The sequence below is a fragment of the Calypte anna genome, chromosome 3 (genome assembly GCF_003957555.1).
Source record: "Calypte anna isolate BGI_N300 chromosome 3, bCalAnn1_v1.p, whole genome shotgun sequence".
Taxonomy (NCBI): Eukaryota; Metazoa; Chordata; class Aves; order Apodiformes; family Trochilidae; genus Calypte; species Calypte anna.
In genome coordinates this window covers 43,837,164-43,909,252 of record NC_044246.1, presented here as the reverse complement: position 1 = coordinate 43,909,252, position 72,089 = coordinate 43,837,164, and the positions used below count along the sequence as shown (strand labels likewise).

Sequence of the window (72,089 nt, the reverse complement as noted above, 5' to 3'; positions counted from 1 at the left end):
GGATTAGGGGGCCAATAAAAGGTGAGGCTTGAAGCACCGGCTCAGCTCAGTCCTGAGCAAGCTGGCAGAGAGGTTGGTTGAATCTGGAGCAGTAGCACTGAGCCAGGCTAACCAGTCCTGAGGGCAACAGACTCAGAGCACTATTTGTGCACTTCTGCTGGAACACCTCTTGGACCTCAGAGCGCCGTGCCCTAAGAGAGGTTTGTCTTGCAACATAGGCATGTCTGGGGTGCTGCTCTGCTGGAAAAAACTGGCTCCTGCCAAGCAGTGACTGCAACAAAACTTGAGAACTATGCCTGCTGCTCTCAGCACTAAGCTGTCTTAACTCTGTATTAATATTTTTCTCCTTTGCATGCCTGGGTCTAACTGAAACTTCTTTTGGAAAGGAAGCTTATTATAAATAAGTTCCTAAACTGTCAAATGAACAGAACTCTGAAATATTCTTTTGCTTGGTTTAATAAACCCTGCCAGGGGATAGTTGCCAGGTTTTTAGCCTGGTTTCAGAGATGAGTCTTTATAAGGATCTATCTATACATGCCTCCTCCTTCAGTTTTGGAACCCAGTGCTGATTTCAATCAAGTCTAGTGAGGGAGCAGTAATCGTAAATACACCACCTTTATGTGTGGTTCATGAAAAAAGGGCAGGCTTGGCCCAAAACAGCTGCTGTGGTCCCAACATCTCCTGCTGGGCTTCACTACTGGCTCCTTCATTACCTGACTTTGAGGCTTATCTCGCTTCACTGACACAAAAATCCTTCTGCTGAGACACCTGTTCCTTCAGTTTCTTCCAGGTCCCATCAGGTTTCATAGTCTTATGTATTACTTTTAAATCCCTCTTTTCACATTTGAAACTGTCCCCTTGCAAGGCCTGATTCTAAAGCCCATCTCTTCAGAAAGCCCTAAGGAGACAGTGTTAGCCAAGGTTGAAGCTGTTCTAAGTGGTGGATGATGGCTTTTACCAAATAGCATGTTCAGCATCACACTCAGTTGGTTCACTTATTGCTTTTGCAAGGGAAGAGGGAATTGAGATACGATAAATCACCAAATTTTCTCTTCCAAATGCTGCTCAGGATGTAAACTTTATGCATAAATCCCTCCAAATGGTATTATCTTTGTCCTTCTCTATGTCTTCCCACTACATTGTTTGCTGCTCTGCAGTGTGATTCTGTCTCTTAGTAGCAGAGTCATTTTTTATGCTCATTATTTATTGCTCAATTTTCCCATATATTTGGGATTTTCTTTTAAATTTTGGTAGTGAACTTTTTTCCTGTGTTTAATTCTTGGTTGCGGATTTTGTCCTGTGTTGTTTTTAAAAAAAGAGGCAGATGGCCATATGCGGTGCAGCCCTGCAGGGTGTAGGAAGAGCAATGGCTGGTGGATGATGCTGCAAAAGGCTCTCTGCAAGGCTGAAAGAAGTATCCAGTCTCACCTGTATGGCTTTTTGGTGTATTTGATACTGTGAAGATCTGGAGGGAGAGCAAGTCCCTCATTCCAGGTTAGATGTCTTCTTGTTCTTAAAAATGTGCTCTTTCAACTCTTCAGAATATAATTTCAGATTAATCCTCATGTCCTCCAGTCCTGGTCCTTCTGCTGTTTCCTTATTAAACCCTCCTTTCTTTCCCTTTTTCTCAGCCTTTCCCTGCTAATGTCACCCTGTTGGCATGACAGCTGATAGCTGCAGGCAGCACATCCAGGTGCTCTTCGCTGTGATGCAACTCTGACATTACAGCAGTAAAACTGGCCACATCTTTTTCCCTTCTCTGATAACAATGATGTGGAGCAGAGTGTGAGCAAACCTCATGCCAGGGAGATGATTTTTATCTGCTTGCCTAGTTTGATGTTTAATACATGAGGCAGAACCCCGAGCACTTGATCACGATGTCAGGGTGAACCACAGTGGAACATGTTGACAGCAAACACAGGGCTGCCATGACAAACAGAATCAATCTGATATAATGGAAGGTTTTAATATCTATAGCTGTGACTCTGCAACTGAGCTGAGCCCCATCCTGGCCAACTTAGTCCCTGATCTGTGTGAAATATTTGCATAGGCTTTTTGGGGGCTGAGGCATCCGGTGAGGTTGCTCTGGATGATCACAGGATGGTGGCTGTGTGTTGAAGCTGGCTGAGCTGCTCCCCAGTAAATGATGGTTGATGAGGGATTCAAAAGAAAAAGAAATTGCATGTCTTTGTTAACCTTACTTAATAAGTCAGAAGAGAGGCTTATGTCTGTTGGCTGCTGGTAATTTCTGTCTTTTTTTAATAAATGCAAAATTTTTCACTTATAAAATAAATATGCTATGGGGGAGGGCTCAAAGGAAAGACAAGTGACTAGTTTAATATTTGTCTTTTTGTCACTAAAATTCATAGATAGTAGACCCATATACTGCTTTGTCTAACATCAGTCATACCTGATATAGACCACTATGGGAGAGATTTTTCTAGTTCTTTATCATCTGTCTGCATTAGGACTGTATCTGATTAATGACACCCGTAGAAGTGGGAATGAGAGAAAGGGGTTAAGCTGTCAGCAGGAAGGGAAGGCAGGAACCAAGCAGCAAACAATTGGCACCTGGGCTCCATTGAAGACTAAAAGTGGAAAAAAATAGCTAATTGAAATCTGCCCATTGTGTATGTGTGTGGTTCCAGGGAACAAACCCCATTCAAAGGAAGAAAAAAAAAAAAAAAAAGAACTGAAAAATCCTGTGCTGCTGTGCAGACTGGGGTGTTTAACTCTTCACAGCCCAGGGCTACAGGTAGATATATATTTTTTAATAACCAAAACACCATTTCCTTTGTTAAAACCTAATTGGGAATATATAGATTCATAACTCCTCCTGGAATCTTCCATCACCAGCTGAGTTACCAGGGCTCCCAAGGCAGTGTTGGACTATGAAAGCCCCAGTCATGGTGAGATGTGTAGGAAGCATGTATCCTGATTTCTTTCCCATTCACACAGATGTCCCTAAAATACATATCTCAGCCTGATCTGTTCACATTGTTCGGGATGTCTCTACAAGTTTCCTAGAAGTGTTTTCAGTACATTTCAACTGCAACTTTCTCCAGAGTTTGCAGATGGCAGCAGGTTTCTGCTACAGACCAAGGCAATGAGGACTTGGTTTGATTCTCTGCTGTCAAGTCCAACCTTATTCAGCAATAAGTTCCTGAGACCAGTCCTGAAGAGAAGTTTGGAAACCCTCATATATTATTCCTGAACCCTGATCTGTGGTGACCATGGCTCACGCAACATGCCTGGTTGCTCTCTGGGTATGATGGCACACTTGACTTTTTTTTGTTTATCAGCTAGGAATAATGTCTTATTTACACAGGGCTCACCAGAACTGCTGCCTTGATAAATATTGGATGAGCTTGGCTAGTCCAGCTTCCTTGTACAAGCAGCTTTGTGCCAAAGCTCTTAATAGCGCTGAGTGTAACTTCGTTGAATTATCGTATCTTATTGGATTTTGCAGAGCACATAGAGACTTCAGCCCAGTTATCTGCTGTATGGAAGCCATAGCCCTGATGGCACTGGGCAAGCATTAACTTCAGCTCCAACTGATCTGGGCAAAATGCTGTTTGCAATGAGATGTTAGCCCTGAGTCCTCAAAAGAAGTCTGCAGATGTTCCCTCATTGCTATTCTATTCTGCCTCTTCTCACTTATCCCAACTGCTGAACTGTTCCTCCTGCATTTTTATAAAGTTATATTTGAATATGACTATCTACAGCCTTTTTAAAAGTGTCTCTTCAGGGGTGTTCTCTCTGTGTTTTACCTTGCCATTGAAAAATGTCTGATGTGCACAGTGTCAAAGGCACGGATAGAGATATTTTAGACTATTCATGTTTGAAAACAAGACTTTCTCTTCCTCGTTTGGCAAAACAACCGTGAGGAAATTTGTTCTTGTGCTCTACGTAGATCTCTAGTAATGACTAAATTGGCAGTGACTTTATTGTCTTATTTTCTATAGTTCTTTAAAAGGCACAGTATTTTTAAAGATATTTTTAATATGCATTTTGGTAGCATGACTTGTTTCTGAGATTTATTTTATACGGACTATAAGAAATTATTTTAATCTGTTTATTTCTCTTAAATTTGTCCTTGGACACTGCTAAATCTGTTGTGCTGATTCTGAGGTTTTCTGCTCAAGAAACAGTGGTGGTGGGAGTGGTCGTATTGAAACCAGATTTCTCGGTTTGCATTTGGAATTGCTTGCAGGCATCTTTGTCATGTTCAGGTACTTTTTCATAATTCTCTTCTATCAAGCTTGCAAACAGTGGGTGTAATTTCAAATGACTGGAAATCTCTGTTTGTGTATGTGCTCCAAAGGGCTGGGTTCTTCAAGGAATTAAAAAAGGGTCCATCCCACATCAAAGAAAAAGCAGTATTCTGATTTCTATGCAGGGGTGAGGCTGCTACATCCCTTTTTAACTTGAGATCTGTGGGTTGAGAGGTCCTCAGAAAGGCAGAAACCTTGGGTCCAGGCTTGCTCCATGGAGAGTACCCTCATTTTACATTGTATCATTATATTTTAGACCTGTCTCTGGTGCTCAGGTATGCAGTATCTTGTGCATATTTTCTCTCTCTTTCTGAACTTAACAAAGACTTAATTAGTTTATAAAGAGTGCAAAGCTCTAACAGGAAAATCTTCTCCTACCCTCAAATGTTCTGTAGCTTGGAGTGGTGGATTGTGGAGTCCCTGAGGGGCTTCTTTCATTCCAATTGATGCTCCTGATAGTTGTGCTGTGCTGTCTTCTAAACAGGGTTCAAAAGGTGTCTTGATTACTAAGGGAACCACCTTGGTAGTCCCTTTGCCTGGAGATTCCATACAGGTATGAGAGCAGGGTATTGAGATACAGGTATAGGAGCAGTGAACAAACACCAAAAGAGGTCGGTAGAGAGAAAAAAAAGGCATTTTCCACAGAGAGGAGCTTGGGCTATGTAGGATTACCCAATCAGAGAGCTGGCAGTCCTCTTCCAAGGGACCTATTTTCATCTTACCTTTATAGAAAGCATGTACAACCAGAAAGTCTGACACTAGAGATAAGTCACCTGAAAGTGGACTATATGCTCATTGCAGCTAGCCCCAGGCCCTGCTCTAACATTATCATCTTTCATATTGTTCACAAAAAAATAAAATGCAAGCGTGTCAGAGTTGCATTCCATCTGGCTAAAAGCAACTACAGAGCTGTGGTGTATACCTGCCTTTTTATTCTAATCCAGGGCTTTCAGCTGCATTGAATTATGAAAGCCTGCTGGCAGAGGCAGCAACACAAGGCTGTCATGAGCTGAAAGCCCTGTTCTTGTTTCCTTGACTGTGGATTTAAGGCCTGTACATGTACCATGTAAATCAGGTTCAAAATCAGGTCAGTAACCAGGTATCTCTGTCACAGAGTTGCTCTGCACTGGGAAAGCCTGAAGGAAAAGCAGGGATGGTGTGGGCTTGCAGGTGCTGGAAAAGGTAAAGGATTCAATTGCTTGCTGTTAGCATCTACCTACACGATGCTTTCTTGGTTGGCACCATCAGTCTCTTATTCAGCCAGGTTTTACCTTGAATTTCCAGAAAGGTTATGCCCCAGCACCCCATTGGGAGGGAGGATAATATTATTAGAAAGCTTTCAAGTAATTAATCTGAACTGTAAGATTCCATGAGGAAAAAAACCCTGTAAAATGCACATCTCTTTTGGGCATCAGACAAAGCTCACCCTGGTGCCACTTGAAATTGCTCCATTGGTGCCTGTGGGACATTGGGACACTCCTTGAAGAGAGTTGGGGCAGTATGGATCTTTGGCATGGAGGCAGTGATGGCACTGCCAGATACAGGCACCAAGTAATATTTCAGAAGACATGACTGGAGCAGTGACTTTGTAGCAGATTAATCCACCCAGTGTCTCCCATCGTTCCCATAAATGCTCCCACATCTGCTTCCTTCTTGTGCACAAAAAGGCAGCTCTAATCCACATTCCTCTCCACAGTAGAAACAAATTGGGAAAATGTATCAATTTTATATTTATTTCTATTAAAAGTATATGATTCTCAGTTAGAATGAAGTTGAAACAGAGCATGCAGCCTAAACAATGTATTGATTACACCATCTATTCAGCTACTGCTCTGGAAAACAACAAGAAGAGGAAGCTAAGGTTGAGCTTGCAGGTAAAGCACACTGTAGGGATGCTCCAGCCCCAAGAAATGCACATGAGGAATTAAAATTCAAACCTAAATTTAACTTACTAACATTTTAAAGGGAAGTACATGTCTATCTTAAGATACAGAAATGCAAAAACAAGCACCCAAGCCACCATAATTGCCATGAATGTTAGGAGTGGAAATGCTGATTGGGGATTATTCTCTTTCATTATTTAGTCTCTAAATAAATTGACTTTGTAGTAGTTACTTGTCTAATTTGTGATGAAGAAAGAATTAAAGTTGTTGGCTTCAATCAGGAAATGAAATGAAAATCAGAAAATGAAAACAAGTTGTTTCCAGCCTCATATCTGAACTCAAGCTTGCTTTCCAGATCATGGAGCATTCTTACTGTTTCTTATTCCTCTCTCCAATATTATATTACCCCATACACTCACTCTTTTATGATCCTCTCTGGTGTGCCAGCACTTATTAAAGAAAAAATGAAAAATTCATACACAGAGGATTCTGAGACATAAAAACATTATGGATAATGGCACAATAGAGATTTTTTTTTCTTCCGTGCTTTTGGCATTTTATAACATCTAAAGGTTTAGGGAGCTGGTTTTTCTTTAGAGCTTACAGTGGATGGTCAGGAGACTTACGTTGCTTTGCAGAGCCTTTCAATTTGGTCTTTTGACCTCCCAGTGTGACATGCAGGTCTGTTTGCTCTGCAAGGTCCCTCTCTGAAGCATTTCACAGCAAGGTGACTTGTCCTAACCTTCCCCAGGCAGTCTGCCAGGTGGCTACTGCCATGATCTCTGCAGGGAAATCAGAGCTGAGGGCAACGCATTTTCATTTGGTGGGGCTTATGAAGCAGGGAAGAGTCTGCTGTTTCTTCCCACCTACTGGTGTGGTACTGGAGCAGGACAGTCAAGCTTCAAGAGGCTTTTTCTTCCCATATGCATATTTATAATTCAAGCTGTTGTGTAAGTAGAAAAGCCCCTTGCTAGGTAACTGATCAGGGAATGGATGCAACTGGCTTTTGGACCAGGTGGTGTTAGCAACACAATGTGATTACTAGAAAGTAGGAGTCTGCTCCCACATTGCATGTCATCTCTACACTGAAACCTTTAGGCAGGAATTGAGCTCTTTTCCCCCTGCCCCACAGAGATTTCTAACCTGAAGTGTTTAGCCTATGTATTAACCCTGACAGGATTTCTAAGTGCTCTTGCAGTCCAAGTGCTGCTTCTGCATCTGAGCATCCTTAGGCAGTGTGACTCCAGATCTTCTCCCCATCCTGTGAAGAGCCATCTCTTCTAGACTCTTTGAATTTGGCTTTTACTAGTGTCATTCAAATGTATCTCCTTGCTTTGGAGGAGAGAGTGAACAACTGATGTCTTTTCACCTGCTCTCTAGCACTCAGAGTCATGCTCTCACATTGTAGTCGATGAGGACTGGAGGAAGACTTAGCCCTTGGTGCAGGAAAATGAACTGCCATCGCCTTTGACCTTTCATTGTTCTCCTCCAGGAGCTACAGCTGTGGAAACGAAGAACAAGTACAGCTAAAGCACTTCAGCAGCTGCTATTGACAGGACTAATAAACATGATCTTTAACAGCTTCCTGGGAAAAGTAAAAATGTGTTTCGTACAGGATGTGATGCATAAAATGTGGTTTCCCTAAGCTATAAATTGAAGTTAAACTTAGTAATGTGGTTGTGAAATGGATGAGTTTAACTCACAGTCTAAGTGAAAAATTTCAATACAGAATTAAGCAGGACGCTACCACAGGGTCTTCCTTCAACCAGTTACTAAAACAAAGAAGATATTCAAGAGAAAAATGTGAAATTTATTTTTCAGATGTTTAATAACTTCTGAGTTAAGAGTATAGTTTTTTAGTCCTGAAATAAGGACTCTATTGTCAGTTCAATCACCTGCTGGAACTATAGGTTTTATTACAATCTTAGTTTCTTTTACTCTTTGCTATTTTTTTCTTTTTTTTTTTTTTTTTTTTTTAAATACAAGGCTCAAGGCTTGTGGAAAACAGCTCTAAATGTGACCCAAATGTATACTTGGAAGGGTGGAGCATGTCAGAACAAATGAAAGGCATGTCAGTTGGTTATTTTTATTTAAGTCACAGCTTTTTGGAGGCTTGTTTTGGCACAATCAATTAGTTCCTCAGCTCTTTTTCACCTTTGTAAAATCAGTGGGAGCTTTACAAGTACCATTTTATAATCCTCAATGCTTTCATTTCCCATCAGTTTGTTGCCAGGCAAAGAGGATTTTAATCACAAAATGATTGATAATTCTATTTAAACAGAACATTAGACTAATGATGTATGAAACTGTAGCAGAGTTGTTAGCTTATGTATAAATGTATACCTCAAAGAGCCACTGAAGTTGCCTTGTCTGAACTGGATTGCTGATCTCTCTGCAAATTTCTCCTTTGCGTTAATCTTCTGCTGGTCAATGCTCATTAGGTACATTTCAAGCACTTGCTCAATGTCCACAGCCATTTCCAGCACCTTGAGAGAGTCAGCAGCATAAGAAGTGACCTAGATGGTTGGTGACGAGGGACACCTGTGTTTCAAGCCATGGAAAGCCACGCTTAGCCCAGACAGTAAGTGCAGCCCATGCTGCTCCATGCTTTCTCTCCATACATGCCTGCTCCATTTCAGATGTCATGAAGGCCATCTCTTTGAAGTCTTCCTGAACACTGCAATTATATGAATTATATTGTGATTTATTTTTTCTTTTGGAAAGAGGTGAATCTTTTCACTACCTTAGAATCATAGAATCATTTTGGTTGGAAAAGACTGTTAAGATCATCAAGTCTGGCTGTTAACCTAATGCAAAGCTAAGTTCACCACTAAGCCACATACCTCAGCACCGTATCTACAGATGTCTGAAATCCCCTCGGGGATAGTGACTCTGCCACTGGCCTAGGCAGCCTGTTCCAGAACCTGACAACCTTTTCAGTGAAGAAATTTTTCTTAATATCTAATCTAAACTTCCCCTGGTGTAACTAGAGGACATTCTTGTGACTTGGGGGAAGAGAGCAACACTTACAGCACAACTTCCTTTCAGGTAGTTTTAGAGAGCAATATGGTCACCCCTCAGCCTCCTTTTCTCCAGGCTAAACACCCCCAGTTCCCTCAGATGCTCCTCACAAGGATTTGTGCTCTAGAACTTTCACCAGCTTTGTTGCCCTTCTTTGGACATGCTCCAGCAACCTAATGTCCTTCTTGTGGTAAAGGGCCCAAAACTGAACACAGTACTTGAAGTGCCAAGCACAGGGGGATGATTGCTTCCCCAGTCCTGCTGCCCACACTATTTCTGATATAAGCCAGGATGCTGTTCGTCTCCTTAGCCACCTAGGCAGACTGCTGCATGCTTGCCCAGCAGTTTCTTCAAAACACCAGTAATTAAAAGCAGAAAGCACAATGCAAGTATTTAGGAATCTGGCCAGTGGTCTCCTGTGGATGCCACACCAGCTCCCTATGTTTCCAGTCAAACCAGCTCCATGGGGACTGAGATGAACTGGCTCACTGTTGCTGCTGGGCTCTGCCTGAGCACTGTAGAGCATCCAGGTTACATGTGGGACTCAAGTCCCAGATTTATTTTCTTTTTTCTCTCTAAGACTCAAGTTGCAAAAGCTCATGCAGAGTGAGCAACACATGGAAATAATATCTACTACTGGTGTTACTGTGATGATCACAATGTTTTGCAGTATGACAGCCTCTACTTACGAGTGTAGCTTAATCAGTGTTCTAGTTGTGTTTTGCATGCTAGGTATGCAAGCTTGGCAATATGATTGAGTATCTGGCTGTCCATAACTATAAATACTCAGCAGTTACTGTCAGGTACCTGACCCTCCATAAAGCTTAGTTTTTTCCTAGTGGTTTCTCAGACAGGCAGCTACGCCTGGGAAGCAGCAAGGTCTGGCATCACCTTTCACCCTTCCCAGAACTTCCTCAGTAGCAAGTTCTTTTACAAAGGATTTGGCCAACAGGATCATACAATTGCTATAGATATATTAAGGGTGTGTCTAAGGGAAACCAGGCCTCATGTTACACACCTGGGCTCATGTCATAGACAAACAGAATGGCCTGTGTTGGGAAGGACCTTTAGAGGTCTAGTCCAACCTCCCTGCAGTGAGCAGGGACATCTTCAACTACACCAGGTTGCTCAGAGCCCTGTCCAGCCTGATCTTGAATGTTTCCAGGGATGGGGCGTGTACCACTTCTCTGGGCAACCCAAGAGGTTATCCAAAGCAGACAGTATGGCAAAGCTTCTGCTAAGCCATGAGTCTGCCATCTTTAATGGGAGATGTTTAATGAAAGGCTCCCATCTGTAATGGAGTTAATCTTTGAATGAAGCAGAACTCATCTGACCTCTGTTTGAAACCTCAGATACTTTTCCATTATCACACACTTCGAGGAAAACAGGGGTTTTTGCATTTATAAAGATTGTGCAGGCTACATAACAGTTCTAGAAATGCTTTGCACTGCAAGATTATTTTTCTTCATTCTAATTAGTATTTGGCCAAGGAAAGACCAAGCTCTGATTCTAATGCTACTTGTCCCTGGGTGACCACCTAAGGAAATACTTCATGTCATTATGCGGTTATCCTCTGTCTTCACCCTAAATGTCTCACTTATGGATTAAGGGATCCCTTCTGGTAACTGATCTTCATGCACCCTGACAAGTCTGTCAATCCTGCTCTGCAAGAGCATGCATCTGCCCCAGATACCTGAGGACAAACAATCATAGATTTTTCTCATTTATTCCCTGCAACAGCAGCCATTAACCCTGCTAGCGATGTTCTGTCATGCTGAGGACTACTGGGAGGATAGTTTGCAAGTCTTTTCTACCTAAAATACAGCCATTTGCATTCTGGGTACCGTATAGCAATGGGAAGTGAATCCTCAAAGATGTTTTGATTACGTGAACCAGATTTGATTTCAAGTTTATCCTAGTGATGCAAATATCAGTCCCTGGAGTGTCCTGTCCTAGGTACTGTCCTGCTATGCTGGCAGCCATACATGGTAGGACTTTGCCTCTTTCAGATCTGGATAGTTAAAGAGAAGGACTTGACAAGTAATTTGGTGAGACCTCTACACTAAATTTGGCATAAGGAGAAAGGAGTCACTTTTACTATTATGTGACAGTTTTCTATCTGAATTCAGACCAAACCTGCAAATCACACCATCCAGGAAGGAAGCTGAGCCCACGCTGGCTGAAGCTGTCACCCACAGGAAGGGTTGACTTGTCTTGGCAAGATTTTGTATGCCCTTCTGCTCTGCTTTTTGCTCTGCTCCTACCCTATTTTACCATCTTCCTCCTCAGTTTCCCACTTGCAAACCTCCAGCTGAGTGGTCGCAGCCCAGCCTGGGGAGAAAAAAACATGTAAAGAGCCAGAGATAGGAAGCCCTGGGGCCACCCCAAGATGCACCACACTGCCTTCTGACTCAGGCACTGTAGATCTGGGTAGCTTTCATGTGAAATGAGGCTTCCCAGCACTGATGACCCATTAAAGTGTCACTTTAGACAGGTATGAGCTACCTCCTCCCAGTTCTGCTTGTCACAGACAAGGTTTTTTTCCTTGTATTGCAGCAGTGCAGAAGCTGATGAGAAGCTGAGATGTTTCAGCTTGGAGCTGGTGAGTGCAGACATTGCTTCTGTACAACAGATGCTGCAAAACAGTATTCATTACTAGTATTTATTACAATGTTTGCGATAAATAAGATCCCACTATCAGAAGAGATAAAAAATAGCTTGCTTCCACATGCATAAGGATGAATACTTATGGGAAAATCCTGAGAAAAGTGAGAGAGATGTAAAAGATGCTAGAGGAGCTTCTCCTTCCTCTACCACCTATAAATAGCCTCAGATTGAGAGCCTGAGGAGTGGTCTTAAATTAAATAGGATGGTTTATCCTACCAGCCCAAAACATAAATCTGGAGATGCTGATGTCCTCATCTGGTACTTGCTGCTATTGTCTTGGAACTTGGTCATCTTTAAGCCTTAAAAATTTAAGGTACTTTTGACAGAAGTAAGCAATGGCAGATAACTCCCATTTTTCATGTGTTCATCTGTACTACTATATCATGCAGATATAGTGGAGAACTAATTTGAAACACAGCCTCTCTCATGAAAGCAAGGCATCTGTGATGAACCATTTCCCACCAGTCCCATGTTAGGTCCAAGATACAAATCAATAGCATTTCTACATACAAGGAAACATTTCTATTGAACGTGTTTGGGATTTTTTCTCTTTTATATTTGCTCTGTTTGTCAGCACAATTACCTATAGCAAATGCTTAATTTTGTTCTTATAAATAGTCACCACTTTTGTTTTGTTTGGAAGGAGCATTAAGGATTATCTGCTTCCAACCCCCCTGCATGGGCAGGGATACATCCCACAAGACCAGGTTGCTCCATCCAAACTGGCCTTACACATTTCCAGGGAGGGGGCATCCACAGCTTCCCTGGGCAACCTGTCCTCGTGCCTCACCACTGTCCCAATAAGGAATTTCTTCCCAATATCTAAATCTATCCTCCTTGCCACTAAGCCCTGATGTACAATCTAAATTTTTTTCATTGTACTCTTGAAAAAACAAAGATTGAAATATATCTGCCTGCAGGTGATGAGTGCAATTATATACTCCCCTCTTTTTTGCCACCAAAGAAAAAAGAATCTTTCACTGCAGAAAAACTGCCCTTCCACTAGCAAAGCTGTCAGGAGAGGAAAGGCACTGATTGAAGGAAAGAAAAAGCAGCAAAAGAGAACTCCCAGAATATTGTAAAAAAAAAAAAAAAAAAAAAAAGGCAACCTTAAGATGTTGACCTCTCACAGAAATGTGTATAATCAAAGAAAAGCCAGCAGTATAACCTGCTGGGCTTTTTGTAAATGGGAGTACTGTATACACTGCAAGGTATCCAACTCAGAGAGCCCACAGTTATATTTTTCTTGTGATTTTTCCATCCAGAACAGAAATCTGGAATGTTCAGAGGCTGATGCCCTTACTTCTGACAACTCTGCATTTCTTTTTCCTATTCTCCATCATGCTATCATCTAGTTTTTATAAAAATTACTTTGGAGTTTGTAATTTGCAAGGGCACCAGAGCAGTTGTTTTAAATCTGTGATCCTGTGTGAGAAATCCCACACTGTAACATTAAAACCCAAATAACATTTTTTTAAAATAGTAATTCTGTCTTCTCCCACCCTGAGTTCATATAGGCTTTGAATTTTTCCCCCACTTTAATATTCTTTCTGTCTATAACTCAGTTCACTTCCAGCCCTGCTGTTCAGCTGTTACTGAAACATCGTGCTTCAGAAAACACCAAGCAGGGAAATGTTTGATTTGTTTTGATCTCAGGGGAAATAATGCAACTCGGCAACAAAGCCACCAACAGCAACTCTTAATACACAGCTAGAAAGCTTGCAGAAAAATCACCTTGCTGTTGGGCTGCATACACAATTTAATTTCAACTTAATTCTTGAATGCTGATACAACTCTTTTTCAGCTGTCTGAATAATGAGAGGTTTTTTGGTTCACTGGCAGAACCAAGGGAGACTAGAGGGGGGAAAAAACAAGCAAAGAAACAAACAAAAAAAACCTATAAATTGTTCAGTTTCATTTCCAGTTCTTAATCCTCTTTGCTCTGTGGTCTTTTAAAACCTCTTTACTCCTTTTGTAATTTTTATTATGACATAAAGAATATTAAACTTAAAAAAAGAAAAGCTGGAATGTTTTAAGCAGATATTTCCAAGATAATTTGAGAAGCAGGGAAAAAGATCAAAATGTAGCATTTGGGTGCATGCTTCCTATCACGCTTCTGGGGAACTTCTATCCAGTTTTCAGTTCTGAATGTGCATTTCTGCCAGCAGAACTAGGGTAGACACAAATGTGAGGCAAACATGCATCAAGGTGACCTTTTCTCCCTGTAATCGCATTGTACTTCTCTGGTTGTTTTTTTTCTACAAAAGCTGAATTTTCAGACTTAGCTACTTCAGTTACTTCTCAGGGTGTGTTCCAACCAATGCTTAACAGATTCTTCCCAGTAGTACTCATTGAAATGCTCAGGGGTTGTCTGGGAGTGATGTTCACTTAACCAGTTTCCAGGCTACCTGCTGGCCATCCAATTTCCTAAAGCTAAGTATCTATTCAGAAGAAAATTTTTTCAGAGGAAAATGCTCACTTCATGCTCACTTCACTCTAGAGATGGTGACTTCTCCCTGAGGTCTGGCAGGCAGGTGGCACTGTCACTTGCCATGCACTGATGGTGCTAGGATGGGATCATCATGGCAAAGGCATTTGCTGCCCTGTGGCTTCCCAAGCCAGGTGAAAGAATCCTTGGCCATCAGGGAATAAACCATGAGTGGATTTGTTGATATCATTATTTCTACTTTTGGGGAATTGTACTCAGTATACTGCAGCCTATTTATTTCCTATTTGAAGCTTCTAGACTATCTATTCAGCTTGAAAGTTTAGTTGCTAACCCAGACATCTCCAGTCTGGGAGACTTGCTAACCCAGTCCATCTGCAGTGGCCAGCTAATGCCAAGTGCTGAATGTCTCCTGCTCCAGAGCAGGACTTCAAATGCTGGCACTTTCAATATAGTAATCCTGACAATACCCAACGTGCCAAGGTCCTCATGGTACCTCCGTGACCCCCACACTGTTCCAATACCAGCAAGCACCTGCCCTCATGGGCAGGGCAGTGGCTTGTCAAGGAAGAGAGTGGGAAAAAAGACAAGTAGAGGGATGAAGGAGAGAATGGGGGAAAATCCAGTGTGAGGATTTCAAGGGTACAAAGACATGAGCTGTCAGCCAGTTTTCAAGGAACTTGGAGGCAGCTTACTACAAAACCAGATGAACAATATAAACCCTCGATTTAATTAATGTGTTCTTTCATTCACACACAAAATTAAGTAAATAATCTTTTATCTATCTTTTTATTAGGAGTTTTTGCTATTCTAATTGTTATACTTGCCCAATTCCAACAGATTAAACTAATGACAGGCAGATGGTCATGGCTTTCCGGATGCCTCCCTCAGGGCTAATCCATGCCCTCTACTATGCAGAAGCAAGGAGCAGAGGAAGCCTGTGTGCTTCCTCTGGGCACCAACAGGGCAGGATTTTAAAAACCAAAGTTAGCAAGAGGTAAACTGTACAGATCACTGCAACCAGCTCTCCCTGCATAGCTGAGGTTAGATTATCGATTCATGAACTGTAGTAAAAAAGTCTTCACAGGGATGGATAGGAAGAGTAAGCTAATGTCTCTGGAGCAGAAACAAGGTATGTGTTGATCTCTTCAAATCACTTGAAGGGACGTAAAGATGGGTACATGCCCCCTGCCTGAGCACTCCTGGTGTGCTGTGTAAGATGCTGTGTGAAGCTTCTTGTGCACCCCTCTTACCTCCTCCCACACCCACAAAATAATTAAGTGCAAGATATGTACCCACATCCTTTGCTTCACAAGAACAGGCCTCGCTATGTTGTTTCCAGCAGCTCCTGGTAGTACATGCATACTAATCATTACAGCAGTTTATTTAAGAAGGAGTGGGTCCAAACCTGTTGTGATCACTTGAATGATGCTTGAAAATTACTACAGGGTGCACCCATTGTAAGTTAGCATAATTTAAGGCTTCTGTGATTAACACTCTGCCCTACCCTATTGCTGTCTTAATTTCCTTGAACATTTTTTCATCCTCATCCTGCCTTGAGGGTTTGTAGTAAAATCAGGGTGAATATTTTCCTTCCTAGTTTTTCTATTAAAGCACCATCTTGTTTTGCCATCACAGCTCAGGAGCGAGTAAGCTTCTGTGCAAACTTGTCTGCTGTTTGTGCTTGCCCCGGCCAGAAATGAGGGCAGCTTGTGCAGCTCTTCTATCACATCCGACAAGTATTTTTCTTCAGATACCTTCCCAGTTAAGCAGAGGCTCTCCAAGGTCTTTGAGGCAGGCTTCAGCACACACAGATTTTGGGAGGCCTTGACTGAGCACTGGAGCAGACTTTTGAAGTCATCTGTTGGCCTATGAGTTTTGCCAAATACTTTTTTACAAATGTCACACTGATAGACACAGCAGGCACATGCATTCATAACCCCCATCCTATATGTTGTCCCTATACAAAGCCCAAAGTCCTGGCTGAGTGGCATTCATCAGTGATGAATGGGAGGTGGGTGCCCATGTGCTGGGCAGGGCTGTGTTGCAACCATGTTGATCCTGTGCCAGCACATGGGCGTGCAATTGCTGAAAACTTGGGCAACAGCTCCCTGATGGAGGAATGATTTTCTAATTATCTGTGTTCCCAAGATCAGGAAGAAAACCACTGGTCTGCTACAGCCATATCTACCACCAGATGCAGCCTGCCTTTACTGGAAAACCTCAGCTTTCCATCTTTCCTTTTTTGATGGACAACCTGTAGGACAAAAAAAAAATAAAAATTACCATGGACTGTGGTTCCTCAGTCTTGGCTGCAAAAACAATGTGGCTCTTTTTTCTTTATTTATAGTTTTTACTGACAGAAGCAGGAGCTTGTTTGCCTGGCATCCAGGCAGTGATCTATGTATGTAATTTGAATGATTGAACCAAAGTTTCTATTGAAGAGAAGGTCTCCTCCATACCTTTCAGTATCTGAGGACCTTAAGGTTCTCTGTGAGATAACTCTTCAGTTCTGTCTCCAAAAGACAATGCTGAAGAGCAGCTTTTTGGGTTTTGGGATGTCTTGGCTTGCATCAAAAGCCTTATTCTGGGGTGTTTAAGAAGAGCAAGTGCTTCCATGGGTAATACAGGGACTTCAGCTCTTTCTCAAGCTCTCAACGTACAGCTAAAAACAGTATGATTCAACCATCAGGCTGTTTAAAGTGGGGATTGCTAGCAAGGTAGTGATGGGATTTTCTTTATATTCAGGCTATGCAGACAGACTCAGTTAGCATCTGATATTAGGAAGGCTCCCATTGTGCTTTTTTCCATGTCTTAAGCTCTTTTACTAGCCAGGATAGCCAACATCTAGGCACTAAAACAAATGGCACTGCAGTCACAAAATAGAGACATTACCTGTGGTCACTGGTATCAATGGTGCTGTTAAGACAGGCAAGGAAGAGTTAAAAGGCAACTGGGACTGTTGCACCTGGGGCCTAATGATGATGAGCTTCATCCATAGAAGCTGCAGGAGGAGCATAAGCTTTTGAAATGGAGCTTTGGAACTAAATCCTAGTGGTGCAGAAAACGTGAATCTGTTAAAAACGCTGACTCGATGTTTCAGCAGTAAAACTTTTTATTGAGAGTGTGAGAGCTATATAAGTAAAGCAGCGCACTGGGCGGCCAGGGAGACACAGCTCCAGCAATCAGCTCACAGGTTCAATAATGTAAAACCGGTTCTTTTATACTTTTCGTAAGCCCCTTCCCCTTAGTCTCGTATCAGTTCATCATTGGTTTTCGTTTTGCGGACTCTCCCAGCACTGGTTCTTGTTTCGTGGGCTTCGTTCTGTTGCTGAGGGAAATGGTCACATAAAGTCCCTGTTTTGCAGGCCCCAGCGGTCAGCTCCTCCTCCTATTTTTCTGACTTTTCCTCCTCATAAATATGCTTAAACATACACCCCAAAACAAGATACAACATGCTACCTTAACAAACAGCCCAAGCAAACATTACTAAAATTGAAAGATACACTCAATGAAACAATAAACTGCAATTTTAAACCCTTATTTTTCACAGTATCCTTGGCATGAAAGGAGGTGTGAGAACTGGCTCTGCTACTAAAAGTAAGTGATTTTATGGGGGGAAAGGACGGGGGTGCTGGTGCCAGGGCATAGTATGGAATTATAGAATTTGGGGTTGGAAGGGACCTAAAAAAGATCACCTAGTCCAACACCCTTGCCAGGACAGGGTCACCTATAGCAGGTAACACAGGAATGTGTCAGGGTGGTTTCAGTAGGCATCTAGTGCCTGCCTGAATGGCAACCCCCTGGGAGACATTTGGGATGGTGATGAGATGATCCTGGCTCTGCTTGACACAAACACTGTGTGTCCTGAGGCTGACAGTGCATCTCCCTCTGGCTCAGCCCAGTTTGGGTGCCCAGTTTCCAGCCTGTAAAGCTGCAACACACCTGAGTGTTTAACCACATGCTGCAAGGTTCTTGTCTTGCCTGCCAAGAGCTCGCAGCAGGTGCCCAAGCCAATTTTACAAGTTGGGTGTCTGCCTCTGACAGGCAACTCTTCATATCTTTATGACTAGACATTATTATATTGTTCTTTCATTTGATAACTGCTTCAATAATGGCCTCCATTTGCAGTAAATCTCTTGCACTGTCTTTTTCCCCTCTATTAAACACAAGATTATAACCTTTTCAGGAAGCTGTGTGCAGAAATTCAGTGAAGCTTTAAGAGACTGGGGAGAAGGGGAGGCAGTAGCAAAGTGCCTGGTGGGAAGATGCTTTTGGAGCAACTAATTATACCTTGGAGCACTTTGAAGAACCCACCCAGTGCGCAAGTTGAACTGGAAAATTAATATTTAAATGGCTTTTCAAGTTAGTAAGTCTTCAGAAAGTGCTGCTCAATACCTGGAAGATATGCCTGTGACACAGATCAGATGAGTCTGAATGTGACTCAACAGAAATATTTGGCTTTATTTTACCACCACATAGCAGAACCTATGCTAGTTGAATGGCTTTGCAGTTCTGCTGAACATGAAGCTTGTTCAGCTCTACTTTCCCCAGAGGTGTGGCCCTGGGTATGCAGTAGGCAAAGAAGTAGCTCAGAAAGCTGGGCTGAGAGCAAACAAGACCCCAAAGACCCTCAGTGCAGCTGCTGTTGGGCTACAGCTCCTCTTCCTCATGAACTTTTTTTATGCCTGTTATATATATGTGTGTGTGTGTGTGTGTGTATATGTGTATGTCTGTGGTCACCCTGGTGGATGGCAGCACAAGGAGAGAGGACATGAGCACCGAGCAGCACCAGTAGCTTTGATTTTTTTTTTCATCTCCTGTTGCTAGATGGGTTTGGTGGCCCAGCACTGCAGCTCTGGGCTGGTCTGGCTTATCCAGCATCTTTCATGCTCTGAGGTTGAGCTGAAACTTGTCAAAAAACTTTCAGCACCAGGTAACTAAACATCCCTGAGAAGAAATTAAGCAAGCACCACAGAGGTCTGCTTAACTCAGGTAACCACGTGTCTGTGCTTCACACAGGTAGCTAATACTGGGTGTGCAATTGCAGGAGGAGGAGGAGAGAGGCTGCAGCTCTGAAAGTCAGCTCATTGGTGCCAAGTAGCAGGAGTGTGAGCACTTGTTTGAAGTGGACCCCTCAGCTGAGGTATAAAAAGCCATCCTGCCACTGTAAGTAAAAATGGGCTGAGGATGGGGTGTGACTGGTGCTGTAGGGCCATGGCACAGCCTCCTGCATTGCTGCTGTAGTGAAGTTCAGCTGGGTGCACAGAGCCTGCTGTGAGGTGGTGCGAGTGCTTCAATTAAATTCAGTGTTGGTACCAGTACTAAACCAGGGCCTGGAGCTTTTTGAGGGATCCAAGACCCTGAGTGCAGCTAGTCTGGAAACCCAGAAGAGCTCTGAGGAGCCAAGAAAGCGCAAACCAAATATTATTTGCTGCAGCCCCTAATCTAGGGACCTAATTTGGGCAGCCCTTGCTGCCTTGCAATCAGAAGTGCATGTGCAAAAATATTTGCAGGACTTCATCTTCTAACTTCTGGGTGTGTTGGGGTTACTGCAAGTAGATACGTCCTCACTATGAGATCTCATTCAGGCTGCAAAATAACCTCCTCTGAAGGTTATTTTACTTCCAATGATTTATTTATAAAGGTCTTCCCCCACCACATGCCCATCTAAATTACTACAGGTGCAAAAGAGGGTCCTTTACCTTCAGTCTGAAAATAGAATGGAAAATTACAATGGTTATCTACAGACTGTTTAAGTTCACTTCAGACAATGAGGATTTTGTTGGTTTCCCTATTAAATCTTCATTTACATGGTGCAATTTAAAGTATGTGGTCTGCTGGCAAAATCCCTAAGAGCTATAAATTGTGTGTCTATACATACATAATTGATGCTACTTAGTTTCTTACCTATTTTAATAGCTAAAATATTGAAATGGAAAAAGCAAAGTATTGCTTATCCACAGATATGCCTAACTTCACATCATGGAGGTGTCTGCTAAAATAACGTGTAGAATATAGATAAGTGGGAGACTAAAGCCAGAACACAGCAGTGATTCCAGAAATAATTGTTTCTTCAGGGGAAAAAAAAACCCAAACCAAAACAAAAAGAACAACCCACCCTGAAGCTTCAAATAAAGCCTTTTGCTATGCTTTTAAAAATAAATGCTAGCAACATATTTTAATTTCCCATGTGGTTTGATACAATGGCATTATGAGAAATTCCTTATTTATGAAGTTCCTGGTTAAACCTGGCCACTCTGATCCTGAAAGTGCCTCTATCTCTAGTTATTTCTGCAGCAGCTCACAAAAAAGGTAGTGTTTTTTTCGTTTTGTTTTTTATTATTTTAATTTTTTTTATTTTATTTTTGTTTGGTTGGTTTTGTTTTGTTTTGTTTTTAAAGCCTTAGCAGCAGCAGGGCAGGAACAATTTGTGCAAGGAAAAGATATAGGTTATTAATTTCTTATTCTGTGATTGGGTTGATTTGGAAAAAAATTAAAAATGTGAAGGGGAAGGGTCTGCTTGCTGGCCCTGGAATGAAACATGAATGCTTGAAGAGGTTTATTAGAGGATGCTCTAGGGTTTATTTCTTTTTTTTTTTTTTTTTTTTTTTTCTGGAGGTGTGCAGAGTGGAAGTAGAGTAGCAAACGTAATGTTTTACATGGAAAAATATCCGGTCACCATGCAACTCGAAACAAGCTGCTGGCTTCAAGGGAACACACCATCACATGGTTATCCTCACAGGTGTAGGTGCAGGTGTGCACACACACCGTCATTTTTTAAAGGGTGATCCTCAAACAGGTTGGATGTAGCAAGCCAAGAACATGCATCACTTTTGGGCACTAAGGAGATTTTTAAATGAAAAGGTGCTGTTTGTCCCTCACTTTTATTAAAGCTTTTTTTTTGGGGGGTGTTGTTTTGGGTTTTGGTTTTTTTTTTTTATAGGGATGATTTTTTGGGGGGGGGGGTTGGTTATGGGTTTTTTTGGGGGGTTTGTTTGTTGAGGCTTTTTTTTGTTTGTGTGGGTTATTTTGTTTGTTTTTTGTGCCACAGCCCATTTTTGCTAGACAAAACCCAAAGTCATTGCTGCTGTGTGGCCCTCGCAGGCTTCAGATGCCCCCAGCACCCGGGTGGACCTAGACCAGGACCTGCCCTCCGGTACGGCGGGAGCTCATTTCTGAAATAAAAACCCCGCCAAGCCGCCAAAAAGCGGCTGCAGCATCCCTCCCCCCCCAGGGCCCCATGCCCGGTAGCTGCAGGGGAGGCGGGAATTGAGGACGGGAGAGGCGAGTGAACCTCCGCCCCGCCCCGGTCCCGGTCCGGGGTGAGGCCACCGCTCGGCTCTGGGCGGAGCCCCCGCGCGCGGCCCCGCCCCGCTCGCGCCCGCGGCGATGTTAGGGCGAGGAGAGTCGGGGGGGAGGGAGGTAGAGGGCGTGCGCGTGCGCGCGGGGCGAGCGGGCGCGTCCTCGAGGCGGTGGTGCGCGTGCCGCTGCGAGGGGCCGCGCTCGCCCCGTAGCGGGAGCGCCCTCAGGTCAGTGGGAGGGAAAAGGAAAGGGGGGGCGCGGGGTAGAGCGAGCGCGCGCCCGCGGGGCGACCGTTTCGGCCGTTACCGGGCCGTTACGGCTGAGGCAGCGGTGAGGGGGGGACCCAGGGAGGCCCCGCTGGGCCCCGGGCGTCCTGCGGATGGTGAGGGAGCTGCCGTCAGCCGCGGTGCCGGGGGAAGGGGAGTGTTGGGGCGGTGGCGTCTGCTCCTGGAGGCGGGCGGGTGGAGCCGTAGTGGTAGTAAGAGCGAGGGGAGCGGGGGAAGGTCTGGGGAGGGGGCAGCCGGGCGGTTGGGGACCGATACCCCGACTGCGGGGACACAGCCGTGAGGGACGGGGCGGAGCGGCCGCACCTGAGCCCCGGCATCGCCGGGTGACACCCGCACCCGCCGCGGAACTTGGGAAGAGGGAGACGGGGGAGTTATGTGGGGAGCGCCCGGCCCGGCCGGCTGCCGCGGGGTTGGCGCTGAAGCTATCGCTCACCCGTCACAAAGAGCCCCTTGGAAAACGGTCATTGCCCGATCAGCGTCATAATTTGCGTTTTCAACCTTTTTCTAAGGTTTCATTCTTACTTTTTTTTTTAAGTATTATTTTCTGAGTGTATGCGGCTGCCTTTTGTGCAGAAGCGGCTTGGCTTCGTCGTGATACAGGGAGCAAAGTGGTGGTGATAAACCACTCTAATGGGGGGGTGGTTTAGGATCACACGGGAAGTGTAAGGAGCACCGGGCTTGTGACCTGGCTTTGCCAAGGCGCCTGACCGCCTGGACGGGGGATCATCTGTGTGTGTATGGGCTGGCTGGCACTTCGACTGGGAAACATTCAAAGTTATGTAAACCTAAAAGTTACGCTTTGTTTGGTTGTGTTTTCGTTCGTTTTAAAGTAATGCTTCTCTAGAAGAAGTATCTTTTAAGTTTCAATTAAATCAGGCTTCCTAGAGAAACAATTAATGGCACCCAGTTTGACATGAATACCACATCCTGTCCCACACATTATTGGCCATACTTCCCTATGAACATCACTGAAGACTAAGTAGTTTCGGTTGAAGGCCCATACCTCTACAGTTCACTGTTTCCCTATTTTGTTTCAAGAAAGTCTACGGTAACCTTCAGGTTAAGTTCGTAAACTCATTTATTTGCCTGTGGTGCATTAAAAAATAGGCTGTTCTCATTTGAAGTAAGAAAACATTTAAATTGAATTTGTGCTAGCTTAATTGTTTCTAAATAGATATTTTTTAACATAACTAATCAGAACAACAACGACTGTCTGTGTCATATTTGAAGGATGCTGGTGTAGGTTTTTTCTGCACTGTTGTTAGTTTCCACTCTACTTTGTTTTCAGCATGTAATCTATCTGTCCTGGACTTTTGGGTTTTTGTTTTTTTTTTTTTTTTTTGGAGAGAGAAGTGATGTTGAATTATAGGTATACATTACTATATTCTATGCTAATTGAACTGTTTTATTAGGATCAGGCTTAAAGAAGCTTTTCTTTGATGGGAAATAACTTGTCTCAACATTTTTTATAGCAAGTAGGTGCAATATGTCATAACACATAGTACCTTGGCTCCACTGAGTAATTTAAATTTGCAAATCTAATCTCTTAGGACCCTGTTTGTTTGAAATATGTTCTGCAGGACTGCCAGAGTTGAATGCTGTCTGCAGATTATTTTGGTTTGGTGGTGTTTTGTTTTGCTTTCTTTTGTTTTAATCCCCCACAATAAGTACACTGCAGCTAAACTGCACAATCATTTTGCTTGTGTTCCCCCTCCATTGATCCTCAGCTCAGTCCTGAAGAAAGCACCTTTAAGAAGCAGTATGGAATTCCTCTGGCTTGTCTTTTAATGCTGAGAAAAGAGGCAGGTAGCAACAGTTCTACTTTTTTGGACACTTGCTCTTTAGAGTTTGTGAGCAAATATTTTTTCTAAAGTTACCAAACAGTTGTTTTGCTTATGACAAAAGCATCAGTGCTAGGGGTAGTCTCAATTAAAACAGAGATCTGCTGATGATAGGCCAGCATTATGTTGTCAGAAGAAATTTAGGTCTTCATCGGTTGTGTGAACTTGTGCAAATGATACTCTTTACAGCAGAATGTGTTTCATGCCCAGCATTAGATTTCTCTGAGAATTCAAGATAGTTCTCAAGAGAGTTCAAGATAGCTGTGATGCAGTGCTCTCTCTACGAACTACTCAGATGTTGAAAACTATTGTTTTGTTGTACGTGAGGAAAGGTTTAGATCCTGAGCTGGCATGGAAGCCCCATTTTTGTGAGGCACTATTATATTGATATGTGATAAGCAACAGTTGCTATCTCAAAGAGCAAGGTAAAAAAAAGTAAGGTAAGGAATGGGAATCCTGGAAAGAAGAGACTGAAAGCATCCTGTGATGGGAGTTGTCTTCAGTTCCATTTTCTGCCATAAGAATTCCAATCCCAGTCTTTTAATTACAAAACTGATTTATATGTATGTAAATCATAAAGCTGGGGACGGCGGAAGCTTAAGTAAAAGGTCACTTCATTTGAATATGTAAACTTCCAATTTTCTGGCCTGGCTCATCTATGTTCTATTTTCTGGCCTGGCTCATCTATGTTCTAGTCTAAGCTTGATAACTCAGCAAGCTAGAGTAAAAGAAAACCAAGCGAGTCCACTGTATAATAAGTATTTTAAAATGCTGCTGAACTGGTTGGTGACTTGTGAATGTCTCCTGGCTGTCCTGGATATGTAGGGTGCAGAATCAGAGAACAGATTTGGAAAGCGTTTTGAGACATCACATTGTCCAGCCCTGTTACCTGTATCCGGGGGTTAGCCAGTATCCTAAATCAACACCGGTGGATCACATACCACTTCAAGTAATGGACTGAATGACTTGATAACATCCTCCAGTGACCTGATACATAGGTACCAGGTTACATTCTTGTATCTACCTGAGCTCTAATTTCTCCTCATCTAAAGCAATTCAAATGTGTCATTTTCTTCAAAAAAATTACATTCTCTGGAACTGTAGCTTCTCTGCTTCCCCCTTTGCTCAAAGCATACTTGCTTGAGAAAGGAAAGCAACTCTTCAGTGCGTTTGCTCGTTGTGAGATTTTTATATGTCCCTTAAACAAAGGAACAAAGTCCTTTAAAAATCATCCCATAATATGCCAGGTGCTACTTAATGGTGTGTCACCTTGCTCACTTAGGGAGGGAGGAAAATGCAACCCATCCTCTAACACTGGGAGGAGGCTGAAACTAGCTGCTTATTATTTACAACAAATATATGCATTAGCTTACACCATTCCTTTTTTGCAGTATTTTACCTTACTTTGGAGTCTTATGCATACATTTCAACTCAGAGATGAAAGAAATTGCTGCCCTATTAGACAGCTGTTGAGGAACATAGCTCAAATGAATACCATGCCATGTTTGGGTAATATAATGCACTTAAACATGTACAAAGTACATTTAGATGCATTCAATTTCTTAGTGCCATTTGATTTTTGTCTTGAGTGATACTTTCCTGTCAGACCCAGCTGATAATACGCCATTTGCACCACAAAAAAGTCTGGTTTAACCCCATTTGGCAACTAAGCACACACATACATCCACCCACTTATTTACTCCCTCACACTAGGATTGGGGAAATAAGGAAAGGAGTTACAGTGAGAAAAGTGACAGTGAGAAAACACATGCATTGAGGTAAAGACAGATTAATAGGTAAAGCAAAATCTGTGCTTGTTAGCAGAGCAAAACAAGGAGTTCATTCACTTCTTCCCATCAGAGGGCAGGTGTTCAGTCACCTACGGCTAAGTGGGGCTCTGTCAGCCATAATGGTCACTGGGGAAGACAAATACTGCAACTCTCAATGTCCTCCCCTTTTTCTCTTTTCCCCAGTTTTATATGCTGAACATGATGTCATATGGTATGGCATATCTCTTTGGTAATCTGGGGTCAGCTGTTTCAGCTGTGTCCTCTCCCAACTTCTTGTGCATCTCCTGCCAGCTGGTGGGGGTGAGAAGGACAAAAGACCTTGACTGTCTAAGCCCTGCTCAGCAGTGACAAAAACGTCTCTACATTATCAACACTTTTTTCACTACAAGTCCAAACCATAGCCCCTTACTAGCTACTAGGAAGAAACTTTACTCTGTCCCGGACACAAACAGCACAAGAAGTAAAGGCTTTCATACTGTATTAAAATACATAAAAATACATAACATTAATGCATATGTATATGTTGCAAAGTTCTGTAATAATGTTCTTATGTTGGATTACTTGCTCTTTATTTTTTTCTTTATCACTACTAAAATTCTAGCATGTACTAGGGTCTCTGAATGTTTTAGGATGGAAGAGGCCTTCAAGATCACCCAGTTCAACCTTTGACCAACACCATAAGCTAACTACTAAATCATGTCCCTAGGGACCAAATCCAAACTCCTTTTAAATATCTTCAGGGATGGTGACTCCACCACTGTCTTGGGCAGGCCATTCCAATGCCTGACAACCCCCTCAGTGAAAAAATGTTTCCTAATACATAGCTCAAACCTCTCTTCGCACAGCTTGCATCCATTTCCTCTGGTCCTATCACAGTCCACTAAGGCAGTTTCCCTCCTTGCTCCAACCTCCCTGGAGGTTCGTTTGAAGGAGAGCAGGAGTCTAGGATATCCCAACATTGTTAGAAAAGTGCATCAGATGTATATACTGAAACTCAATTACTGGGAAGTAGCTGCCATTCACTTGTAAATTAATGAAAATACTAAAACATAACTGATCTAATAAGCGAGGTGGGACAAACATTTGCAGCAAAGGAAAGTAAATTTGATTTTCTAAAAAAGTTAAGATAAAAATCTGTCAACAAATTTTTCCCATGTGGGCTAGCTGTTTGAATGGAAGCTTCATGTGCTGTTACTTGAAACAAGGGCAAGTGACAAGATACACACCTTCTAACAACTGGCAAAGGAAGATTAATTCAGTACAGTGCAGTTAAATGGATGTAAAGTTTGTTTCCATTCCTTTGACTATTTTCAGTGCAGTTCAGGTTAGCAGCGATTGGTCTTCTATATCTAAAAATTTGAGTTATTAAACAGTTGTCAAAAGATTGCAAGAGTTGTTAATCGTGTTTTGATTTTTCATTGTTGAGAAGTGAGAGCCATTATGTCTCTTATCAAATGTTTGTTTTGCCACAGGAGTGGCCTGTTCCTCTTTAACTGACAAGGGTAGTCTTCCTCTTTTGTTGTTTAAATGAAGTAGAAACAAGAAGCTGTACCAATTTTTCCCCTTTTAACACTAATTTAAAATACTTTTACTGAATAACTTGAGGTGTGCTCTTCTGCTGTAAATCAAGCGTGCTGAATCACTCACCTGCTTTGCTTTTTTAAGCTACAGGTTACATCTAGTCAAGTTTAGGGAACTATGGATTGGCATGATGTAGTTTTCATATAACAGACCTTACTGACATTTACTTCATAACACCTAACTAAGCTTTCCAGAAGTCCACTCTTTTTTTCTTAACCTAGTTGGAAGGTGCTGGTAGCATGGCTGTCTTGTAAGACCAAAGTTTGCAGTCCAAGGAACAGGTCTGATGTCAGCTGTAGCAATGTCCTCTCCTCCACCTTAGTCTCACAGCATACTTCAATCCTGTAGTTCGATTTGGTGAATGTAGGTTATCTACAGGTGGGAAATGTAGTGTTTGAAGCATATGCCAACATAATCAAGTGTAATGTAGTCTCCCGTGTGGATACTGAATGGGTTAGTTACTCTTCTAGTGCCATTGGTTTTCACAAGAGAGGACTAGCTGAGAAAATATCTTTTCTTTCTGTTAAAATTTGCATTTTGAAGACTTCCTGTGTATAGGAGGACAAAGACATTTAGAAACCATGGATGTAAAGGAGCAGGACAACTCACTTTCCAACCTACCCTTTATAGAGTCGCTATTAATTTAACTATTCAGTTTTAAAAGATTAGTTTCGGAGCCAAGTTAATATCTGTATAAAGGTTTGTCTTGGTAGGCAAGATCTATACCTATAAGATAGGAAATTCTGTCTGTAGTTATCCGATCTCGATCTCAGTCTTGAAATAGGCAGCATGTGAGTACTAATTGTAGTGCTGGTTGTTCTGAAGTGCATTGAGATCACTAGCTTCTTTCTCAGAGGGCAAGGAACGATCGTTAAATGCTAATGACTTTTGATTACTGTTGACCTCGGTCAATTTAAAATTAGTGACCTAGAGATGAAAACCACTGTATCTCATTACCAATTTCCTGAGCTATCTGATCTTTCCTTTGTAAGTCAGTTTTGGTAAGAGGAAGAGTAGAATTAAAGTTGACCTCTGTCTTGGAAAAAGGCTTGAGTGCTTTCAGGTTTGCAATATGTTTAGAAATTAAAGGAGGAAAAAAAAAAAAAAGGCAACCTCTAAAAAAGGAACTTATTTCTGACCCTGCAGACTGGCGAGAGCAAAACTCAATGTGGAATGAAGTGGACAAGCTAGAGTAGTAGTGATGGGGGAGAAGTGCATAATTTGGAACTTTTAAGTTAGCAAAAAACCAATTTAAATTTGTAACATTGGGTTGAATTTCTCATTTTCTAATTGCAGGTTTTCTTATCCTAGAGTTCATTTATAATTATTGTTTTTACTTTGAACTGTCAAAAAGCAAATTAATATTTTTAGAATAACTTGCTAGTTCTGTCTGGGATATTTTCTACCTGCAGTTCCCAAACTGTGACACTGAAGAGTGTGTTCTCAGCAGTCTGCTAAAATCAGGTGTTTTGTGTTGTAATGAAACAGTTTGCATTATTTCTTTTCATATGTATGGAAGGGAATTTTTGTGCAATAACTCACTGTAGTGCAATACAAACACATTCCCTATAGGTTGTTGAACTTAGCGTTTCTTTTTATGATTGTGGTTTATATATACTGTAGTTCATGCAGGAAGTATGGTATTGAAATCACAGTGAAAATACAGGAGAATTTTACACATCTTTTCTTTCTCACTTAATATGCTAGCTATATTTATTTTGACTGAACTGGCCACAGAGCCTTTACCATTAAAAGCAAAACTCAACAGTATGGTGAAGTCTTTTGTGTTACGTTGTGTTTGAGGCATAAAAATAGAATTATCAAACCTCTCACTGGGATGAAATTGCAAACATTAAGCAGCTATGGAAGAAAGTGAGAGGGAAAAAATTATAGCAGATGTTGCACTTGGTTTAGGAACAGGTTCATGGAGAGCCAGTAGAAATCTAAAGAAAGAAAGGATGATAATTCACAAGTAAACATGGAGCTAAATGTTATTCTTAAATATAATGTTTGTTTTGATTGCTTAGTCTCAAAAAGGATATTACTGTAAAAAAAATCAAGAGGGCACTGAAAATTATTACAGATACAGAAAGGACAAATTAATAAAATTAAGGCAGATTTGGTTAGGAGACCAGTATGGAGTACCATTGTCACGGTTTAACACTGGCCCGGCAATTAAACCGAATAACAGACGCTCTCTATTAATCTCTCTCTCCTTGATAAAGAAAGGAGAGAGAATAAGGGAGAGAGACTTATGGGTTGGAAACTAAACTACACAACTTTAATGAACAGTAATGATAAATAGGAAAAATTACTAAATATATACAAATATACAGGAAAATGGAAACCACATTCCTCCCTCCTTTCCCCCAATAACTCTCACGTCACCACCGAGGCTGTAGGGCAGCCCTGGGAAAGTCCAGGCTGGACTCCTGGAGTCGGCAGCAGTCGGGAACCGGAGGCAGGAACACACAGATATGGGCTGGCACGGATCAGGACCACAGGCAGACGAACGGACAGGATCCTTCCAGGATGCCGGGTGAAGGAAGGGAGGAAGGAAAATCAGGAAATCCGGAAGTCTGGAAATCTAGAAATCTGGAAAAGATCTGGCTCGGCCCTTGTGATGCCTCAAATTTATACTGAGTGTGATGTATATGGGATGGAATACTCTGTTTGGTCAATTCTGGCATCTATCTTGTCTGTTCTCCCCAAAGGAGGGCTCAGGTGGGACCTCTGTATCCTCCTGGACGGTAAAATGTTTTCCTCAGAGCTGAGCAGTGTCCTTGGCTCTGCATACCAGTCTCTAGCAGTAACTATAAACATCAAGTGTTATCAATCCTAGAAACACACACTGTCTGAGAAACTTGCTGTTAATTTCAGCAAGTGCAACTACTTACAAGAGACTTAGCTAAAAGCAAAAGGACAAGACAGAAAATCACCTTTATCCTGGCCCAAACCAGGACAACCATGCATAGACATAGCCTGTATGGCAGCATTTAAGAGAAGAATGAAAGTGTTAAAGATACCTGAATACTCATTCTTTAAGCTTCTTTTTAATATAAGTTTGTGTTTACCTGTTGACTGAGCTGCTCAGGGCATTCTGCTTTTGTTTTTTTTTAAAGCATTACAGTAATTAAAGAAAAAATTTAAGAACTATCTTAATGGTTAATATTATGCAAAATATTTAAGTCCACATACTTTAATATTAAATGCTAAGCAGAGTTAAGAAGAAAATTTGCCAACAGGTGCTTTGCTAGTATAGCATAAGAACTATAGCAAATGTAATTCAGCTGTTGTGGAATTTATTTCATAGCTTCTAGTGTTGGTTCAAAGTGCAATTCTACTTTGATTCTAGTCTACTCTTTCCTAGCTCCTAGCAATTCTGAGAAAAAAACATCCTCTATTTTTTACTCTGTATTCTGGCATATCTGAGACTCACTGCCATCTTTATCCCTGCTTTTAGTAATCTTTTTCATTTTTTTTTTCCCATGGAAGACCTTACAGAGTGAGACTTCAGAGACAGCTCTTCCATGTAACAAACAGAAGTGGATGCAATCTTGGTTACTTTCAGGGCTGTCAGTCAGAAACTGGCAGAGGGAAGGGTGGAAGATTTTTTGACTGTAATGGATTTTTTTACTTAAGGAAATCAAGACTAGAGATATTTCCATTTCCAGATGTAAATTTTTACAAATAGAAGAGTTCTAATGGTGATTGGGAAGGCTTTTTCCAGGTGACTACTTCATAGATACATAAACAGAACTAAGCTCCTCAGCTGTGTGGTTTGCTGAGTTTTCTGTTTGTTTTTCAACTTGTGCATTCCATTTCTAAGTGAATGCTTAAAGTCATCTTAAATTCAATTGAATTTAGGAGTGGGCAGGTAGATCTGTTAAACTAACAGTGTGTGTTTATTATGGTTAATTCAGATCTATTGTCTGAGATTTGTTCCCTTGTAAGGGGAAATCCACAATTTAAACAATGTTAATGATGCATAGGTGTAAGAACTGCCAAGGGAGAGACTTGGCAATTTTACAAAAGAGAAATATATGTATTTTCTTATCCTCTGCTTGGAACTCATTCCTCTATTAATGATCTCTTAGCTAACTGGGAATTGTGATGAAGGCTTATTTTTATAGAATTGTCCAATACTTGTTAGAAGAAGAAGAATGAACCTATGAGAGATGTAGAAAACCACAACTTATTAGAAGGAAAAACAAAAAAATAGAAAAACTTAGGTATATGTGCTCTTGTGGCAAGAGAGACAGATATAGTATGAGGAAGAATCATCCCACCAATGTTGAGCCTTGAAAATTATATATTTCTCAGTTGGAAGTTACCTTTAGAAAGGCATAATTATAGTAATACCATACAAATAAAAGATAACATGAGTTGTGCTATAGTATGACTCTTGTGCCAACCCTGACAATGGTGTCAAGGTACATGGTGGTCTTGTGGCATAAATCAAACTTGGATTGTATTTACTATTGGATTTCAACAGCAAAATTGATGCTTCCGTTGTTCACAGTATTTAGTCAGCTGATTGCCAAGGGACTGCCACTTCCTTCTAGTAATTTGAAAGTGGCATATAACTTGATGTGTAGAATCTCAGCCTCAGAATATAGCCCATTGCTTAATTCTTCACCTCTAGCATTTTGGATTTTTTTAGGCTAGTGTTAAGATTTAAGAGTGGATTTTCCTTCACACTTTAAGTTAAACTGCTTCTCATTTGACTATTTTGCTTATAAAATAGAGATGTATCTTTGTGGAACTATATTTTACATTCTCTAGGTTGCACATATCAAGTTTGGTTCTGTTAAAATATAATTAATGAAGAAAAATGAGAAGTGCTGAAGATTAGGAACACATGGTAATAAGCTTTCAGAAACTCGTAGATTCTTGAGTGAAAGAAGGTCAGTTTCCTTGATCATCTTTCCAGAGACAGACTGATTTGAATTTGGGATTTTGACTAGTCTTTCAGCAGTGTTCATTGGTTGCTTTTACTGACTGCTAATGTATTGATTTGTAAAGTCATTAACAGAAAACTATGTTGCAGGAAAATGGAAGTTGTTGCCAAAATGGACAGATTAGTGAATGCTACTAGCACTGCATCTTTGGTGTTTTTTCCCTATTTTACATGCATCTAGTGATTGGTTTAGGAGAGTTGATTTCTCAGGTGATGCAGTGCAGTGGAAGGTGTTACAAAGCCTGTAATGGTTTGCAGGTTTTCATAAGAACTTTTGAAGTCTGCTGTGGAATCAGCACTACTTTACAGTTCTAGCAGACAAGATTTTGTGATGGACTTAAGAGCAGCTAAAAATAGCAGTCTGGCTTTTTATCTACTGGGGTCGAATTTATCCTGTTATCTTGTCTGCTGGGGGTCTGCCTGACTACTGGATTCAGGCAGGACATCATAATTTTTCCTTTCCCAAGAAAGGACAAGATGCTACACCTGTGTTGTGTTTTACAGAAGCCAAAGGTAGGGTGGACTGCTATGGTTCACGACCAGTATTTCCTAGGCTGAGCTGAGTGGTCAATCCATCTATTTTTCTCTTCTGTAACCTCCCAGTAACCTTATCCGGTGTGTGTATGATCTCCGGATTTGTACTGGTCAAATGGTTTGAAAAATTAGTGCAAGGACCTTGGTTTTTATATACTTGGATAGTCTATAAAATGAATTTATGTAATGAAAATCAAGTCTTCTATATGACTCTCCTAACCCCTGCTATCTTTTACCTCCTGCCAACTGCAGTGATGAGAACCAGGCTTTCTTAAGAGTGGTTTTGCTGTTATGTCTATAGGGGTTTTAGAACTTGTTCCTTTTGAAATGGCTTTCCTGTGCTTTGGCAAAAGGATTATCCCTGTAACTATGAGGGCTGGCAAGTTACATAAAGAGGGAAAAAATAACTTGCCCAATCTTAACAAACTCAAAATTTGTGCTTAGAATACTTGCTGTGTCCCTGTTATAAACTCCCAGCTGTGAACAGTTACAAGCATCCCACCTGTGGGATGTTTCTTCTTCTTTACCCTTTCCTCTGCAGTTGAATGTGGCTTAGATTGTTAGTTTCCCTTCCAAATCAATCTCTTGTAGATAAAAAAGGAAACTGAAGAGAAGAATAAAAGAAAGAAAAGCTTGCTTGAAAGTGTTTCTTTTGAAGTTGCATAACCTACCTCTCAGTGTGTTTGAGAACATACCTGATTATCAACCACATGAGGTGTAACCTGCCATCTTTTAAATTCTTGGCCAAGGTAATTTTGCACTAAGATGTTGGGCTATGAAATGTATCTACTGAGGCATGGGTGCATGCCCTTCCGTTTCCCCATTCCATGAGCAGTGACTTCAGAGAGGACAGGTATGTGTCTGGAAATGGTATCATCTCAAGCCACTGCAGCAAAGTCTCCAGATGGCCAACTGCCAGGATGTTTTGTTAGTGTTTAATATGGAGTATCTCCCAAGGAGACCTGATAATTTTTGCAGTATCTGCAGTTAGGTTTTACAGTTTTGGGGCTTAAAACACATTTAGAAATTGGGTGTTGCAAAACTAGCTGCTATTCAAGCAGTTGTGATGGTGCTCCAATAAATAACTTGAGTAACATTTCTGTACTTTAAGTCAGTGTCAGATTTGTTTTGGGGATTTCAGCAAGATCCGCCATTTCTCCACCAACCTTTGGTGCTCATTTTAATTTCACTGTGCTGCTTTTGTCCTCCAAAACTATTTAAAGCTAAAAGTGGCTAAATTTGCTTTGGAAGAAAAGATTTTTTTCTTTAAAACTTGAAAGACATTATGGAATAATATTTTACTTATCTCTACCACCCCAAATATATTAAAGTGTGAATTATTGACACCTAATACTTAGTATTGTGTACTTCCCTGTGGTTTTGTTTTTTTTTAAGTGGCTATGCTTGCTTGTTGGCTACGGGGTTTTATACATTTGAGCTACTGTTAAGGAAATCTGATCTAAATTTAAGTTCTGAGTAAACCAGTGACTGAAAATTAATCCTCTTTAAATGGTTTGGTCAGCATAGCTTAAATCCTATTTTTTCAGAAAGTATTTGTGAACTAAATTGGGGGTTTTTTGCATCTCAAAGTGATTTCTGCCCAAGACTCTGTAAATCAGCTGGGCTTTCTTATTTAGTGCTTTGAAATATTGATTAAATATATTCACTGTGGTTTACTTTAATCTGATTGCACATCTAGAAGTTTTCTTCTGATGTGGTGCAGCCATGTCTGGTGTAAGCTGGCTTAATTAGCACCACTTTGTGATTTGGGACCCCTGTCAAAAGCTACTGCATTTATCTAGAAACATAAGGAGTTAAAGCTAAAGCTGTGACCTCATCTCTATTCATGTTACACTGGAGCAGGAGCTGTGCTGAAAGGGATTGTTTAACTGCATCGCTCTCACCGCTGCTGCTAGTCGATTGCTTTAATTTGGTTCTGATAGTTACAGCATGCTTTTGCTGAACTGCTGTTATTATAGGGATTTGTAGGAATACTAGAGACATATGAAGTCATGTTAATATCAGATGCCTGTGGAAATAGCTTCCGTGGAAATATTTAGACTCAAATATATTTTACTACTTGATTTCAACTTTATATTGCTTCCCCTGTGAAAATTCAAGCAGCAGCAAGGCAAGCTAAAGCACACGCTTCTGGCCAGCAGTTATGCAACTGTGCTTGCCATTTATTGCTTCATTATTTAACACTACATATGAAACGAAGAGTGCAACTGCTGTCGCTTTAATGTCAGAGCAGCATACGTTACAATAGGTGTCACTGTGCGGCTGGGTCCAATCGTTATCGGTGACTTCAGCTATTGGCTCCCAGCACTGGCTGACTCCATCTGCAGGGCTGTGATACCTACTCTGTTCCCATCCCTTCAGCACACAAGTTCAGCTCTCTGAGCACACTGGCGGTGCTACCCGGCATGTCTTGCTAGTCCCCTTCAGCAAGCCAGTGCTACAGTATTGCACGCACCCTCTTTGCAGGGTGCAGTGCTTTCAGGCAATTCCTGATCAGGAAATCTGGAAAGAAATAAAACTGGCAGGAATGATGGGGATGTATTTAACGATTCAAGTACTGGATCAAACTTAAAGCCAGTTTCTTACTCGGTGCACTGGAAAGGTCACCTTGTCTTGCTGGAAAAGAAGCAAACTCTCAGCTCTGCTGCTCTCTGTTGAACAGCTTCCACGTGTGCGTTTCTTAATGTTCCTGGTTAGGTAGGCTACCTAGCTTTACAGACAAGTATACTCATGGTAGATGAGAAAGGGAAGAACATGAAATGTCTCACCTTCTTCTTGATGCTTCCAGAGACGGTCAAGAACAGGTCTAAGAAGAGTTCTAAGAAGGGAAATAGCAGCAGCAGTAGCAGCAGTAGCAAATTGCCTCCAGTTTGCTATGAAATCATTACCTTGAAGACCAAAAAGAAGAAGAAGATGGCTGCTGATATTTTTCCCCGAAAGAAACCAGCCAACACTAATACAACTGCTGTCCAGCAGTACCACCAGCAAAATCTTAATAATAACAACACTATTCCAGCACCTAATTGGCAAGGACTTTATCCCACCATCAGAGAGAGGTAAGTTTAGGGCAGTTTATTTTTGTTGTTTGAATGGAGTGGTGAAAAGTATTTATATTATTTATTTGCCGAATTCTCTTTTTCTTTGTGTGAGCGAAATAAGTATTTTGGTAATGGAAGATATTTAAATATCTCTCTTCCAGACAATGCAGCTGTTTGTCTTGAGTAAATGAAAATGTTGCTGGAAGCTGCAGTGTACCCACAAAGATTTGCATTTAGACCTTAGTGGAGCTTTTCAGTGATACATATGCTTGACTTGGATTCCACTTTTTGAAAAGTTTTCCTAAGTTTGTGCGTTTGTTTTTTTGCTTTTTTTTTTTTTTTTTTTTTGCACAGCCTTTTCTTCTTCCCCCATTCTCCCTACTGTATTTTTTCCTTTGCTATACTTGTGTGATGATGTGTAAAGTGTGACCTGCTTCTCTACGAAGGTACAACTTGAAGTTGTTAAGAATTTTAATTTCTTTCGTCTGGGGCAAGCACAGTTTTGTTGGGTGCCATAAATTAACATGCTGCTTCTGTTTGTAGAAATGCAGTGATGTTCAACAATGACTTGATGGCAGATGTTCATTTTGTGGTCGGGCCACCAGGTGGGACCCAGCGGCTGCCGGGACACAAAGTAAGCAATAGCTCCCTTATCAGCTCAGAAGGGGATAGCCAGAGAGGGCTCTCATGGCTGCACCAGGACGTTGCGTGGGAGGCTTGGCTCTTCTGGGACAGTCATAATTCTGTATTTTAAAAGGCTGCATGTAGTGGAATAGTCTGTCCCTTGCTTTTCTTTGTGTTTTAGGTTAAAACAGTATGCTTTGCTAAGGCAGTCATTATAAAGTTGGGAATACTGCTTTGTGCTGCTTATTAATAGTAGGCTTGAGATTTTCTAGAAACGGTTAACTTCTGTAGTGAATAGGAGCATTTTCCAGTAGCTAACAGCTACATGCTCAAGAGAGCACAATGCAGAGAAAATGTGTAATACCATTCTTGACTATGTGTTTCTTACTAAAGTGTGACTACAGAGTCTGTTAGTGAAGCCCAGTATGCTCAGGGTGGCTCTCCCACATTGTTTTTGTTGGCAGTGCTTTCAGTTTAAAGCATAAAATGAGATTTCCCTTTCTCAACAGTATGTCCTGGCTGTTGGGAGCTCTGTATTCCATGCAATGTTTTATGGGGAGCTTGCTGAGGACAAAGATGAAATCCGTATACCAGATGTTGAGCCTGCTGCTTTTCTCGCAATGCTGAAGTAAGCATCATTTATCTGCTGGATGTGTTTTCCTTTATGATGTATGCATACACTAGCCGTGTCATAGTTAAACTATTAGACTTGTGTATAAACAGAAACCAGTTTCTTAAAATCTCTCTCTTTTTGTGTTTCAGGTATTTTAAACTTTTACCTCATTTTGCTTTCCCCCTTTACTTCCAGGCATGCATATATTAGAATAATGTAGGCAGTTATAAATAATGACGTTGACAGAGGATCTTTGGGCACATTGTGTACTGTAATGCCTATTGATCTGATTTGTCACTACACATGTTACACAAAGGAATGGAGTTACTAAAAAGAATTGTCAGCTGTAACAAAAAAAACCTGTTCTACTTTACAAGCATAGTAAAAATTTAAAAACAGTGGGTTTGTATATTGACATTATTCCAGCACTTTAAAATTTGCTGTATGCTGGTCTTGTCTTATAAAAATGACCCTAGGTTATTAAATAGAGCCTCTGGAAATTAAATTCCTCATCCTCTCTCATATTAATGCATTTGGAAATCGATAAAAAGGCAGTTTACACAAATGGGGTTTTTTATTCTAATGGGAGAAAACCAGTCAGTTTACATGATCATTTCTTCTTGCAAACTGCTTAAGACATGCTGTGTTTTCCTAAATGAACATAATGAAGCAGCTCCCCTGCTGAATTGAATGTATCTATAAACTCTCATTGTTAAAGAGAAATGCCTTATCACAGAACTGCTATGGATTTGAGGTTTTTCTCCCCTGCAAGTTTAGTAGCTGCCATTGCTTTCTGTTAAATATACATTAGTATCCAAGAGTAACCTTTTAATAAACTGCAAATTTTCTTACATCTAATGGCGTAATCACTAGCTAGCAATTTATTGTATTTCTTAGATTTTTTTACTAGCTTGTGATTACAGAATGGTTGTGGTTTTTTGGTTGGTAGTTTGGAAGGGGTTTTTTTTTTTACGTTTCAGTAGCACTGTAGATGAACATTGAAAGTTACATTTAGTTTGTTGCATAGGGTTTTTATAGGTTATCATGAATGTGCAAATATCAGTTAAGGTGCTTGAAAAAGCTGAAGCCTCACAGATGTTCTATAGATATGGAATGTAAAGTTAGGATATGATATTATGTAAATAGATGCATTATGCATCCGTGCTTCGGGTCTTTCTCGTTTTGGGGATGTTTTTTTCAGAGCTCAGACTTGTGCTTTATTTTCATGCAGAATTTTACAAGGCACAAATAAAAGATATTTAGCTTTCCCTACCCTTCTGCCTTTTTGAACAGCGGATCTATTTCACTGTGGTTAAACATGATTTTCCGTATAAAAAAAATATTTTCTGAATTTATCATTAAGAAATTTGTTCAGAAAGCAAATCTAGAGAAGAGCATATCAGTGATGACATCTAGGTCTTGGCATATTATTTAGTCCATGGAATTTTAGGAAACTGTCTTTGAGAGTATGTCCAAAACTGTTGGAATACCTCACTTTCTCAACTTCTATTTATAAAATCAAAAGACTACAAAAAATTTGTGGATATTGATCTAGCCTTGGTAGTACTAAGTTCACTGATGCAATGTGCCTGAACCTGCGGAGTGCAGGGTGCTCCAAGTGGCTGCGAACACCAGGAGTGTCTGCAGCCGTGATGGTGCAGAGAAGGAGAAGGGATGCTGCTCAGAAGTGCAGCACTCTCCTCATCTCAGGATCCAGTGCATGTTCTGCATTGAATGGGCGGAGTTTGGAACCACAGTCCCCTTTCCTCCTCTCCTCTTGGGAAATCATCCCTGTGAGTGTTGCTTGCTATGATGTGGAGAGAAGAAGGCTCATGATTATGTAGTCCAAAGTAGCCCTCTCCTTCATACGTGCCTTTCCACAGTTAAAAGGGGTAGATCTCCATCATTGTAAGAAAATTGTAAGGTTCTTTATATGGGGTATTGCTGTTTTGTTTGTTTGTTTTTCCCCACTGGCCAGTGAATTCTTACAGCATGAGTATTTTTTTTATATCTTTTCCTGTATAGTGGACATTCTGACAGCAAACACCAGACAAGGTATAGCCATGTATAACATAGGAAACAATACCTCAACTGGTTGATGATAATTACTCTCCCAGGAAAATTTGGCTTTTCAGTTTTTAAAATACGGCTAAATTTATAGTCTAGCTGACACTCTGAAGTGATGTTTTTAATGTATGATATCTTACCTTAATCTTGACTGTTCAAGTTAGAACCATAGTCTTGTATTATCCCAGGATCAAGGTGTAACTAAACCATCAAACCATGTGGTCTCGCAGAATCCTTTGTGAAGAAGAGGGTGAAACTGGAATATTAGTAATTTAGCTCACAGTCAAGGTGCATTGACAGAGTGAGAAGAGGGAGGATACTGCTGACAGACGATCTGTGCTGTGCTTATTGTAAATCAGTGGAATTAGTTCCTCACTTCATGAACATTAGGCTAGCAACTTCTGTGCTATTTCAGTTTAAAACAGATGCTATCATTCTTTGTACTTGCAGAAAAAAATTATAGGGAGAAAAGAGTTGGAGAGCAATGAGAATAATAATAAATGAGTAAACTGAAAATTTCTTGGACAGTAGAGGAGCTAAGCCTGTAACCAGTGATATATAGATGTGCTGTTTGTTGTTACAAATAGCTCAGCTGAAACCAAGTAATAAAGGTTAAAAAAAATTTTGGACCTATGTGACTATTTTTTTCTCTGTAACCTCTCAGATTTTATTATATTGCTCAAGCAGTATCTGTGCAGAGCATTTTTTCTACATGTGGCTTGGAAGATAGTACCCTACACCTGCAAAAATGCAAATAAAGATATTTACAACTATGATCAGATCAGTGTAGGTACTAATTCCACTTTATAGGCACATCTGTTCTGCAGAAAATTCATTGTGCTGGAAAACCTTCTAACTAGAAAATTTTAATTAGTACAGACTTGCCTACAACTTCATTTTTACTGGAGGAAGACACTTTTATCAACCATAACCATCAAGACTTGCTTATCCCTATGAAGAGTAAAATTGCATTTGGCATGGTTTTAGCACATTGGATTCACCAGCTGCAAATGGGGCCCTGAAGCATGAAATATTAAAAAGAACAAACTGTACAATACTTTGTTTCTCTAAACAATGAATCCCAGCAGTTGAGTCACATCTCTTCCACCACAGCAGCGTAGCAGTAAAGTTTTTTCCTCTGTATTGCAATGGGACTGAAAGAAAGCATGCTACTAGTTGAGGTAGGGTGTTGTAAACATTAAGAAACCTGAAAATTAGGATTCTGTGCCTTTTCCTATATGCTTTGTCATCATATTTAAAAGCAAAACAAAACAAACACACAAACCTGAAAAAGCTACCTCCCTAAAAAATCCCAACCCAGTAGCTGGAGAGCACTGGATATACTTTGCTAGCACTTCTTAGTCTAGATAGTTACGTTTTATAAACTTGTTTTCATTCTCATGTTTATATATAAATAAATCATTCACTCAATAAATTGTCATTCACAGTCATGGGCAAGTACTCTTTGTAATGTGTGTTCCAGACTGCTCTGTTATCCATGTAAAGTAACCCTTAAGGAGCTTCCACCTGGGATAGGTAGCCTCATTCGCCAGAGGGGTGATACTTTGTAAATATAACCATTGTCTACATAGTAGGTATACAAAATGTGAAGTTTTATTCCCATATATTTAAGTTTGTTCTCTTCCATGGTCTTGCTTAGGATGAATTTGATTTGTGCTTTCTTTCTGGATTTAATCAATGCTTCCCAAAAGCACTCCTTAATTTTAATGAGGAGCCATTTAAATATTCTTTGTTTATGATTTCCAGATGCTGTTTAAAAATTGCATTTTTGCATCAAGTGCCAGTGTTACATGCATGTGTTTTATTTCAGATACATATATTGTGATGAAATTGATCTGGCTGCAGATACCGTACTGGCCACTCTTTATGCTGCCAAGAAGTATATCGTCCCTCACCTTGCCCGTGCCTGCGTCAACTTTCTAGAGACAAGTCTAAGTGCAAAGAATGCTTGTGTGCTGCTTTCCCAGAGCTGCTTATTCGAGGAACCTGACCTGACCCAGCGCTGTTGGGAAGTGATTGATGCCCAAGCTGAACTAGCTTTGAAGTCTGAGGGGTTCTGTGACATTGATTTTCAGACACTTGAAAGCATTCTCCGAAGGGAGACTTTGAATGCCAAAGAAATTGTTGTTTTTGAAGCAGCTCTGAACTGGGCTGAAGTGGAATGTCAGCGACAAGAGCTGACGGCTACCATAGAGAACAAGCGCAAAGTCCTGGGGAAGGCTCTATATTTAATACGCATCCCTACCATGGCACTCGACGACTTCGCGAATGGTGCTGCTCAGTCTGGGATTCTGACTCTGAATGAAACCAATGATATATTCCTCTGGTACACAGCTGCCAAAAAGCCAGAGTTACAGTTTGTAAGCAAGCCTCGGAAGGGCCTCGTTCCTCAGCGATGCCACCGTTTCCAGTCCTGTGCTTACCGCAGCAACCAGTGGCGCTACCGTGGCCGGTGTGACAGCATCCAGTTTGCTGTTGATAAGAGAGTGTTTATCGCTGGCTTCGGGCTGTATGGCTCCAGCTGTGGATCAGCAGAGTACAGTGCCAAAATTGAACTCAAACGACAAGGAGTTATTCTAGGCCAGAACTTGAGTAAATATTTCTCAGATGGTTCTAGTAACACTTTTCCCGTGTGGTTTGAATATCCAGTGCAGATTGAGCCTGATACCTTTTACACAGCTAGTGTGATTCTTGACGGTAATGAACTCAGCTATTTTGGACAAGAAGGAATGACAGAAGTTCAGTGTGGGAAGGTGACTGTTCAGTTTCAGTGCTCTTCGGACAGTACAAATGGCACTGGGGTACAGGGAGGGCAAATTCCTGAACTCATATTTTATGCTTGAATGAAAGTGTATGGAGTTGGAGCATTTTGCTACAAAGAACCATTCCAGTTCAGGACTGCTGACGCTTTGCTTTTTATCTGCAGATAATGTGATGTACAGGTAATATGTAACTAAATGCTATGGGCAAGTTACTGGCTTGCTATAATTGTAGCAATGTTGGTGATAAAGTTTAAGAGTAAAATTTAACTTTAAACTGGAAGCTCTGAGGAGCAAGCAAATCTTTGTAGGTGAGGTGCCTGTTTGCTGGTGATGCTGACCCTTTGCACCTGTGAATCACCAGGGAATGTCTCCTTGTATCTCACCAAATGCCGTCCTCACTGATCCATTTTCTTTTTCTCCATTTCCTGCTTTCTGCTTGTAATTGCTTGGAGGGAGGTAGGGGTAGAAAATGAAGCACCTTGTTTTAGAGCTCTCTCTTCAGTCTGTTGTTCAGATTTAAGAGATTCCAATAATGAGCTGCTTTTGATCATGAGAGCTAAATGAAGTGCTTCAGCTGTAAGACGAAAAAACATAAGTTTAAACCTTCATCCTTAGAGAAGTGTGGTCAGTGGGTTGAGGGAAATGATTCTCCTCCTCTATTCTGCTCTCCTGAGGCCCCACCTGGAGTACTGCATCCAGTTCTGGAGCCCCTTTTACAGGAGGGACGTGGATGTGCTATAGCGTGTCCAGAGAAGGGCCGCAAGGACGCTCAAGAGGACTGCAGCACCTCTCCTGTGAGGACAGACTGAGAAAGTTGGGGTTATTCAGTCTGGAGAGGAGAATGCTCCGAGGAGACCTTATTGCAGCCTTTCAGTCTCTGAAAGGGGGCTACAAGAAAGGTGGTGAGGGACTTTCTAGGATGTGAGGTAGTGATAGGACTGGGGGGAATGGGTTCAAACTAGACGAGGGTGGATTCAGGTTGAAAGTTATGAAGTTCTTCACTATGAGAGTGGTGAGACACTGGAACAGGTTACCTGGAGAGGTGGTGGAAGGCCCATCCCTGAAGTTTTTTAAGGCCAGACTGAACAGGGCTCTGAGCAACTTGATCTAGTGGTAAGTGTCCCTGCCCATGGCAAGGGGGGTTTGAACTAGATGATCTTAAAGGTCCCTTCTAACCCTGAAAATTCTATTATTCTGTGATCCTGTGTCATTCTCTGTGTCCAACTGTTTGGGATGGCTGCAGGGGAAAATGGAGAGGACCAAGCAGTTTTCAAGAAGATACACAACATATCTACAGTGCATGGACGTGTTTTCAGTGAGGAGGAGGGGAAGCAAGCTTAGGAAGTTACTTAGAGCTCCATATTCATAGGAATCCCACTTCGAAGATAAGGAAGTATTTTCACATGCTCAAATTGTATATGCAGCTCTTGAAACTCTACCCCTATGACCTAGTTTTTACTACATTGAAGTTGATTTGCTATTTAAATTGCTTTTCTTTGAACTCTTGCCAAATAAATGGGAATTAAATACCTATCATCTGATGCAGGATAATTTTTATTTGTTTTTAGATGGTTTTTTTTTCTTTTCTCCTAAACGTGGTAGAGGAAGATTATAAAGAAACAAAATAATGTACCAATCCTGATTTGGACTTTTTTTCTGCAATGTCAGAGTTCTTTTTATTACCATAGCTTACCAGTGGAAAGTTAGACAAAGCAGATTCCCACCTGTGGTTGTATTACACTTAGTGTATATCATCAGATAACAGAGGAAATGAAAGTCTTTGATGGGTTAATGTTGGATCTCTTGCAACTGCTTATGGCTACGTGGCAATCAGAGGATTATGTGGCACAGAACCTTGTCTGCTTTTTTTCCTTTCTTTCTTTCTTCAGACTTCCTGTTGTATGTCTCTATTGTTTTTGGAAAAGTGTTAGGGATCATGACTCCTTTTATCCGGGAAGGAAAACAGTATAAATAAGACATACAGGTACTATTTAAATGTAAGAATATCGTTTACCACTATGTTGGGACAGTTGCTTCTCAAAGGCACACTGCCTATTGCAAACCATCTCATTCTTATTTCTTCTATGAAGTGGGTTCTGTTTGTTACGTATGTTTTAACAAAATGAGAGGACCAAATGATTGTTTAGACAGCTTGAAGATTAATGTTACAGTATATCAACACATTAATGTAGCATAACCCTAAATCCACTTGTCAGTTTTGTAATAAAAATGTTTTTCTCAGATGATTTCTTACCAGTTTAATACTCTTACTCTAAGTGTTTCTTGACGGCCGGAATCCTGGCCGCTGGCCATCAGAAAGTGCCAATACATCTTTGTGGTGTCCAAAATACCATCTGAAGTAAGGAAAACAGGAGCATAGACATCAAACAGTTTATGGCCAAAGCACAGATCGTTTCTCTAGGTAATAAAAGGAGAGCCAGATACAAAATTGCCCTGCAAGATCTATGCTTTTCACCCATGTTAGTTTAAAATCTTTTATGTACATTCATACGTGTATGTGTGTGAGCAGCATTCTTTTTTGAAGTGTAAATACCCTCAAAAAGCTGTAGGAAAAGGTTTTTGGGTTTTTGTAACAGATGTACATTTTGCAGACCAGTAGTGAAATCTAAACAGTAAGCTCCATGGAGAACTCTTCTGGAAGAGGTTTAAAAACCTTCCAGTTGATTATGTTTATATCTGTGGCCTAAAATAGACAAGTATAAATTGTATGGGCTGGAGGAAGAGCTGCTGAAGAGACTGCAAAAAGGAATCCAAGACTGTGATGAGGTAATGTTTATCTTCTTTTAGACAACATCTGAGCAGTAGTCCCATTTATTTAAATTCATTTGAAAGCAGAGAAAGATGGTAATCAGCTGATGAAGTTTTCTTACAGCAAGCAGTTGATGTAGATGCAATTACTCTGAGTGATGATTTGATTGACAAGTCACTTGCAATATCAAGCTGCATTCTGAGTTGTTTGGAAAAAAAATAATGCCTCAGCTGGTGGGACAAATCAGAGTGCTGCATTGCTATGAAAAGACTTGGGTTCTCACCCGTTATTTTTTGGATTTTACTTATATGCAAATAAAGATGAAGTATCAACTGCTTTCACTGGATGGAACAGAAGCTGCAAGATCAGGATACTGTGTAGCTGTAATATGTAGAAAATTAGCTTATTTAATTATTAATTGCTGCTTTTATGCAGTCTTTTTGGGCATAGTAGGATGAAAGCTACCTCTAGCTTAATTCTTCCATGTCCATTCCAGGTTTTAGGAGCTGATGAATGTCAGGTTTTTCAATATGAATGAATAAACATAAGCACCCTAAAATACTTCGATGCTTCCACCACTGCTTGATACTAACAAATACTGGTGTATAAGAAAGTGGCAAGTACCAGTCACCTTAGAGCATGAGGGCACTTCAGCAAGTATCTGAATGTAGATTTGGTTGGTTTAGCAGCAGTATCCAAGCTTGAACGCATTGATGACGTTTAGCAAGCATCAACTGTATCAACCTGAAATGTGAGCATCATGTCAACAGCAATCCTTTCATAGATTTTTTCTTAAAATGTACCTGGCCATCTTTGCTACTGGTATGTTTCTTTTTCCTGGTGAGAGGATTCTGTGGCAAGAGAGTATAACGTAATATACTCTCTGCATATCTAAAATAGTATTTAAGTAAGCATTTTATTTTCCACATACTTCTTGCACTGAACTGTTTTTGTTGTTTGTTTTGTTTTGTTTTGTTTTTATTTGTTGTGGTAAACTCAGCTAACTTAAGGTCCCAGTTCTTTGTGCTGGAGTGGTATTTGACCTTAGCAGGCTTACAGCATTATTTATAAAGGACAAATATATATAAATATGAAGTACCTCATGTTGAATGTGATTGTACTGTATCTTTAATGTCACAGCGCAGATCTTGTTGGACTCATGAATGTGTATAATGGCGTTAAACATGCAAATAAAAATAGTTCTTAAATAGTTGTTTCCTGCAGTATCTTTGAAGCATGATGGGTGGAAGCTTTTACTTAGTTACCTCTTCTTGCAAATTTCTATTGTTGTGCCTTGTTAAGCTTATCTATTCAGACTTCTTTTGATCCCCAAGGAAGTAAAAGTCTAAGGAAACAACAGGGAAGAACAATGAAAATGTTAATCAGTTACATTGTAAAAAGGTTGATGATTAAGCTAATGAGCTAGAGTGAATGAATGCATTTATATGCTTTATGAAAGACCTTGTCTACTAGCATTAATATTTTAATGTTCTATTAATATTATTAAGTATGTGGAGATGAAGGGGGGAGGGTCTCTTGTTCATTCTGAAAGACAGTTGGTAGAGTAGAGGCCATGGTTTTCAGTCTGGTGTATCAGCATAAAGGGCATGGTTAGGGCAAAGAGGCTGTTCTCTGCTGAAAGGTTAATTATGTAATATTAGCCAGAATTCTGACATTTTCTTACTTAACAGTTTTCTTCCAGGCGATCTGAGACTTCTTCTTAAATACTTTTATGGACAGCGAAGCTGAAGCCCCACTTCATTATGTTGCCAAGACCTTTCAGATACTACTTACCAATAGTAAGAAATACTCTATAGTGTGATATGGAATAGAGACATGGAAATGTAACTGAGAAAGTCTTCCCCAGTAAAAACAGTACCTTCAGACGTCGTCCAAAATTCTGATTAAAGTACGTTTACAGGTGTCAAGCTTGTTACTTCTGGTAAGTTGATTTTTCAGAATTTTTATGTGATATGTAGTGCTACATTCTTGATCCAGTTTCCCTTATATGTCCAGTGTTTCTCATTAGTTTTGAACTGGCTTCAAACAGGAGCTGTCCTATGCATTGTCCTGTGTGAGTGATATCAGCTCTTAAATGTTTGTTAGATACTGTAATTTGGTGCAGGAAGGATCATATTGGCAGCAGCAGTCTGGGTTGCAGGAGACTGGTGCTGCTAGCAGCCTCAGTTTCTCAATAAAAAGGTAAGAGCTAAGTGGACAAGGTTATTAAAGGATGGATCATCTTATCCGTATTTCCAACTGTGAGCTGTGTTATTGGTGCTGTTTTCAGTGCAGAAGTGTGTGTATATTTACACCCTTAAAAAGGGGGTTTGAAGTGGAAGATTGAAGGGTGGTAGGCTGTTTCTGGGTTTGGATGGAAAAAGCCTCAAAGAGCTGAATTCAGTTGTTTGGTTTACAGGTGAAATCCTAGAAGGACTTCCTATTCTCAGTCAGTTGGAAACTCCTTAGGAATTGACAGCCACTGCCTTTGGGAGGGCAAAGTACATACTTCTTGCAAGTGCTCTACTCTCAGGAATAGGAACCCAAGATTTCTTGGCCTCTTGACAGGCAAGACAACTTATCCTGTAGCCCAGGACAGCCTTTATCTCCTTAAAGAACCCAGCTGGGACTGCTGTAAACAGGACTGTCTTTTTGGAGCTCCCAAGCTCAGCACATGGAAGGTGAGATCTGGAGCCAGTTGCTGGCGCAGGGGTGAGGTGGGAACTTCAGCCCATTGACAGTGTTTGGCCAATGTGAAAAGCAGCACCTTTTAAGCTGGCCTATTCTGCCATGCTTGCAAGCAATCAGTGGGAGAAATAATAGCTGCTGATACCCTGAAGGCAATGAAAAGAGCTGTTTTATCACATGGCAATGTGATTGTGTTCAAAATTTTTAAAAAGGCATTTTGGCATGCCACTCCATTTCCAGTATTTTATTTTCTCCCCAAGACTTCCCCTTAAAGTGAGGCACTGGCCCAAGTGACCTCAATAAACCCAAGATTTTAATTTGCGGTGTTCAATTCTTGTGGTTATTCCCTACACACAACATAAAATTGCCCAAGAAGGGAAAATTAATTTTGAAATTCCACTGTAATCTGATTGTCTAAAATATAGGATAGAAGCGTTTCTATTAAATCTTAGAAAACTCCTACTCATCAGATTTTATATGCCTGTCCCCAGGCTTTTCTACTAGTATGCTTTATATTCAGCCATGAATCTATAGGCAGAACAGTGGATTTGTATGAGGCTTTACATAGAGTTTTACAATCTGTATATGGAGTTCATAGTACATCAGGTACATAGCATGGATAAAGTATTTTGAAGGTAAGTATGTATAGATTGCCCATAATCTTTTAGCATGAAGGATAAACAAAAACTGCTATTGGTTGAAGGTACCAGTATTTTAAAAGAGCTTCTTGAAGTCTGCTGAGCTTGTTGATAGCATCAGAAATTATGATGTTTATATTAAGGTGTTAATTGTAGCATTTAAAAATAATCTTTCTAATTGTTTTCTGGAGACAAAGATAGCATAGATGGCCTTCAAGTATCCTCCATCCTGGTCCAATATGGTTTGCATTTGAACAGATACTAGCAATTTTCTAGATTGCATTATAAAGCTTCACAGTAATTTTAAGTGCTGCTTGGGGAACATCAGGCTTTCAAATATCGGCCTGGCTGTATTTAGCCTAACAGCAAAAGTGTTTGCATGGGGAGCTATCTTCAATGGTGATTCTGTGGGTAAGTACAGAGGAAGGTCTTCCATTTCTCTGAGGGGGAAAGACAATGTGTTACCTTATGCTGGCAGCAACCACGTGCTAAACATCATGTGTGACAATTCACCAGCTGTGTAGGATCAGAGGGCATAAAATGCAGTGGGGGACCATGGTATGAAGGCAACAGTGGAAGCTCCCGGCTTCAGGGCTGGAGCGAGTAAGCTGATTGATTTCATGAGCCAAAGTACTGAGATCCTTTATTATAATGCTCCAAGTGATGGAAGGTTATAGCTGGACTGCTGAATGGCATGTGATTGTTATTTTTTGTAACTGTCAATCCCATTTCACATGTTATTGTTATTCTGGGAGTGTGTCCAGCTCTTTACCCTGAGCTGCCTGTTCCTGTTCAGTGCCAGAGGCTTCCATGCGATTGAAGCCTGGAAATTCCTGTGTGCTGGGGCTGAGGGGATGGGGAGCACTTGCTGGAAAGAACTGGCTGAGGGCGGGTGGGACATCCCAATGCTTTGGTGAGCTGCTTGGTGCTGAATACTGACATAGCGTGGCAGAGTGGGCAGGATAACTTGTGTATGTGTGCACTTCAGCATTTCTAGACTCACTTTCTCCAAATAATTACTGCTTGTGCTTTTAAGGGAAAATGAGGACTGGTTCACCTTTTTTGTATAAGAGTTAGGATTCTGCAAAGGCTAAGCCATGCTTCTGTCAATAGTCCCAGTAGGCTCGGGGGAGGAGGGCGGTTGGACTCATGTCTGCCTTAAAAGCAGACATGGAAACCTGCATTCTTCTCTAATGAAGTTGTGATGTGATAAAATAAATTCTTAGTGAGCTGGAACTTGGTATGTCTGATTGTGTCTGTAGTGAGAATGTTTTTGACTAAAAGAACCAAAGAACTGTATTTAGCTTACAAATGCTTGGTCCTGCAGAATGTCCTGAAGATGGAGGTAGCACAATATAAAGGCACTTCCAGATGTGAGGTTATCACCCTCCAGTTGCAGTTTTAAACTAAAATGTAACACGTTCTTGCTTTTCTTCCTACCCAACAGGGCACCCTAGTATTGATATTCATGTCAGATACCATTAGTGCTTAGGGAGAAGTGATGAGGGAGACAAATGAAAGTCAGAGATGTGGAATACAGAGGAAAAGTATCTAATCAGAAATAACAGCTCTCATCAAGCACAGACAATAGACAGTAAACTGGCTTCAGAAGAACTAACTATTCAGGCATCATGGGAGCCAAATCAACAGTCATAAGGTAAGAAAACTGTCATGACAACTGTTCTAATGCTGCTTATTGAGAATTTCCTAGACCCTATAAAGGGACAAGTTGTTTTGGTGCTTTAGGATAAGGCTCGTACACACTTTTGCCTTTGGTCCTTCATATTTCATCCAGTAGTTAATTTACAATAAGTGCTACATAGCTTTTCTTTCAGTACCAAGGTGTAAGCAGACTGGCTGACCCTGTTCAGGAAAACGATTTTTAAATGTAACCTGTCATAGCAAGGACTCTCCTTCACCTTTCTATGCCCAGTCTTTGCTGGCTTGTAATAAGCTAGCAAAGAGCAGGAGTCCTGAGACACAGCTAGGAAAGGAAGCTCTCCCTGCACCCTCACTGTGTTCTCAAGGGCAGCAGCAGCAGGGTGCTGGGTTCACTTATCAAATATTCATACCCATTTGATGTGAATCAAGCATGGACTCAACATGATGCCTTTCTGGTGAATTAGCTGGGGTGCACAGAACAGCTTTTGCAAGCTTCTGTGATTTTTCTGTCACCTTTCCACCAGCTGTGTTGGGGACAGATTTTCCCAGATCTGCCATAAATCCTGCTGATGTTTTGAACAAATACAAACTGACAGTGAGTTCATACTGGGTCAGCATTTCATGGCATTTCTGAGCTGGTATTAGGAGTTTTAAAAATCATTGAAGTGTAGCATGAGATACGTAAAAGTTGTGGTTCCTACCAGCTCATGGCAGTCATTTTTGATCCCATTTTACAGGCAGAACTCCGCAACAGAGCAGTCACAGTGATCCTGAATATCACTAGCTCTGGGTTACTGGGAAAAGGCAGGGACCTAAAACTGAAAAAAAAAAAAAAAGCTCTGTGAGTTGTGGAATGGTCAGTAAAGCCAGGTGTAAGATACTACGGTCGTCTGATTCCTTCCTAGTATTTTCCCAGTAACAGAGTCTGGATTAGCAGGCTTGTTGTTCTGGTTGTAGGTGGATTTTTATGAAATGAAATACAACTCCAAAAAGGGCTGAGAGCAAACACCCACTGCTTCCCACCTAGGAAAGCTGGCATTCAGCACTTCATGTCTTCCTTTGTAAGGAGAATTTCTTTACAGTGTTGCCAAAAAAGTGTAATTAATTGAATTAGGTCTTGTAATGAAATGTGTGACTTGATCTAGGAGGAAGGCTTACCGAATGAAACTTAAAAATATGCAGCCCAGGAAGGAACTAGCAACGATGTTACAGTAGAACTGATAAATTAGTAAGGATAGTCTATCAATAATTTCAATGATCTGGGACAGACAGGTAAGAGATAGGAAGATGAAAAAGAAGAGAAAAAACAATACTTGCATACTCAGGCTGAGATCAGGATCCTTCAAAGGGAAGTTAAGGCAAAAGGAGTCTTCTGACGTTGGTTTGTGCCATTTGTCATGCTGCTCAAGTGACTGTGTAGATGATGTAACGGTTTTCCTGAGTTCCTGTTAGGACACCATAGTTAGAGAAATAAATTATCCCAGATCAGAATGAGGTCTTTCAAAGGTCCTTATCAGACCTGGTTTCTCATCGATATACTGCTTGATTGGAGGAGCAGACTCAAAATTGCAGAGCTTTGATTGCTGAGGGGGAAGCTTTTAACTGCTTCCTGCTGTTCTGTCATTTTGTGCTAACCCCAAATGGCCCCATTAAATTGATGTCCTGTTTCCCATTCACTGCCCACAAATCACTCTTCTCCTGTTAATATAGGAAACACTTGCACATGATAGGAATCCAAGTGGCTGAACAGTAAATCTTAAAGCCAGTAAAGAACTCAAAAGCATTTACCTAGTGATCAGGGTGTTGATTTCCAACACCCACCCACCCCTCCACCCCCAGCACTTCATAATACTCAGCTGTGAACTTTATTAAAAAATAAAGGACCTTGTGTCATCCTTAAGGGAACCTTTGCACAGATATTGTTCCCAAACAATGCAGTGTGAGTCAGTCTGGTTTCTGTGTGATAGCTAAGTCCTTGCAGCTAGTCAGAAGATAAAACAAAGGCTAGGAGTGATGCAGCTGTTCAGGCAATGGGGTGTCATCGCTGACACTGTGTGACACTAAGTGTTGCTGCTGTTGGTTACACCAATGAAAACAGCACAACAGCTCTGTTTTCTCAGGGCAGCAATCCTCTGACAGAGTATCTGGAGCCTGTAAGGTTTGGCCTGAAGAGGAGCTGTCAGCTGAGTTCCAGAAAGGTTTTTCTTCACTTTGATGGATGTCTGAACTTCGACAATCTAACAGATTTGCACATACATAAACTCTGTACTGGGGTGACACGTGATCCTCTTTTATACCTGCTGCAGAGTTCCCCCAGCAGCAGAGGGGAGCATAGGTAACAGAACAGTGAGTCCTAAAACAAGGCTGGGTGCCAGAGGGCTATCCTCATACAGGTGTCTTAAATACTTAGGCATAACTGGAAAACACACCTTGTAATCTGTGGTGTTTGTTGTGAGCAAACAAGAAAAAAAAATGAACCCTTCTTGCTAATCTTTAAACAATACTTCTCCCTTCATTCCTCCATATCTCTGTTTTCCTTGCAAAAACGGGAAGATGAAATCAAGCGCCTCTGTAAAGCACTTCGATATCTGCTGATCAAAACTGCTCTATAGGCAGCAGGTATCAGGACAAGCATAGCAAAGCCCCACCTTCCTCAGGCAGCTGAGGTCACTGGTGCACTCTGTCACTGAAAGATTTCCCATATCATTAAATGTCACTTAACTGAGAAAAGTAACATTACTGAAAATCAAGATGAAAGCAGCCTCAGATGTAAATCTTTTCTAAAATCTTTGTAATCCTCAACTGCTCTAGTTCTGACAGACCTTCCCATAAAATGAACTGCCAGCCAAAAGGTAAATATAAATGCAAAGCATTCCCAAAGCAAACATGTTATGGGCTTTTAAACCAAGTCCATTTAAATAATGTGAAAATATATTAAAGAAATGGAATCTATTCAGCTTTATGTTTAAAGATGAATTAATGCAAATATCACAGGTTTGCCCTGTGTTACTCCCCTGAGGGGAGTCACTGGGGAAGCAATTTGTTTCTTGCTAGCTAAGACATGGAGCTTTGAAGTTAGTGAGTTGTCTGTCTCTGTGAGTAGCTGATTTAATGTTAAAGTGTCAAATCTAAGTTGGAGTGAATTGCTAACTACGTGTGTGTCTGTGCATTATTTGAAGCTCTGGCAAGAAGAGGTCTGCAGCATGCCACCAGCCAGCAGTATGAGGGACTTTGGAAATGGCACAAAGAATTTCTGGAATAAAATTTTATTGGCTATTAAGGATGGACATTTATCCCTGAAGTGTCAAGATGAGGGCCTCTATTAGACCTTTTTTAATTATTAGGGCTCTGCTCAGTTGATTTTTGGTGGTAGCAGGTGAGGATGATTTCAGTGAGGACTGGTTGCTGGGAAAACCACCAGAAGTGGCTTTTTTCCCCAAGGACAATACCCGTGATTTTAGGGATGCCTATACTCCTGCTCCCTTGGCTATACTCATGAAATTATTTTTGAATCTTGCACTGTAACTGGATAATTTCTTTTATTTTCATCTTGAAATATTTTGCTGATTTCAAGTATAGGATCACCCTATATCAGTTTGTTGACACAACTGTGTAGGCAATGAGTTGTGACTGGTTAGGTGATGGAAGCAGGTACCCCTTGCAGGTGGTTTCTCTGCTCAGAAAATTCTAAAAGCAATTATCTGAAACTCCAGAGCCATTGAGTTTATAGCAGACTCAACCTTCATTGCAGAACTGTTCGTCAGAAGCCAATTTTTCTACTCTTAAATTACAAATCTGTCTCTCAACTATCAATCATCTCAGCTGCACTGAGCTGGTGGTATACATAAGCTCTACAGTGTCAGCTTTTAGCCTGAAGATACCAGCCTTGGGGTATCAGCTGCAAAGAAAATCTCTGCAATGTGAGTGTTATTTAAAGCAATTCAGAGAGGTCAGTATGCATCTGAAGATCACTCAAAACAATAGCTAGAGGGGAAATATAACCTGTTTACTAAAACTGGATTTGCACTGAAATCTTTTGATGCAAAATTAATCACCGACATGAATTATTTTGCTCCTGGTCATTTCTTACAGAAATTCCAGTTTCTCCTCCCTTGCCCTAATAATTTCTGTTCAACATCTGTGGATCTGCAAAGCAAACTGCAGAAGAGTAGACATTAACATTCTGAAACAGCACTAAAAAGAACTTAAATTGAACTGCCTTTGCAAATTTGAGGTAGCTGCCAGATTATGCCAAATTAAATTTGCAGTGTTTTTATGGACTATACTTAGTTTTTCAGCATCTTGCATCCCATTATCACCTGTGTGTGAGGGAGAAGTATTAACCCTACTTGATAGATGGAGAAACAAGGCACAGGACATCTGAGACAGTCTTGGAGATGACTGCTGTGTAGCAGTCTTACTCACAAGAAGTCACTCTCTCAGGTTTTCATGTTATTTGGATCAACAGCAAGATCTGCAGTGGATTTTCATGGTGTGCCACATAAATTTTCATTGGGGATCAGGCAGTGAGTTAGATGTGCAATATTTCTCCTGGTTTGTACAAGCACGTCTGCAGGAGAGGAGAATAGAGCACTGGTGTATCAGATGTCATTCCTGTTCCTCCCCTGAAGAGTAAGCAGAATTCCTCTGCTGACTAAATGGCCTCTGCAAATGTGCTATAAAGTCAGGTTATGTAATGGCCTGGAATTTATATCTTTGCTCATAAAACAGGAGCTGGTGTCTGTTTTAATAACTAGCATGTAGTGTAAATACTATACCAAGCTAAATCCTATCTTCAGATAGTCTGTGCATGCTGGTGAAGTCAAGGAGAAATGGGCTGGTGTCCAAGGACAAAAGCTGTGTGCTTGTCTACTTAGGATACATTGAAAGCTTTAGAAAGGAGATGTGAGAAGAATAAACAAGTCTGTTTGCTATGTGGAGGAGAGCTGCCTAACAGAAAGTCAACAAAATGACTGCAGTTATTTGCCCCTCTCAAAATTGCAGACTCACCTCCCCTCTCTTCTCTCAGCCAGAGAGAGCCTGAGGAAATACCTTAACAGGACAACCACAATAGGTCCTTTGTAGTAGTAGTAGTCTAATGTTCTCTGTTGGAAAGGTATTTGTCTGATGAGATGAAGGTGTGAATGGTGATATTCATGTAAAGAATTACAGGAATAATAATAATTAAAAAAAGCTGTAAGGATATTCTGTATCAGAAAAGAACTAGGATTAAATAGTTCATAATGTTTGCTGTAGAGACCTCTCAAAGAAGCAAGAACAAAATGAAGTAAAAAGATGTTTTCCTGATGCAGATACTTTCTTCTCCTTTTTTAAAAAAATAAATGAACAAAACACAAGACCAAACAAACTTGCCTTGCTGTATGAGCTTATCTAAGGAGCCAGTGTAGCAGAGCAACCTGGCTCTAAACTCTGGTTTGGCTTCTTGGACAACATGAGCTTTCAGCGCTACTGCAAGAGGACCAGCTGGATTCACTGTAAACTTCTGGTAAGCTGAAAAGGAAATTTTCCACTCCTGGCTGTGAAACTTGCAAGGATGGGGATGGGAAAGTAGGGGATTTCAGTGGTTCCACACTTGTACAGAATGTGGCCAAAAATGAGGCCTGGCACTTCTCAGGGTAATTGCAATGAATCAATACAGAGGAAGACCACTTGAAAACAGGATTAGCGTTGAGGAGGAGACATAATGTCATACAGAATCTTATACTCCGGAAACAGGGTATTGGATGTGAAGTTATGGGACTGGTTCAGGACTGAAAATGATCTACAATGGCCTTGGACCATGTGGGCTAATACAAATTGTCACTACAGATTGAAGGCTAGTTCAGGTTTAGAAATCTGTGCAGCATGAAATTTGTGGTTGCAGTTTACCCTTTAATAGAGAGGGTAGCGATTGTATTAATGGTATAAACCGGGCACTGTGCAAACTGTTTTGGAAAAGGGAGCTCATTTCTCTTGGCTAAAAGAGATCCTTCAGAGGGATTACAGGAGCTGTGAGAGGAAGAAGAGCGAGCTGTACAGGGACACAGTGGGGTGGAAGGCCTTGTTAGCTGAAGCAGCATCTTATGGAAGTAAGGCATTCATAGCAGAACTAAAACTACATCAAGTCTAAGACCTTAATAAGTGGCTTTCAAAGAAGACAAGTGGCTCAAAAGAGCAGGTAGATCCTGCTGGCCCAAGTGGCTTCAAGCCAGGAGCGGGAGGAGTGTGGGTCTGCATTTTTGCTGGAAAGTTATAAATAAAAGAACGGGGAAAGGGAAGGTGTAAGTCATGATACACTCAGACTTTGTTTAATGTTTCTCAGGATTTAAAGCTAATCACAAGCTAAGTTTACCCTCATTATTCCTTCTCCCACCCCACACCTCCAGGATCTTCTGATTTATAGCTTACCAGATTCTTGTGCTTTTCAGAAGCATGATGTACGTGAATGTAGCAGACTAATATCCCAGTGGCTTCAAAAGCTTGACAGTGTTTTCCCATTGCTTTTCACTCCAATAAATCAAAGCATTCAGAACAATGTCCTGCATATCCAGTAGAAATCCTGTGGTAGGGAATGGCAGCTGTTTATGTTTTTTTTTCCAGTTGTGAATCTCCTGAATGGTATTCCTGTTGACTGGGGTGCCTTGCAGCAGTTAGATAATTGCAAATAAGAATTTCACTGGTTTGCTAAATTGCTGAACCAGAAGAGCTTGCTTACTAAAGGACTAGAGGGAAGAAACTGGAAGGGAGGCATAGAGGCAAGAGGCTGTATAAGCTGTTTGGCTGTGATCAGCATTTTGATCATTTTAGGAATTTGTCAAAGGAGGGGGGGAGAAAATTGTGTGGTAAGAGATGGGTGAATAATTAAGCACATATAATTTAGTGAATGAATTTTGCTGATTGGGGATTATCTGCAAATGGATTCATGTGTGTGTCAAATGTCATTCAACAGCTCTCTTTAGTGAATAATTTCTGAGTTGTAGTTTTATCCTGAGAAGTTCATTTAGGTATTTGATAATTAAATACTGAGAAAGAAGTGAGAGTACTAGCATACCAAAAAGTGTTCCCATAAATGATGCATGTGTAGTCTTATTGACTTCTTAAGGTGGGATGGGGAAAGTTTGTTTGATTTGATTTTTCATCACTGTCTAGTCTCTGAAAAGGTCACTTTAAATCTTGAGAGCAATGACATTTGAGGCATTTGGAAAGAATTACCCAGTCCTGTCATTACGGGATAAAGACAAGCTCTTGGAGATCTGAGTACCTATCTGCCTGCGCATGATTATGTGTATGAAACACTCATCTGCAAGTCTTGTGCAGACAACTAAGACTGTATCTTTGACTACTGTTAATCTTCCCTCCAATTCCTTCATTAAGATGCTGTGCTCCTCCTGGATTGCACTAGAGCTTATTCAAAAAGAGCAGTTTCTTGTAAAACATTTACAGTGAATCCTAAGCATTATTCTCAAATTTAAAGATCTTAATAATGATCTTTAGTGTTAATTTCCAAGGCTCTGAGGAAGTTGTTGGTATTCTTTAACCTCCTATCCTTGTGTAACCTTGGGCAGATCAGTTGCTTAGAGAAGTTTTGTTAACCCTGTCTTACAGCTGAAGCCCATTTGGCAATCAAAATCACTTGTAGTCACGAAGCAAAAAATCTCATTCTAACACCTGCAGTAGTATTTAGGGGAGTGCATGCTGCAAAGGTCTACAGTACCTGCATCCACAGATCCCCTTTTATACCAAAATGCAGAACCCAGTGATCTGCAAGTGCTGCTGATAAAGTAAAACTGCAAGTCATATATTCTAATTATTCTTCATATATTCTTGCCATATTCTAATTGTATGTTGCCATGCAGCTTTCTCTTGGAGAGTTCACACTCCAAGTAGCACAACTGGCCTTTCAGAAAAACGTGCTCTGCTCAGCATGAGCATGTTTGCATATGCATGTGTTTGCTGCTCACAAGCAGATTGCTAATGTTATTTTTATTTTTTTTTTCAGGGCTTTCTCATGGTAGGTGAGGCTCATGACAATTTGATTACTTGGAACTCGATCAAGTCAACTGAGAGAAAATTAAGCTTTTTCTGAAGAACACAATTGCTTGTTCTCATGTTGCTAAAATGCAAAGGTATTTTTAATAACTTTCTGATTAATAAAATTACTTGGTTTTGTGTTGCTGGAAAGCAAAGGTACTTTTAATAACTCTTTAAGCCTCAACTTTTTCTAATAATCTTCATAAGCCTCACCTAGGATTGTCAGGGAGTAATTTGTGGCTGCAGTGTGTATGACAGGGAGAAAAGCAAAGCTGCTTGACACAACATCAAAGGATTGTGCCACTGAAGTTTTATGCAGCCATTGCTAAATCTTTCGTGCTTGAAACAATGATGAAAAATGATTGTCAGCTGTGAAACCAAAATTACATTAATCTACTGCAGGGTTGTCATTTTTTTCTTCATTTGAAAACATGACCCAGACTAGCACAATTCGCTTACCAACCTCAAGTGTTTTGTCAGGATTGAAAAATAATAGAACTGAGTCAAGAAGGGTGAAAGTATTTCATGCTTCACAAATGTATGCTGAGGGTGGGAAAGAGGGAATGCTGAAAAATAAAATCAAGCAGATCAGTGCCCAGATACTTCATTCTGATTGTCTTTATATAACACATGTAACAGATTATGTACTTGCCCTCTGGATTTCTGAGGGGAATGTTCAATGTAGAATAAGTAAATTGGAAGTTAAGTGTTACTGTAGGCTTTGGTTTCTCAGCATTACCATTGCAGGTAATTTTTTTAGCTGTAAATAAAGTGACCCTTAAAGTTGGATGCTGAGAAACAAGTTAGGGAGTGAGTCAGCTGATCATCTCTGTCAAGATCTCATCATAATGAATATCATGTTAGTTACTTCCCCGCCTGCTCTTTCCCACCCAGGTGCCTCTAGGATGTACCAAAGAAAAAGACAAGCGGAAAGGAAGAATAAATACAAAGCTTGTATTATCATGACCCCTGTTTGTGTCACGTAAAGTATGTGCATGTGAGAGAAGCTCCATGTAGCTACTGATGCAAACAGTCCAGAAAGCACACAGAATACATTTACCCAGTCTGTGTGGTTGAGCTACTGGGCTTGCTGAAGGAGTCCTGTGAAAGACAACCCAGTTATAACAACCTGGATTAGGCTTCTCAAGGAGATTCAGATTGGCCCCCCTCACTTTTCCAAACTCCTCCAAGAGGAGCCTGTGTATAACTGGATCTGACCTTAGTCTCAGACCTGTCCCTTTCAGGGAGAGAGATTAAAATGTTGTAGTCTGAGCAAATGTTTGACTGTCAGCTACCCCTTGATTGGATTATGATGGAATGACTCTCAAGGTCCTTATTTGAACACTAGCTTTAATTAGAACTATAGAAGAAACAACTCATAAAAGCTGATACTTCAATTAGCATGTATGCTCAGGTTGTGCAATCATAAAGGCTGATACTTTAATTACAGAAGTCAGAATGCATGTATACGCAAGCTGCATAACCTGGAAAAAATCATGGTAGGCCTTGCTCTACTATTTTAGGAAGGAATAGAGGAAGATATTTTAGAGAGGTAGATAACAGAAAATCACTGGTCCTGGATGCAGCATTGGGCCAGCCAGTGGGTGTGGGCTAGTGTCAGTGAAGCTCCCAAAGCCCGCCATCACAGCTCCTCCTTTACAGGCCTGTTGCCATAAACAAAGGGTTCACTATGAGTAAACTTGGTTGAGACGTATCAGGATTGAGCAACTGGAGTGGACCTCCACCCCCTCTGCTCCTCCATCATTATCTCTGTCTCTCCATACACAGGCCTTAGGACATGTGCATGCTGGCCTTTCCATAAGCACCAGGCAGTCCTTTTGTTTTGTTTGAGGGCTTACAATGGGGTTTACACTACTTCCCACAGTAGGTCCTGAGGCCTGGTCTCTCACACAGGCCTGGAGGGGGACAAGTCAGGCTGATGCCCAGCCAGTTAGAACTGAAGCACATTGACCTGCTGTTGCTGTGGAGAAAAGCTGAATCAATCAGCACCTTGCTGCTCTGTGAGGATACATGTAAGGTTCATTTTGGGGGCTCACAAGAAAAGAAACAAATCCCCTCAGCGGTTGTGGCAAGGGGACTTTATATAGACAGCATCCGTTTTGCATTGCAGATAATTTTTTGTGGTTTTTGTTACTGGAGGGCAACATGAGAGACTCAACCTGGCTACTATACCCTCTGACATGAGCAAGGGGTTTCATCAGCCTGGTGCCATCAGCAGTCCCACTGTGAGGGCTCTTTCCTTCACCAGGCTGCACTCTGATCAGCCAGAAGCTGATGGGAATCAGATTCTCCACTCCAAAGCTTTGTTGTTTCCTCAGTGATGAATATTTGCTGATCTTCTCAGCTGTTTGCTTAGCAAAGTTGTGTCCTAATATGCTGATTATAATTTGAAGCTCATTAGCATACATGCACACAGTCAGCCTCAAACATATGGGAACCTTTCAGAGATTATATTAATTCTGAGGTGATGCTGCCTGGCAATTAGTCACAAAAATCTGCCATATAAATTGTTATCTCTGCCTCTGCTCTCCTTCCCATTGCTGCTGTACCACCTCTGAAAGGGGAGCTGGAGGTCAGACAAAGAAATAAACGAAATACAGTCTAGGAAGAAAAGGTTATGAAGATAAATGGTGCCATTCAAATATGATGAACTTGCGAGTGTGCTGCATAGCAAGAAGTGCTGCATGTTGATGAGCTGTGTCATCTTACTTGTTTTCAATGTTTCTTCATCTCCCATTGTTTTGCAACAGAAATTACATTAAGCCATTTTATCCTGAAAATCCAAATGCTTAATTTAGGCAATGTTTTTTCTGCTCTTTGGCTAGAGAGGGGCGGCCCTGTGCCAATGCCTTGCAAAATTTTTCTTTCAGGAAGAGATAGGAGAGTATTGTCCCCTCAGTATTAATCTATCTGTTCACAAAAAAAAAAAAAAAAAAAAAAAAAAAAAAAAAAAAAAAAAAAAAATCAAAACAAAACACACACACCCCCCAAAAAAAGAACACACCAAAAAACCCCCCAAAACTAACAAAACCCCACCAAACCAAAACAAACCCCTAAGCCAAACAAAAATTTAAAATCTCTCCATTATCAGGTAATATCTTTGCTCAGAAGACTCCCTTGGTAAGATCTGGGCCTATGAAGCTGTGTGTGTCTCAGCTGCTCCCTCAGGGAGGGAGCATCTTGGATATTTAGCAGGAAAAAAATCAGTTTGTTCTTGCAGATCCCATCCTTCAAAGCTGGTTTCTGTGCAGTGTGGGGGTGGGGGTGTTGAGTATGGGGAGAAGTGAAGGGGTAAAGCAGCATGACATGACCAGAAGACAGCAGCTGGTGTTGTTTTCCTTGTGCATCTGTACTTCAAGACTTTATATGATTAGATTGTTCCACAAGGTAGCTGTAACAATGTTATAAAAAGTCTCATCATTCTTCCAGCTGGTAGGTAGCAGAATGCGAGGTGCAACTGGTGGTCAAACGTATGCTCTAACCAGTCTTGAAAAATTATATTTAATTCACTTCACTTAAGTTTACTTGAGAGACACATTAAAATAAAGGTTCAGTCAAAATATCCTCCAATTTTGAAACCTTTTTGGTCTAGTTCCTAAAATCTGAATACGCAAGGGCTCCACATTTGACATTTCAAGCCAGAATGAGGCTGATCCTCACGGCTTTAACCTTGGATTATACAAATGCACTGACAAAATTAACTCTTCTACTGTGATACTCCTTTTATCACCATATCTTTCCTTGGAAAGTACCAGAACTTTAACTTAGAAAGTTAAAGTTCCTTGCATTTTAAACCTTGCAGTTTAAGTCTCAGGCAATTTTTTTTTAAACTAAGCTTTTATTGAAGATGAGACTGTTTTGTTTTGGGGTTTTGGGTTGTTTTGTTGTTGTTGTTGTTGTTGTTTGTTTTTTTGTTTTGGTTTGTTGTTTTTTTTTTAAATCTTCCTTACAAGAAGGCTTATTTTTAGAGATGTCCTACTTCTGTATCATCAAAGATTGGTACTTTGGGTGGCAGAGCCTGCTGAATTTACATTTAGTGAGAAATAGACTTTTTTCTGTTAACACCATCTTGTGTATGTTTTATGTAAATCAGCAGTGCATAAAAGAAAGTACTGCCTGAAACAAAGGTAGTTTTTTTTCAGGATTTTTTTGGTAGGGAGAAACATCCTCAAGAACAGTTGCCCTCAGAATATGTTTACAGTGCTGTAATTTGTTTGTGCTTTTCTCCTGATGTTTTTTATCCTCTATGAGTAAATTGCATCCCCTCAATATGCTACCACTCATAACACAGATCAGTTCCTGGTGTTCTCAGTTGCTTTTATAAATATACAAATGTGGTGGAGCACCTTTAAGGCATGAAGGGTACCAGTTTGCACCTCATTCTCATTGGAAGTAACAAACGATGGGGAAGATGTGTTTCTCACTGTTGTTCTCCTATTCATCTGGGTTTGCTTTTGCTAAAGTGGAAATCAGGAGCAGAAGAGAGCACCTGAAGATTTGCTCCAAATTAATTTTGAGTCAAGCTGTTTCTCTGTATTTCCTAATATTACTTGGATAACAATGATACTGTTTCAAGCCATTCAGCAGTGATGGAAGAAATGGAGGTGGGGATGAAGCCCAACAAACTCGCACATAAAATTCTTAAGCACAGTCTTGCCTTGTGGATTTTCTGATAGTACTAAATTTTGTGGAGCTGGGCAGGGTTGTTCTATCTTCAGTTTTCTCTCCTGCCTCTCCCTGTCATGGAAGCTCCTTACTCACCTTTGCCTATGTCCACATTAGCAAGTCCTGAGATACAGCAGTAGTAGTTGGATGGAGTGGACAGTGCTACGAACCCCAAGTCCATGCTGTTGGGATGGATGTTAAGTGGGTTTCTGGAGACTGGGGGTGTCCTCCACTGAATGTCTTTTCACAGCTGGGGCACATTAGCTGATCTACTGGAGTGTGGCAGGAAAAACTGCAATTGATTTCTTCTTTCCCCAAAATTGTTTTCTTTAGAAAGCTTTTTATTTTTTGAAAGGGCTACATTTAAAGAATCAAAATGCAGAGAAAATCTAATTTTTGTTTTTTCCTTTTTTCCAAACTCTCAGGCGAAAATACACCTACTTTTTTGTCCTAACAGAAACGCAAAAGCACAATAACATAATAGAATATGTACATAGTATAGTATCAGCTAACACTGCCAGTATCCACAGTCATCAGGATGGTCGGATACATTTCTACATTTAAAACTGTATTTTCTCTGTTACTTTCAAAGGAATAAAATTCCAGACCTTGGGTCACCTCATGCCAATGGACAGTACAACATGCCTGAATTGATTGTGCAGAACACTTCATAAAAAGAAAAAAAAAAAAAAAGAGGTCATCTGGCCTAATCAGGTCTTGCCCTGAATAAATTAAGTCCTTAAATGAAAAAAGTTTTCTTTCCCTTTGCACCAGCTATTGTAACTGAATGTTGTTGCTTCTATAAGGTCAAGTCCTTGAAATCTGTCCAATACTTTGGCCACAATTACAATGCAGCAATTAGTTGAGAGTTTCTCCCTCCACCTTTTTCTAATCAACAATAATACCTTCTTAAAAAAAAAACAAAACAGTCTTGCAAAGCAGTTTTGTCATTTAAGAAAAATGAGTTGAAAAATCCAGGATGGACTCTTCCTTTCCTATCTTTTCAAATAAACTGTCGAACTGCCATTCATAAAGAGGTTAGTTTGGAAGATGTCATGCAGAAAGATAAAAGCTTCGAAAAGCTGTTGGAGTTTTTATTAGAAACTGGTTGTTGTACTTAGAAAACAAAAATAAATGATCAAAGACAATAGTTTCCTCCTTGGAGACCTCGTAATTTAAGTCACAAAACTGGGCAAGGAAGAAAAAGGTTTACCCCATCACTGCTGCATTAAATTCAAGGTTAATATTCCAGAAAGGAATTATAATAATAAGAAAAGTTATCTCAAAGCAAGGAAATTAGGCAATACAGGATACAGAAAGACTAGAAGCTCCATGTCAGATAGGCACACAGATTTTCTAATTTGGTATCTTCTCTTTTAGCAGAGCCCATTCTAGCCACGTCAGAAGATGGTTCAAGAAACTTGTCAGCAGGGTAATTTATAGAAAAATGTGCCTGCAGATTTTCTAGCCCTTATTGTGTAGAGCTTGCTGTTCTACCTGCTATATTAAATATATATGTATGTGTGCACACATACAACCCCCTCTAGGTGTTTTGGATTGCAACAGCATGGGTTTTTTCAGGCTTTTTGGAAGCCAAGCTAAACTGCTTACCTGTTTGTTATCTGGTGGCATAAAGTCCTGAGGCTAATAATATACTGTTGAAAAGAGCTTCTCCTTCAGTCATTTCTAAATCAGTTGCCTCTCATTTTTATTGAGTGCTTTCTAGTTATTGTAGAAGGGGATGACTAAACATGCTCATTTGACCTTCATGAAATTTTCATGTTTTGTTCTATTTCCAAGAGACTTTAAGAAGCCTTTTTTTACTTCAAGTATTTAATTTAAAATTTTTCTGTTTTGACTACTGCAGGAACTCAATGAAATTCTATAGAGAGGCAGGGAGTGAAGAAAACAAAACTAATATAATCATATCAGGATGAAGCACATTCATTTTTTCAACCCTGAGAATTGTCTTCAAGCTCACACCTAGTGGAACATCCGTGAGTTTTAGCACTGCAGGTGAATGAATGATTCTGACCCAGAATTATTTTGATCTATCTGAAAAGGGTATGTTTGCCAATTTTGTCTAAACTCCAGGTTTTCCTAGAAATAGCGTTCCAGGTTTTCATAAGCCTGGAGACATTTTTGTCATTTCAACCTCGTTTAGCTTATTAGATCCTGCCAGACATATCTAGATAAACAGCAATGAAGGCTCCTGCCTCCATTTTAAGCCCACACCTACTCTATCAACAAGCCTTCAGCACCACAACCACTATAAAAGCCCTAAAATTTGATCTGCCATTGATGACAGACAAGTTTCAATTTGTGGCTGATAGCCTGAGAAAATGATCTGCAAATGGAATGTTGCAGGCTGTTATTTTGTGTCCTGCAGGATAGTGTTCAAGTCCTCTTCTTCAATGTGAAGGTCATTCCTCCAGATCAGAAATTACTATTGCCCTAAGTGACATGTGGAACTATACCAGATGCTTAATTTAGAATAAAAATACAGGCAGTAGAATAATGTTTAATGTCAATTCCTTTTTGTTGATGTGACAAAAATGTTTATTTCTCACTGAGCTGGAGATAAGTCTAGTGCTTAAGACAACGGTGTATTTGGAAATATGTTTCTTAATTGTTCAAATTGGTGGGACAGTCCTCAAAAGATTTTTGCTTTCTTTTTAGTAGGAAATAATCTCTTATTTCCACTGCAGCCTTTTTTTAAAGCAGCAAAGTGCCTCCCAACCATCTTTTTACAAGTTTTTATTTTCACCAAGCTTTCCTGAGACTGAAACTGTTCAATAGTACAAATCCATGTTTCCTAGTATTGATGAATCTAGCTCTTGGAAAGTGTGAGCTTACAATGATTAGCTATCTGATTAAGAAAAGGAGCTGCCTTGAGGGTTTGAAACAAGTGCCCTTCAGAAGATTTAATTTCATGATCCCACTAATCAGTGTTTTGTAAGTTCAGTGTACATGGTATGCAAATCAGTGCAGATTGCATATTGGTTTATATTGTTATCACAAATTAGCAGTACAGTATCAATATCACTGATGTGGGGAACTCTGAACAGGAACCATTTGCATTGCTATTTTAGCATCCTGGAGACAAATATAATGAAATGAATAGCCTTTTAATTTAATTGGCTGCCAATGTGAGTCTGAGAATAGAAAGCACAATACATCATGCAGTTACTGTAGAAACGGCTGAGGTCAAAAGCTCAGCATGCAGACCCTACATCACTTGCCACTGCTCTTGTGCAGTGTAATTTTTTTTAATTCTCATTGCATTTCCATCAGACTCCAGGAAGCCAGATAATTTGATGTTAGTATTCCAAGTAGAAGTGCTGGGTCATTTGTCACTGGTCAGATCATGCTATGGAATCCATTGAAGAAAAGCTGCCAAAATGAAAAACTACATTGTATCAGTGCTCTTATATTAGCTACAAGAATAAGATCAAGGGGAAAAAAATTAAAATCACATAAGGAAAAAAAAAAAAGGCAGAATAAGAAAAGAAAAAAATGGTACAAAATGTACAAGTCTGCCAAGAAACCCTTTTTCAAAAGCATCTTTCTACTACGGATTACAGACAGTTAAGATTTATGTGCTCTTTGGTAGAGCCAGATTTGCTGAATACAATGAAAGAAAAAGGGAGAAAACATCATGGTAATATTCAAAACTCCTACCCCATTTGACTGTAGAAATAGAGATCTAGCTCTTGTAAAACTTCAGCTAGCCTAGGAGCTCATCAGTGAACACATAAACCTTTCCACACAGTGCTCTATGTGGTAAAAAAAATTTCTTTACTATTTTTGGACTGGCTAGTGTAATATCTATGTTGCTGCTTCAGCTTGAATTCATACATCTGTCTGCAGAAAAGTTCAGAACTCCTCATCTGTGTCTGATCCCATACATTTATGTTGGTACAAAAACCTGACACTAAGTACTTGCATATATAGCAGACTCAACTGCACAAAGGTCCTGTATGAGTAGTGTTTGGCATTTTTAATATTTCATATTACAAAACTAAATTACTATAGTTAACTGTATTAATACTTTCTAAAGGAAAAAAACAGAGGAGGTAACACTTTCCATTTTAAATTACCATAGTGGTCAGTGTTCTTTCCAAGGAGGTAGAGGACTCAGGTTCACCTCTCCTACTATCTAAAGGAAATTCAGTCCCTTGCCTTACTGATGTCGGTCAGGTGTCCAGGCTGTGTGCAAGCTCTGTCTCAGTCCTTCTCTTGTGCATGCCCAACTGCTGTACAGGAAAGCCAGATACACTGGGCCAAAAGTAGGGCACAAGCTGGTGTGTGGTTTTTTAACCTGGCAGTGATGACACTCTCTTGGGAAGGACAGGATCCATAAACTGTCTGCTCATTTTCTGTGTGTTGCTCAGCACTAGCAGGGAAGCAGTGCTGTGAGCATAGCTTGAAAGCCAAATTCCCCAGGTATAGTCGTGGCTATTGGGCTGTTTGGGCTGCAAAGAGCAGCTCCAGTTGGCAGGGGTGAGGCATTACCAGTAAACAGAAAGAGGGAAGATAGTTGGAAGACACCTTTTATGGTCATTTCTGGCACTAGAAGTGTCTTAGAAGCAGAAGTGTGCAGAAAATCTTTATACAGTGCATATTGTTTAGGTTCCTGTATGCAAATAATGGAGTGGAATTTTGAAACAGTTTGGACATGGCAGTGAGGTCTTCTTGTGAGCAAGGAAAACAGAACAGCAACTTAATTCTGTCTTTTCAAATGCACACACATACTCCTCCTGTTGGTCCTGTCACTCTGAGACAGTACAGTGACCTTTCAGTTTGCACTCGTGGCCTGAGTCCCTGCTCAGAAGAATGAAAAGCAGTAATCTGCACCCCATCTGCTGCTACTCCCATTAAGCAGTGGCACCTAAGAGCATAGCCTACCTGTTCAGGGACACTTGGTCTGAACTAAATCTTTGACTGCATTAAGCCATGCTAAAGGGCCATGTAGGTTTTCTTTGGGATCTAAAGGCATTGATGTTTCATTTAGATACAGAAGTATTTGAAGTATATGCCTGCATGAAGTGCACAAACCAGTGCTGGGGGGTTTTTTGTGCTATCATGGGGAGGTTGTCCTGAGCAAACCTTCTATTTGTGAAAGTTTGACAGCTAATGCACCCAGACAGGTTGGATGTGTCCAGCACACATGGTCTATGTTGTCCAGTGTGGAACCAAACTCTGCTTAATTGCAGTCAGGCTGATGTGAACAAGTATCTGTAAGGTGAACTCATGCTGGCTGACTCCTCTGCCTTGAATTTAAACCCTTAATTAGTTTGAATTGATTTGTCTCAACTATCCCCATGTAGAAAACACTGAGATCAAAGGAACTAGTCTCCAGTTTAACTGTATTGAAAAAGCAGATTTGGGAAAAAATTAGAGGAAAACATAAAAAAAATTTTTTAGAAGAAATCTCAATGCCCTGCTGAAAAGGAAATATCATCTAAGGTGGATTTGACTCAGGTGGGACAATAGTGTGCTTGCATGGTAACATTGCATAGTGTCACCTACCTTTCAAATGGTTTCTGTATCTGCTATGTTCCACTGAGTTCAAAAGAAGAATCTCTTGTCACTTTAAGACACATTATCACTCCTGGTGAAATTGTGTAGTATCTCTCTCTTTGATAACTGAGATTCCTCAGATACTGGAAGGAAAGCTTTTCCTTTTCTCTACATTCAGCTCTAACTATTGAGAAATTCAGATCTTCGGTTAAGAATCCAAGCTTTCCATAGGACTGTTTCCCCTCGTCTTGGCTAGTCCCCTATTTCTAACTTATCTGCCTTTCAGAGGAAGTCCTAGCATAGTGACCTTCCAATATTTAAAAGTGGCATATGATAAGTGTTGTAGCCTACCTGTAGAGAAATGCTCCTTATAGATGCAGATGTGATAATTATACAGAAAAGAGAACTTTTTTCTTGCACTGTAAAATGATTCACACCTGGCCTCACTACACAGTGTACTAAATAATGCATGTATTTTTTGAAGGATATTAAAACATTACTGTAAGAAAATGAAACTGAGAAGCACATATAATGCCCTACATTAAGGGAAGAAAAAAAAATCAGTAAGTATAAATGGAGAAAATGGTCAGGTAATCCCTTGTGGAAATAATACATTTTCTTAATGGTCTCCTGATACATGGACCTGGCAGTTGCAAAGAGCAGCTGTCCTGATACTGGCCTGAAAACAAAAGGAGGCTGAAAACCAATGGAGACTGCTAGCAGTAATCTGCACAATACCTAAGGAGATAATTTCAAAGCATTTGTTCAGCCTGAAGAAAAAAAGGCCCTGGCGAGACCTTAGTGCAGCCTTCCAGTGGCTGAAGGGGCTATAGGAAAGCTAGAGAAGAACATTTCAGAAGGGCATGTAGTGGCAGGATGAGGGGTAATGGTTTTAAGATTAAAGTGGGTGGATATAGACTGTATAATAGGAAGAAATTCTTCACTGTGAGGGTGGTGAGACAGACACAGGTTACCCATCCTTGTAAGTGCCTAAGGCCAGTTGGATGGGTGTTTGAGCAACCTGGTCTGTTGGGAAGTGTCCCTGCTTTGGGGTTGGTGGGTTAGTGGTCCTACGTGATTGGAACTGAATGATCTTTAGGATCCATTCCAAATTAAACCATTTTGTGATCCCATGAAATGCAGCAGTGTGTGTGTTTAGGTGATGATACTCTCAGCAGAGACTATAGGTAGCACCACGTGGGTGATGATGCAATTAGCACAGAAACTCTAAGTGGCATCAAGTGGGCCTGCAAGAGTGCTGGTACTGCAAGGGTTAAGAACAGGGCAGGGCATTTCTACCAGGGCCTTTCCAAGACTAATGAGTATTGACCCAGGTGCAAATCTCACCTCACTACCACCTGAGTGACTGAAGAAGTTATGCCACACCCCTTCCTTTAAGTCACCATGGTTTTCTTTTGTCGTGTGATTTCAGACTCCTAAAGCCAGCTAAACTATCTCTTGTGAAAAAAAAAAAAAAAGTATGAGCAGAGAAATACCTCCTTCTTTCAAAATCAGCTTTAAACTAGAAGACACCACAACTTTATTGGGGTAAGTCTCAAGGCTATGGGTGGCGTGGCAAGAAATGTAGTGAAATCATTTTCAGGTGGTGTGATGTATAACTTCAAAATCTTTGTATGTTGATATTTATTTTTACTTTTTTCTCTTCTTAGCACTCACCTTGTTAAAGGACCTATTTTCTCAGCTTATTGAACTGCATTTTTTAGGATGTCTCAGTAGCTTTATGCCCTTGGGATGATTTGCACCTCTCATTTCCAAGGGAGTAAGGAGGTTCCCCAAGGGTGCTTTTGTCTCTGCTGCAAGTTTAATGCAGGCTGAGTAGCCTGGCTAGGAGGTGTTGTGCTGGTAGTGCTTGCTTGCTGGGGACTGGGTAGCAAGAGGAACAGCACAGGACTGTGATGGCTACATGGAAATGGGGTTGCAGCAGCAGAAGATACAAGCAGGGCTGAAGAGTAAGGTGGAGAATGTTTGCGAATAGGGCAATGCATTGGTGGCTTTGTCAAGGAACAGCTGCTGGTGAGAGGTTGGATCAATGAATGTGCTCAGTAGCTGCTATGTATCTTTTATGAGTGATTCCTTCAAGCCACTAGGTATGTTTGTAGGCTACTGTTTTACTTTCTTGGCGAAATACAGCTTTCCTGTCAGGTATGTCCCTTTTCTGCAAAATTTTTGCTTGCCTGGAGCTATAAAAAATAATCATACCAATTCATCTGGTAAGAGACTCCTGTCATGCTCTGATTTGCAGCAGGAACACAAGATGAGGTAGAATGAAAAGGGAAAGAGGGCTCCTCAGCCTCCAAACACACCTTTCCCTAATACTGAGGCTGCCTCTCACAATTCCAGCATAATGATTTGCTAAAAAGGACAAATTCTGCCTTCCTGTTTTTGGTACTAGGGAACAGCTGCTGGTCTCCACTGGATAAATGCCTGTGTTCACATTTGCTAAGTACCCCATGTCCTCTATGGCATATATGCATTCTGTAGATTTTATCCTGGAAGGGAGGTGAAAAATGTAACAGGTCTAGTACATCAAAGATTTATAAGTAGCCATGCAATTTTAATGCATATAAAGTAATGAGAGCTGTACAGTAAAAGTAGAAATGTGACATTAAATGATTGCTCTTTCCAGTTTTTCACAAGGTATTAGCACAGCACCATTACAGCAGCAGAACTGTAAGAACAATAAGAAGACAACAATTTGATCAGGCTTCAGATAAGGCCCCAAGCAACCTGTGCTTGGGGGTCTGCTCAGCTCTCTTGCATAACTTTAAAAGCTCAGCTGGTCAGACCAAATTGCTCAAGAGAGGTTTTGTAATGTGTCCTTTTATTTTATTCCCATAGCCAACAACTTCAAAGCCAACATTTAAAATAAATTTAAAAGTAAAGGTGGTTGTGATAAAAACAGAAAGGAAGATTTAGTACAGGGGTGGATCTGTAACCCTCTTGCCTGGGGTACTGCTTGATAGTGAAGTCTTTTGTCTCTTCCTGTATATCTACCAGTATATTAATCTTTTTTTCAATGTTTTCTTTTTTCCTGACCATCCCACTTTCTCCTTTCTTAGCTTTCTTTCATCCTCTCTTAGAGAGATGTATTTTCCCTTACCAGCTGCATCAGAACTTCCTGAGATTGGCAAAACTGGTGCTTCTGGGGAATTATTGAATTTAAGTTATTTGATAACATTTTTCTTTCTTCTGCAAGCCTTGCAGGACAGATAAGGCATACATAATTTCATTTTTTTGAACATTTAGGTCACTGGTTTGTTTGCTAGTCTGTCAGGGTTTTATTTTCAAATTGTGTATGAGCAAGTGCAAAGATCTATGAGCATAATAAAATCAGTGTGAAAAGAGACTAAGGTTCATCACAGAATTTCTTGCAAATTAATTGTTGGAAGCATTGGCATACAATCTGGCTTGCTTATCATATTGATTAAAATAGTTGGGACAGCTTTGTAGCTAAATTTGGTCAGATTTAACAGCAGAAGTTTGTTTTAGAAATGTAAGAAGAAAAAAGTATAAGCAAACAGCTGGTATTTTGCAGTTTCATGTCCTGGTTTAAATGGGCTGTTTGGAGAATCCTGTTGATGGGAAAAGTCTAGTATGTGCTGCTTTGCTGAATGCTGTTTGATGCATCCCTCGTGGTTCCTCCTATGACCTAAATGAAGTTTTGGTTCAGCAGTTGCAATTTGGAAAACAAATACTGATTATTTGATGCCCAAGCACACCAGGTGTTTTCTAGTTCTGCACTGATTTTTTAACTGTTCTATCGTTTGCCTTTATGTATTCATTGATATGTGCTTTGGAGTAGCTTCAGTATCAAAATTTTTAATTTTGTACTACTACTCAGCACATGTACTGATTATGGCCTCCAGCTTTTCCTCATTTCCACAGGATGCCCTGGCATCCTGCTTCTCACATGTTTCCTGTGAGAGAACTAAGCCTGCCTGCCTGGCCCTGGCTTATTCCTATTCAGCCTGAGAAGCTAATCTTCACAGCTTTTGTCACCAATTCAAACTCATCCAAGTAGCTGGCTTTGAGAATATTTCAAATACTGCTGCCACTGTTTCAGAGACCCAGATGTACTTACTTGAAACATTTATGCTATTAAAAGAGCTTTGAAAAATTTTGAACGAGGCCCATGTTGACTTTGCAGCCAAGATTCATTATAAAACTAGCTTTCAATCTTTTCATCAAACCATGGACTAATAGATTTATGTCAGTCCCCTCACCCCCAAAATCTAATTTGCAAATATAATCTTCAACTTGAGATTTAGACTACAGTTGCTGTGGATTGGAATACTGTAAGGGAAATCAGGCTGTATAATTCTTTATTTAGTATCA

General features: G+C 40.6%; 1 protein-coding gene across 6 annotated transcripts; it reads left to right on the top strand.

Annotated features, from left to right (window-relative positions):
- Positions 1–19,445: 19,445 nt before the first annotated feature.
- BTBD3 (BTB domain containing 3) lies at positions 19,446–45,713 on the top strand. Of its 6 annotated transcripts, none has more exons than XM_030448484.1 (5): positions 19,446–19,460; positions 35,399–35,666; positions 36,192–36,282; positions 36,782–36,900; positions 40,784–45,713. In XM_030448484.1, the coding sequence occupies exons 2-5, from the start codon at positions 35,524–35,526 to the stop codon at positions 41,814–41,816; spliced, it is 1,386 nt and encodes a 461-aa protein (XP_030304344.1). In that variant the 5' UTR covers positions 19,446–19,460; positions 35,399–35,523; the 3' UTR covers positions 41,817–45,713. The 6 variants fall into 6 exon arrangements, with proteins under 6 accessions (XP_030304344.1, XP_030304343.1, XP_030304342.1 ...); XM_030448483.1 differs by lacking the exon at positions 19,446–19,460 and adding an exon at positions 21,752–21,823; XM_030448482.1 differs by lacking the exon at positions 19,446–19,460 and adding an exon at positions 21,854–21,978.
- The last annotated feature ends 26,376 nt before the right edge of the window (positions 45,714–72,089 follow it).

Excerpts from the sequence above, each read along its gene's own strand:
- BTBD3 (XM_008500564.2), top strand. The coding sequence starts at position 35,341 with ATGGTAGATGAGAAAGGGAAGAACATGAAATGTCTCACCTTCTTCTTG. Across the intron at positions 36,283-36,781 it reads AGCGGCTGCCGGGACACAAA|TATGTCCTGGCTGTTGGGAG; the intron begins GTAAGCAATAGC and ends CTTTCTCAACAG. Across the intron at positions 36,901-40,783 it reads GCTTTTCTCGCAATGCTGAA|ATACATATATTGTGATGAAA; the intron begins GTAAGCATCATT and ends GTTTTATTTCAG.